This window comes from Pristis pectinata, chromosome X, assembly GCF_009764475.1.
Source record: "Pristis pectinata isolate sPriPec2 chromosome X, sPriPec2.1.pri, whole genome shotgun sequence".
Classification (NCBI taxonomy): Eukaryota; Metazoa; Chordata; class Chondrichthyes; order Rhinopristiformes; family Pristidae; genus Pristis; species Pristis pectinata.
In genome coordinates this window covers 11,331,554-11,403,642 of record NC_067450.1, presented here as the reverse complement: position 1 = coordinate 11,403,642, position 72,089 = coordinate 11,331,554, and the positions used below count along the sequence as shown (strand labels likewise).

The 72,089-nt window shown below is 42.6% G+C and overlaps 1 protein-coding gene across 5 annotated transcripts; it reads left to right on the top strand.

Annotated features, from left to right (window-relative positions):
• Positions 1 to 16,308: 16,308 nt before the first annotated feature.
• On the top strand, positions 16,309 to 64,964 carry LOC127566859 (cytoplasmic dynein 1 intermediate chain 2-like). 5 transcript variants are annotated; one of them, XM_052009353.1, is made up of 17 exons: positions 16,309 to 16,419; positions 23,509 to 23,626; positions 27,462 to 27,576; positions 33,331 to 33,421; positions 43,015 to 43,074; positions 45,274 to 45,389; positions 45,827 to 45,922; positions 47,666 to 47,828; positions 49,325 to 49,424; positions 50,942 to 51,067; positions 52,416 to 52,562; positions 52,778 to 52,891; positions 54,090 to 54,223; positions 54,918 to 55,062; positions 55,450 to 55,590; positions 57,163 to 57,288; positions 58,666 to 64,964. In XM_052009353.1, exons 2-17 carry the CDS (start codon positions 23,519 to 23,521, stop codon positions 58,777 to 58,779), a joined length of 1,896 nt encoding a protein of 631 aa, XP_051865313.1. In that variant the 5' UTR covers positions 16,309 to 16,419; positions 23,509 to 23,518; the 3' UTR covers positions 58,780 to 64,964. The 5 variants fall into 5 exon arrangements, with proteins under 5 accessions (XP_051865313.1, XP_051865312.1, XP_051865315.1 ...); XM_052009352.1 differs by having other exon boundaries at positions 33,280 to 33,421; XM_052009355.1 differs by lacking the exon at positions 43,015 to 43,074.
• The last annotated feature ends 7,125 nt before the right edge of the window (positions 64,965 to 72,089 follow it).

Below are 72,089 nucleotides of genomic sequence, written 5' to 3'. Positions count from 1 at the left end.
GGAGTTATATAATAAAGTAAGTCCAGTTTTGAGTTTGTCACTCTGTCCTGTGAGTCCTTAATTTTTAAGACCAAACTACTGGCCAACAAGCTAAACCCTAATTATGGTCATAATCAAAGTGAATAGTATGTTTCCAAATATTAAGCAAAATGTTTTTTGGTCCTAGTTAAGTTGTAGTTTATTAGGTCAGATAGGTTCAATGTTGTAGACTTTGCTCTTCAGCATATTAAAACTGGCTACAATTGAATGTATACAGTTTCAATTAATTTATCTGATAGAGTTTAGGAGTTTCTCCTAAGGAGCAAAGGGACATTCGGAGATTATAGTAGTTCAGATAATTTCTACACCAGTCTGTCAGCTGGAGGTAATTTGTAACATTCTTTATAAAAGTGTGGACTGGTGATATGGGCAACCTTGCAAGATCACATTTAGTGTCCATTCCGAGCTGTCCTGGGAAGAAAATGGTGGGCAACAATTGTTGATGCTTTTCACCGTATCTCAGTACAAGTGACAATAATAAACCAATACCAATACCAGTACCAAGGACCTTGTAGGGTCACTTCACCAGATTTATTAAAAACTAACTACAATAGAATTTGAACTTCTTTTTCCCCATATCCAATATTTATATCGGTAATAAAGAAATTGAAAAAAATATTTCTGTTAACCCTATGATTTCTTTTTTCTTTCTGGGTTTGCATTTAGAGTGTCCAGAAGATTAATCTTCAATGCTAGATCAAGGGGGACACTTAAAATTAGAATGAGACAATCTAGGAGTGATGTCAGGAAGCATCTTTTCACACAAATGTTAATGGAAATCAGAAATTGTATCTCACACACACACACACAACACACCTGCACACACACACACACACACAACACACCTGCACACACATACGCACTCACATATGCACACACACAGCTATGAATGCTGAGTCAATTGAAATTTTCGAAATGAATGGATGGAACAAGGCAAGGACTTCAAGGGTTAAGGAGAAAAAGTAACTGGAGTTGAGATGTAGATTAGCTGTGATCTAGCATAACAGCTTGAGGGCCTCATTGGTCTATTTCTGTGCTCATGCTTCCTATATAGTACATCTAACAGCATGATAAATATTAATTCACTGACACCTAGAGAGTGTTGAAGGTTGGGCAAATGACTTTCGCTGCATATGTTCCTTCACAGGAGATGGTAGCCCTTCAGTGCCCTGCAGGTGTCCCAATCCTCAATTGCAAAGCTCAGCAGTATGTTTTGCAAATGCCACAGGGCTTTTCATAATGGAGCTTGTTCAATGTTTAAGCATGGACACATGCCAGCAGAGGATAGTGAATGGTGATCCTGGATGATTTTCGGCACTGAGACCAAGTAAATATAATTGTTACTCAAGGAACACAAATGAAACACAAATGGAGTTTAATCTGAGCAAGTGTTACACCTTGAGAGCTCTAATGTAAGGGGAAAGTATACAGTTAATGGCAGGACCCTTAACAATATTGATGTACAGAGGGATCTTGGGGACCAGGTCTGTAGCTTCCTGAAAGCAGCCACACAAGTAGATAGGGTGGTAAAGAAGGCGTACGGCATGCTTGCCTTCATTAGTTGGGGCGTTGAGTGTAAGAGTCGGGAAGTCATGTTGCAGCTAAATAAAACTTCGGTTAGGCCGCACTTCAAGTACTGTGTGCAGTTCTGGTCGCCCCATCGCAGGAAGGGATGTGGAGGCTTTGGAGAGGGTGCAGAAGAGGTTCACCTGGGTGCTGCCTGGATTAGAGGGTATGAACTATAAGGAGAGGTTGGACAAACTTGGGTTGCCTCGGTAAAGCAGCCAGCATAATCAAAGACCCCACCCACCCCGGACATTCTCTCTTCTCCTCCATCAGGCAGAAGGTACAAAAGCCTGAAAGCACGTACCACCAGGCTCAGGGACAGCTTCTATCCCACTGTTATAAGACTATTGAACAGACCTCTTGTACGATAAAGATGAACTCTTGATTTCACAATCTACCTCGTTGTGGCCCTTGCATCTTATTGTCTGCCTGCCACTGCCCTTCTCTGTAACTGTAACACTTTATTCTGCATTCCGTTATGCTTTTCCTTTGTTCTACCTCAATGTACTTATGTTCTGAAATGATCTGTTTGGTCAGATGGCATGCAAAACAAAGTTTTTCACTGTACCTCAGTACATGTAACAAAAGTAAACCAGTTACCAATTATTTCTCTGGAGTGTCAGAGGCTGAGGGAAGACCTGATAGAAGTTTATAAGATTATGAGAGGCATAAATAGGGTAGACAGTCAAAATCTTTTTCCCAGGGTAGAGATGTCAAGTACTAGAGGGCATGCATTGAAGGTGAGAGGGGGAAAGTTTAAAGGAGATGTGCGGGGCAAGTTCTCTTACGCAGAGAGTGGTGGGTGCCTGGATTGGGCTGCCAGGGATAGTGGTAGAAGCAGATACGATGGTGGTGTTTAAGAGGCTGTCAGATAGATGCATGAATATGCAGGGAATGGAGGGATATACAGAGTTTAATTTGGCATTGTGTCCGGCACAGACATGGTGGGCTGAAGGGCCTGTTCCTGTGCTGTGCTGTTCTATGTTCTAAAAGAATGTCAGAGACAGGTATGAAGGGTTTGGAGAGGGTGCAGAAGGGATTTACCAAAATTTCAGTATGTGGATAGACTCGAGAAGCTGGGTTTGTTTTCCTTGGTGGAGTTTGAGAGCTTTGGAGCATGTTTGGACCAAGGATATGATGAAACCTGGGAACCAATGGTCATGGCACTAGTGTTCTCAACTTCTTCCAAGGAAAACAAGCCCAGCTTCTGCAGTCTATTACCATAGTCATCATTGCTTTGGTAAACACCAGTTATGACCTGATCAGTCTACTCTCTATTATCAGCAGGTTGAGGGAAGGTATCATTGATGGTGCTATCAAACGGCACATTCCCGCCAATAATCTCCACGCTCATGCCCATTTTGGTTTAGCCAAAACCATTGAGTCCTGGGTCTCACCACAGCCTTGGTCCAAACATGGACACAGGAGCAAGATTGAAAGTAACAGCCTTTAAGGCAACATCTGACCGAGTATGGCATCAGGAAGCCACTGGGTTTATTAGAGTAGAGGTGGAATTGATGTTTTCCCTGGCTGGGGTGCCTAGAACCAAGGGTCACAGTCTCAAAGTAAGTGGTCAGTATTCAGGGCAGAGACGAGGGGAACTTCTTCACCCAGAGGGTGGTGAATCTTTGGAATTCTCCACTCAAGAGGATTGTGGAGGCTTGGTCACTGAGTGTATTCAAGACAGAGATGGATATATATTTAAATATTTGGGAAATCAAGGGATATGGAGTTAGTGCAGGAAAGTGGAACTGATCTTATTGAATGGCAGAGCAGGCATGAGGGACTAAATGCCCTTCTTCTGCTCCTATTTCTCCTATTCATACAGTAAAATTGAAGTCAATGGGTGTCAAAAGGAAAACACTCCAAGGATTGGGGTCATACCTCACACAATAGTTGGAGCTCAATCATCCCACCCCCAGGATGCTCTTCAAGGCAGTGTCCAAGGCCCAACCATCTTCAGTTGCTTCATCAATGACCTTCCTTCCATATTAAGGTCAGAAGCGAGGATGATTGCACAATGATCATTTCAATTTTCAACTCACCCATGCAGCAAGGCTGAAATAACATTCAGGCATGGGCTAATAAGTGGAAAGTGACATTCAGGCCACAAAATCACTAGGCAATGACCATCTCCAACAGGTCAGAGTCTAACCACCAATGCTCGATACTCACTGCCAATGCCATCATCGAATTCCCCCATCAATATCATCCTAGTTGTCGCTACTGACCAGAAACTCAGCAACATTCTGTGGCTATAAGAGTAGGCCAGAGGCAGGTGAGTACATCTATCAGAGGCAGAGGCACTGTGTGCAGTTCTGGTCACCCCATTACAGGAAGGACGTGGAGGCTTTGGAGAGGGTGCAGAAGATCTTCACCAGAATGTTGCCTGGATTAGAGAGTAATAGCTATAAGGAGAGGTTGCACAAACTTGGATTGTTTTCTCTGGAGCGGCAGAGGCTGAGGGGAGGTCTGGTAGAAGTTTGTAAAATTATGAGAGGCATAGATAGGGTGGACAGTCAGAGTCTTTCTCCCAGGGTGGAAATGTCAAATACGAGATGGTATAGCTTTTAGGTGAGAGGGGGAAAGTTTAAAGGAGATTTATGGGGCAAGTTTTTACACAGAGAGTGGTGGGTGCCTAGAATGGGCTGCCAGGGGTGGTGGTAGAAGCAGATACAACAGCAATGTTTAAGAGGTACTTAGACAGACACATGAACAGGCAGGGGATGGAGGGATATGGGTCATGTGTAGGTGTGCAGTTTAAATTGGCATGGTGTTCAGTACAGACATGGTGGGCCGAAGGGCCTGTTCCTGCGTGGTACTGTTCTGTGTTCTGTGTTTTATGTACTGTGTTCTATGAGGCTGGTTATTATGTGGTGTGTGTTTCACCTCCTGATGTGGCCTTTCTCCCATTTGCAAGGCACGTGATGGAACACTGGCCTGGATGAGTGCAGCCCACACAACAATCTTGACACCATCTAGGACCAAACAACTTTCTTACTAGGCACCTCATCCACCACTCTAAACACTCCCTCCCTCCACCACCGGTGCACAGTGGCTGCAGCGCGCACCATCTACAAATTGCAGTGTAGTTACTCGCTTAGACTACTCTGACAGCACCTCCCAAACCTGTGACCTCTACCACGAGGGCAGCAGGTGCAGGGGAGCACCACCACTGGTAAGTTCCCTTCCAAAATGCACACGTTGGAAATTTATTTGTGCTTGTTCATCATTGCTGGCAGTAAATCCTGGAACTCCCTCCCCAACACCACTGTGGGAGGACCTTCATCAGAGGGACTGCAGCTCGTGTGTTGCTCCAGATTCCAGCATCTCTTGTGTCTCCATTAAGGAGTCACCACCATCCCCTGAAGGGCAAGGAGGGATGGGCAATAAATCTGGCCTTTCTGCCCAAATTACAAGGATTGAAATGCTTGCAGACCATAAAATGTGCATACTTACCTGCAATCCATGAATATCAATAAAGGCAACAAGAATCATTGGCCTTGACTATTTGGCAGCAGTTTGGAAATATGATCCAACAATGTGGGAGAGTCAGTCTGACAGGAGGAATGGACAGAGCTGTCTGACCATGGGACACGTGGTCTGGCAGTGGAAGTGAAGAGCCTAGTTCGACAGTGGGAGTGATAGGTCAGACCTGTGCGGAGGAGAGACCAGTCCAGCAGTGGGTGGTGGGAGCAGTGCGGCCAATCTGTCAGCTGGAGAGCAGAGGCTGGTCCAGCAACAGGAGTGAAGAGGGGGTGAAGCAGTCTGACATCTGAAGTGATGTGGTGGGCTCAGCGGGGTCCATCTGATTTAAAGGCCCACAGTTTGGTAAGACACATCAACACACACACACACACATGCACCCACACACATGCACACACAAACACACATACACACATTCACATACACACACAGACACAAATATACATACGCACACTCACACATACAGACATACACACACACAAACACACACACAGACACATACACAAACAAACACACACATACACATACAGACACAGACACATAAGCACACACAAACATACACAAACACACACACACACACACACACAAAATGGTGTGTAGGACTTCATGGTTCCTTCACAAACTTCTGAAAAAAAACAACTTATGCACCAGAGTTTATGGTACCTTCGCCTTTTGTTACACAGCTCGGAGTACATGCTATACTGCAGCAAAATGATTCCTAGGAACAGGAGGAGGCCATTCAGCCCCTCCAACTCGCTCTGTGATTCAATTACCACATGACTGACCTGTTCTGTTCTGCCTAGTCTGTCTATCCCTTACTGTCCACACCTGGGTAAAAATTCTTGAATCTATTTTTAAAGGCTGCTTGTCTGTGCAACAATTGAGACTGTCGAAGGAGGTGTATTTATTACTCAAGGAAGGCACACAAGAAGAATGCTAGAGACCGGCTTCCCATGGTATCAAAGGAAAGTGTGCCTAATAGATAATAAGACACCTGTGACACATCTTGATTTGTGTTTCAATAGAAGGAACCGCTAACCTTTTCTTTTGGAAAGCACATTTATTAATGTTGAAGCTTATGCCTCAAATGAGTCTGCAGCCAACCTACCTGGCCAGCTTAATTACTCAATTCTTGGGGCTTCACATTTGTTCAGATGTTGGATTTGAATTGCAGATGTAAGCATTTCGAGAATGTGAAGACCTTGGTGGATGCACTCCATGACATCCAGCTTACCATGTTGCACAATTATCACAGAGCTGCTGCAGTAGGACTGAGAAACTAATTTTAACCAGCGACAAGTATATTCATTATGATTCATCCACTTCCAAAAGAAAGGAAACATGAATCATTGCATGAAAAGCTGGAACATATTATTGAAGAAAACAAATTTTCATGATGTTTTAAAATTAATTGTTTTTTTTTAACCAAATCTTTTTTTTTAGATCAAATACATCCCTGAATTTTAGTAAAAGAACAATTTAACTGGGTATTGCTGTTGACTGAACAACTACTCAAGAACAGCTACTTCCCTTCAATCATTCAATTCTTGAACCAACCGGCACAACCCTAATCACTACCTCAGTAGAGCAATGCTATGGTCACTTTACACTACAATGGACTTTGTATTTTTTTTGTTTTAATTGTGTTCTTTCTTGTAAAAATTGTGTATAATTTATGTTTTCTTGTGAATGCTGCTTATCTAATGCTCTGTGCCTGTGAGGCTGCTGCAAGTAAGATTTTCATTGCACCTGTGCACACATGTACTTAAACATTTGACAGCAAACTTTTGACTATAACTTTGACTGTAATGGGATTGAATAACTTTGTTTGCAGTTAAGTAAGAGCTTGGAAATATGCAGCAGAACTGCAAATCTCTAAAAACTTTGCTTGCTGGCGTGAAGCTGACTTACTATGAAAATGCCATAAAAAGACCATGGGTTTGCGGAGTCCATAAGTGAACAAGTACAGAGATGGTAGGAATATCCAAAGTGCATTAAGTCCATCCAATGCTGGGTCACCAGCCTCCCCTCCTAACAGACACCAGCCTCCCCTCCTTGGACTCTGTCTTTACCTCTCGCTGTCTTGGTGAAGCAGCCAGCATAATCAAAGACCCCACCCACCCGGGTCATTCTCTCTTCTCCCCTCTTCCATCGGGTAGAAGATACAGGAGCCTGAGGGCACGTACCACCAGACTTAAGGACAGCTTCTACCCCACTGTGATAAGACTATTGAACGGTTCCTTTATAGGATGAGATGGACTATGACCTCACGATCTACCTTGTTGTGACCTTGCACCTTATTGCACTGCACTTCCTCTGTAGCTGTGACACTTTGTACTGTTATTGTTTTTACCTGTACTACATCAATGCACTCTGTACTGACTCAATGTAACTGCACTGTGTAATGAATTGACCTGTACGATTGGTGTGCAAGACAAGTTTTTCACTGCACCTCGGTACAAGTGACAATAATAAACCAATACCAATACCAATACCAAGACAATGGACAGGATCAGCTCTATTATCCTCCACCTTCTGACTTGCTACCAAGTCTGCATTCCACTTCTCACTGTTAAGTCAGCAATCTGTCCTGTTTTTCATCAATCTGTACTGTGATGATCTGTAATCTGTTCAATGATTTACTTTGAAACGTGGAAAGGTTGTTTCTTACAGAATCACAGAATGGTTACAGCACATTCAGCATGTTGAGTCCATTCTGTATTCCGTGCTGTCAGCTGTTTCTTGATGTCACATGGAGTGAATTGACTGGAGACTGGTTTCTGTGACGGTAGAGAGCAGAGATGAATCATCCACTTGGCTCTTCTGGTTGATGGAAAATGCTTCAACCTTGTCTTCAGCACTCACGTTCTAGACCCCATTATCATCGAGAATGAGGATATCCTTGGAGCTCTCCTCCTACCATTAGCAGCATAGCTGCCCACCACCACTCATAACCCTGCCTATTGCGTGTTGTTTGTGCTGCCTAGCACAGATGTTGTCTGCATTGTAGCTTTGATGTGTTGGCACCTTTTTAAGGGCAGTTGGTGTTGCTCTTTGAACCAGGGTGGGCCACTTATACACAGGTGCGACTTATCCACCGGTGTAGTCATGGTGGTGGGAGAGAGCAGAAGAAAAGTCTGTTCAATCCATCTGCGAGTTGCAAACCAGAAGACATAGTTCACAGAGTTGTACAGCACAGAAACAGGCCCTTCAGCCCACCATGTCCATGCTGACCTTTTTGTCCATCTACACTAATCCCATTTGTCCGCATTAGGTCCCTATCCTTCTATGCCTTGCCTATTCAAGTGTCACTTAAAGGAAGAGACTGTATCTGATTCCACTACCTACTCTGGCAGTGAGATCCAAATATCCATCACTCTCTGTGTAAAAAAACCTACCCCTCAGATCCCCTTTAAAACTCCTTTCCCTCACCTTAAACCTATGCCCTTTTGATACTCATACCATCTAACTATCTACCTTACCTATGCCTCTCATAATCTAATACCCCTTTATCAGGTCACCCCTCAGCCTCCCTTATTCCAGAGAAAACAAACCCAGCCTGTCCGATCTCTCTCCATAACTAATAGTGCAATTATTGGGAAGTGGGATGTGAGGAAATGGAACACATATGAACTTGCCATCATCTTCCGCGATCTCCACTCCACCACAGGCAACTGCCTCTGCAGCAGCTGGTCAGCATCCTCTCCCTCCGGGGATTTTCCTGGTGTCATCTTCTCCTGCAAAAGAGGAAAAAGAATACTATTGTGATGTAATATGTCTATTAACGAAGAAGGCATGCCAGCGGCTGTACTTCATTAGGAGCTTGAGGAGATTTGGTATGTCACCAAAGGCTCTGACAAATTTCTATAGATGTACGGTGGAGAGCATTCTGACTGGTTGCATCACAGCCTGGTATGGAGGTTCCAATGCACAGGATTGTAAGAGGCTGCAGAGGGTTGTAGACTCAGCCAGCTCCATCACGGGCACAACCCTCCCCACCATCAAGGACATCTTCAAGAGGAGGTGCCTCAAGAAGGCAGCATCCATCACTGAGGACCCTCACCACCCGGGACATAGCCTCTTCTCGTTACTGCCATCAGGGAGGAGGTACAGGAGCCTGAAGACCCACACTCAACGATTCAGGAACAGCTTCTTCTCCTCTGTGATAAGATTTCTGAACGGTCCACGAACCCATGAACACTACCCTGTTATTCCTTTCTTTTGCACTATTTATTTATTTTTGTAATTTATAGTAATTTTTATGTCTTTGCACTGCACTGGTGCTGCAAAATAACAAATTTCACGTCATATAAGTCAGTGATAATAAACCTGATTCTGATGTTCTGGCCCTGTGGAATGGCTGAATGTGTGTGTGTGTGTGTGTGTGTGTGTGTGTGTGTGTGTGTGTGTGTGTGTGTGTGTGTGTGTGTGTGTGTGTGTAATTTTAAGCAGCAGTAATGATGAAAGAAATTATTCTTGGTTTAGTGATGGAGCAATTGTATATTGAACTATGTGTAAGTGTGGCTTGCAGCTGTTGGTAGATGAGGTTTGCTGATATGTGCACTAACCTTTATCATGAGTTTGAGGTCATCAGATTTCCTTTGGCACGTAACCATGCCTAGAACTGACCTCTCTGAACACCTTCTAAGACTTCTATGTCATTTTGGATCTGCAGTCTCTTCCTGGGCTCCCAAATATGGACCTCCTTTTGGTTCCTACAATTTTGCCCAATACTTCAAAAGTGGCAGAGAATGAAGGTGCATGCTCCCATACCTGCTACAACATTATAACAGTAAAGGCTCCCAGTACTAGACTATTTTCTAAATGGGGAGAGAATTCAGAAATCAGAGGTGCAAAGGGACTTGGGAGTCCTAGTTCAGGATTCCCTTGAGGTTAACTTGAGTCGGTGGTAAGGAAGGCAAATGCAATGTTAATATTAATTTCCAGAGGACTAGAACATAAAAGCGAGGATGTAATGCTGAGGCTTTATAAGGCGTTGGTCAGACCGCATTTGGAGTATTGTGAGCAGTTCTGGGCCCCATATCTAAGGAAGGATGTGCTGGCCTGGAGAGGGTCCAGAGGAGCTTCGCAAGAATGATCCTAGGAATGAAAGGTTTAAAGTTTGAGGATCGTTTGATGTCTCTGGGCCTGTATTTTATGTTCAGAAGGATGAGGGGGGATCTCATTGAAACCTACCGAATACTGAAAGGCCTAGATAGAGTGGACATGGAGAGGATGTTTCCATCAGTGGGAGAGTCTAGGATCTGAGGGCACAGTCTCAGAATAAAAGGATGTCCCTTTAAAACTGAGATGTGGAGGAATTTCTTCAGCCAGAGGGTGGTGAATCTGTGGAATTCATTGCCACAGAGGGCTGCGGAGGCCAAGTCATTGGGTATATTTAAGGGAGAGAATTGATAGGTTCTTGATTGGTGAGGGGGTTACGGGTTACAGGGAGAAGGTGGGAGAATGGGGTTGAAAAAAAATAATCAGCCATGATTGAATGGCAGAGCAGACTCAATGGGCCGAATGGCCCAATTCTGCTCCTATATCTTATGGTCTTGTGGTCTTACACAATGACTTCCATTGTGGGCCAGTGGCAGTGAGCTCTTCTCTTCAAGGGGTGCAGACATAACTTCGATCAGTGCCAGTTATTTTCAGCTGATGCTAAGGACTAATTACTCGCCATGAATTTGTGCAAGTGCAAACAACAGCATGATTGGTTATGCTTAAACAGGACAGTCACTGTACAGGTTATATGCATAAATTTAAGATGAGAGCAGCAATGGGTCAATCTAATTTAGTGTGGTTAGGTGTGGTGGGAATCAGAAAGCAGTCTTTGGAATGTAAAATAATGTGCACAATGGATTGGATGAGACACAAACCACTAGAGCGAAGAAAAAACACAGTATTGAATGGGATTAGACAGAGGGAAAACAAAAAATCTGAGAATGCATGTCTGAAAATGCACAAAGCTTGTTAAATAATGTAGGTGAGCTGCAGGCATGGGATTATGATGTTGTGGTGATAACAGACACCAGATTCAAAGTCAAAGTCATACGCACAAGTCCATGCGTGCACAGGTGCAATGAAAAACTTACTTGCAGCAGCATCACAGGCACATAGCATCAGATAAGCAGCATTCACAAGAAAAACATAAATTAAACATAAATTATACACTATTTTTACAAGAAAGAACACAATTTGAACAAAAAGAAGTCCATTTTAGTGCAAAGTGATCATAGTGCTGCTAAATTCTAGTGATTAGGGTTGTGCTAGTTGGTTCAAGAATGGTTGAAGGGAAGTAGCTGTTCCTGAACCTGGTGGTGTGGAACTTCAGGCTTCTGTACCTCCTGCCCGACAGTAGCTGTGAGAAGATGGCGTGGCCTGGATGGTAGGGAGCTTTGATGATGGACTTTGCCTTCTTGAGGCAGCACCTCCTGTAGATACTCCTGATGGTGGGGAGGGATGTGCCCGTGATGTATTGGGCTGAGTCCACTACTCTCTGCAGCTTCTTACCTTCCTGCGCATTCGAATTGCCGTACCAGACCATGATGCAACCAGTCAGGACACTTTCAACGGTTCACCTCTAGAAGTTTGTTAGAGTGTTCAGTGAGAACCGAACCTCCTTAACCTCCTAAGGAAGTAAAAGATACTGGCACGCCTTCCTTGTGATCGCATCTGTGTGCTGGGCCCAGGACAGGTCATCCGATATGTTAACGCCCAGGAATTTAAAGCTACTGACTCTCTCCACCGCTGATCCCCAATGTAGACTGGCACACGTTCACCCTCCTTCCCCTTCCTGAAGTCAACAATCAGCTCTTTAGTTTTACTGACGTTGAGCGAGAGGTTGTTGTTGTGGGACCACTCACCCAGGTGTCTGATCTCGCTCTTGTACGCTGACTCATCGCCACCTGTGATTCATCCAACAACAGTGGTGTCGTCAGTGAATTTGTATCTGGCATTGGAGCTGTGCTCAGCCACACAGTCGTGTGTGTAGAGAGAGTAGAGCAGGGGACGCAGATGCTGATCAATCTGCAAACTGTCCGTGGATCCGAGCAGAAGATGGCGACATTGTCCATGTACAGGGGGGTTTTGACCTGGGTGCCCCCATTGCCTGACAATGTCACCCCTCTGATGCTCTTGTCCCTCCTGATGGATTCGGCAAAGGGTTCTATGCAGCACACAAACAAGATGGAAGACACTGGACAACCCTGCTCAACTCCAGACTTGATGGGGAAACTATCTGTCTCCCACCCATTGATTTGGACTGCACTACAGATGTCTGTGTAGAACAGTTGCATCTAATTTCCGATTAAACCCATTTTGGAGAGCATGTCCAACATATATGTGTGTGATGTCCTGTCGAAGGCCTTCTCCTGGTCCAAGCTGACCAGGCAGGTGTCCACCGCTCTGTCCTGCACGTAGGCGATGGTGTCCCTGAGCAGCGCAAGGCTGTCAGAGATTTTCCTGCCAGGTACAGCACAGGTTTGGTCTGGGTGGATCACCTGTCCCAGAGCAGACTTGACCCTGTTGGCTATAGTCTTAGACAGGATCTTATAGTCAACATTCAGCAGTGAAATGGGTCTCCGATTCCTGATGTCCTCCCTCCCCCCTTTCTGCTTATAGATGGGGGTAATGGTGCCCTTCCTCATGGAGTCCGACATGCTGCCAGCCAGAAGCATAGCGTTGTACACTTCCAGCAGGTCCGGGCCCATCCAGTCCCACAGAGCCAAGTACAGCTCTGCTGGTAACCTGTCACTTCCGGAAGTTTTATTCGTGCCAAGGGAACAGATGGAGCCAGTCAGCTCCTCCAGGGATAGTGGCTGATCCAGGCTCTCCTGCTTGCTGTCGTCTAACACCTCCTTGATAGAGGAGAGGAAATTTTGGGAGGCAGTGCTGTCTGTAGTCTTACTGTCATACAGACTGGCATAGAAGGATCTGCAGATCCTCAGTATGTCTGTCTGTGAGGATGTTACCGAGCTGTTCTCTTCTTTAAAGCTGTAGATCACAGAGCTCCCCCTGTGAACCTTTCGGAAGAAGAAATGTGAGCACGTCTTATCCTGTTCCACAAAGCGGACCCTGGATTGAGGCTTCAGAGGCAAAGAGCACAGCTTGCCGGCTCTTCACCCCCCTCAATTGCAGAAGGAGAAGTTGCTGCAAGTCTGTCTGGAGCTGGCGCAGTTCCCTCTGACTCTGTCTTGCTTTCTGAACACCTTTGAGTATGAAAAACCTCTTGATGTTCTCCTTGGTTGCTTCCCACCAGTGAATCGGAGAGTCAAAGAGGGCTTCATGGTTCCCCAACTTGTGTAATCCCTCTTTAGTTCGTCCATGTCCTCTGGGATCTGCAGCTTGATGTTCAACTTCCATGTCCCTTTGCCTGCCTTCTGGCCTTCCTGTAAGTGACAGGAGGCTCGAAGGAAGCAGTGGTTGGAGAAAAACACTGGCGTGTCGTCAATGGATCTGACCGTGACCGCCTTTGACACAAAGGGGAAGTCTATCCGGGACTGTACTGAGCTGTCGGTTCTGGTCCAGGTGTGTTGTGGCTGAGCTCCGCCTGCAGAGGTGCTGAAGGGGTCGCACAGCTTTGCATCTTTACCCATTCCCATCAGGAGTCCGGAGCTGCTGTCCAGTCTCCTGTCGGCACTGCCGGATCGTCCAGCTGCATCAATGATGCAGTTGAAGTCGCCAGCCAGAATGACTGGTAGGGACGTTGCCAGCAGCTGTGGGAGCTGCTGGAGGACAGCCAGCCGCTCGCTCAGCACAGACGAGGCGTACATGTTAATTAGCCAGAGCGGAGTGTTACGGTACTTTACATCAGCCACAAGGAGCCGCCTCCCTCACCACCTCTTTGACTTCAGTGAATGAGAAGTTATCTCCCTGCAGCAGAATCCCCAGGCTGGATGTGCGACCATCATTCCTCCACTGACCATATAGACAATCCCTGGGACCACCATTGCGACCACATCCAATAGTTACAGAGGTGTGGCAACCCACACTCCTGTAAAAAAGTTCACTTGCCTTGACCTTGGCAAGGTATTGCAAGGTGTTCACACATCACGGTGCTCTTCACACTGCGCACGTTTAGAGATACCAGTTTTATTTCCATAGTTATTTGAGTTCAGGGATCACAAATACTGTCCATTGTCAATCAGCCTGAGCCCACATGCCCACAACCTTGGTGAACTGCCTCACTGTTTTAGGGCTCAGGTACTGGGAATGGTCCAACCCAGGGTGTGGCAATGCAGGTGGTGTCACTGGGGGGAGATTAGTCTCTGTTCCTGTTCCCCCCCCCCCAGCTCTAACTGTTCTGTACCCTCCATCTCTCGGAACTGGGGTGCACCGGAGGTCGCGTTTATCCCAGTCTTCTGGAGCTGGGGGCCAGTGGCCTCTGTACAACTCCTGGTCTCCCGGAGCTGGGGGCCGATGGCCTCTGTGCTGCTCCCAGTCTCCCGGAGGTAGGGGGTGGCTGGCTGAATTTCTCCCTCACCCATATTTGTCTGTAAGCTCCCATCATCCTTGTCCTGTCCATTTTGATGCTTCCTCTGTCTGCGTCGACAGTTTCCCATATTTGCTTCATCCTCTGACGAGGAGAGGTTGCTGGCATCTGTCTGTTGCATCACCCTTTTCTTCCCATCACTTTTACTCTCAGCAACCCGTTGTCTTTTGGATGGTGTCTTCTGGGACTTCTTCTTTTTCACCACCTGCCATTCCCCTTCTTGTCCCTTTGCCCTCCCCTCCTCCATTGACCTCTCCTCCATTGACTCCTCCTCTTTGGGGAGGGGCCTGGGGGCTTGTGGCTGGGGTTTGGGAGTTCAAGATGGTTGGCCTTTCCTCAGTCCTAGTCTCAGTCTCCGCTGGGACCTCTGCACTGGTAGGGGGGCGGGTGTCAGCATTCCTCTGGGGGTTGTCAGAGCCAGCTCCCCCTCTTATTGCCTGTGCATAGGTACAGGCACGTTTTGGGCAGGCCTTGTAGAGATGGCCTGCCTCCCCACACAGTTTGCAACTTTTGCTTTCCCTGCAGTCCTTGGTCTGGTGGCCCTCCTGCTGCTAGTTCTTGCAGATGACTGTACTGCATCAGGTTTGTTGCAGCTACGACACATTCTGGGTTGTCCTGCGTACACCATGTACTCACAGTTCCCTCTGATGGCAAACACGGAGCGAGGGTGGGTGATGGCTCCATTACCATCCACCTTTAGCTTGACCTTCAACTGACACTTGCTGATCTAGGTCCCAAACAGGTCCTTGATGTCCACACAGCGTCCTGTGCCCTCGAAGTAATGGCCAGGAAGGTCAGGACATCCACAACAGGCACATGTGGGTTGAACATATGCACCGTTATCACACAGTCCTTCTGGGTGGGGAGGGTGAAAAGTGGCTGCACCTTCAGCAGTGACAGTGGAGCCTCATTCCCCTTCTCCTGAAAGTCCTGCAGCAACTTCTGCCATCCCACTGGGTACTTGAAGGTAACGTCAAAGTAGCCATTACCTGGGAAGTCCTGGAGGCAGTAGGTGTCCTTCACATCCAACTTGCAGCACTCCGGTAGGACCTTCTTGATGAGGAGGTCCCTGGGGAAGGGGTTCCCCTCGCTGAGATCCTTCACTGCCACCCTGACAGTGTTTCGGATCCTCTGTTCTACAGAGGCGCTCATCACTGCAGCCATCCTGATGCAGCTGATTGGTTACAGCAGGTAAATTGCTGGAAAGGGGTGTCAGATTGATTTCCCAATCAGCATTAGGATCCACCCCTACGTCACCAGGTGAATCTCTCATCAGGCAGCCACTTGATCGCGAAGAGTCACCATTATCTCCCTTCTTCTTGAACATCAATGTTCAAGTTCACCCATGAATCCGCCTCGTAGATCAGCCTCTGTGATTACTGCCCACCTTTCCGATCATAGTCTCTCCCTTGCCAGGATCACTCTTGCTCTTTGGGAGGAAGGAAATCACTTTGGACCAACTATGCTGGAAGACCAAGGAATATGCATCTTGCTTCCTTACTCCAGATTCCAGCATCTGCAGTCTCTTGGGTCTCCGATGCATCGGTCTGATCAGTATAAACCTGTCACCGCTCATCAGAAAGACGTAATAAAGACAAGTCTATCTTCACATTATCAGCCAAACAAAGTCATGCTGCAACTCAGTAAAAGTGCTTTGGATGCAAATTGAATTTGCATAAATTCCAGAGGCGACAGCTGGAATTTATGCAAATTCAACTGCCCTCTCCGCGCATTGCATTGTGGGATGACATCACCTCCTCCTGATGTGCTGGTGCAGTCGCAAGACACAGAAGCATCTTCCCTTCACACACACATATATGTTATCAGCAAAGGTTAGTTATCTTTCAATTAATGATTGGAAACATTACGAGGAAAAAAAGTTTGTATAACGTTAGTTATTAATAAAAAAACGGCGTTTGGAAGATTGCATTTTGGTGGATTTTTCCAATTTAAAAAAAACAACGGCAGCGGTGGCGAGTATTAAATATTAATTAACTTGTTTTCATAAAAGATTATTTTCAATCAAATGTTTGCTGAGAATGATTTGAATAGCTCGCATCTGTCAAGTACTGTTCCGCAATGCCCCGGCTGCGCTGATAGGCTCTTCGGTGGGCGAGATTTTAATGCCTCATTGCTGATTGGCGCATGACTATGTCAATCATGGACGTCTCCCTGAAGTTGGGATGACAGTGCTGTCTTCTGCAGGCTTGTCATTCCAGACGTGTACTTGGGAAAATAAATGGGAGTAGGGTGGGGTTTGGTAAATATTTTGTAACCTGAGGTTTTCAATAGGCGTAAAATTATTCGTGCCAGTAGCAAGGAATTATCAACCAAGGCAGTTTTTTTTTCAGTCTGCCTTGGAGGCCTTCTTATTCCTGATGGTGAGAAGTGTCTGGCCCATTTCCAGGAGCCCACCAATTGTTCCTTTTGTTAGAGAAGTAGGAGATGCAAGTTACTGTGTAAGACTAGTCTACTTTGCCCTGGAGATGCTGGAGAGGATTGGACTGACATCTTGGGTGACACAAGACTATAGATGCTGGAATCTGGAGCAGCAATCTAGACTGACATCTTCCTCGGCCACTTCCCTCAACCTCTTAAAAATAGTTCCCAATTAAATGTCTGGAATAATACATTTCCGTTCTCTTAATTGAATGTAAACTGAAGCAATTTCTGAAACTTTTCAGTGGTGGGGTGATTGCAAGCTGCTGTTGACGTTCAGGGAAGTCAGACTTTGGTAGAAGGTATGTGTAGACATAACTAGGGCTCAGAACCTGCATTTAAAAGAAGTTTGAAAACATTTTAGAATGCAAAAATTGATGTAAACAAACCACTGTTGAAGCAAAGTTCAGAACTTTTAAATTGAAATTAGTTATTTGGAGAAAAGATTATTGAAGGATGTAGGAATTGGGAGAGATAACTTGGACATGTTGGTATTTGAAGAGGAATGCCAATGTTGATTTCATGGGCTGAATAATCTGTTTTTATGCTGTCATATTCTGAATCTGTGTTCTCCACATCCATTGAACAATTGAACATAACAACAGGTTATGAGATATTTATAATAATTGAATGTGGCACTTGGATCATTTCTGAATGTTTTTGTTGCATTGTCCTTTGGTGCCCAGGGACCTGGATGTAAAACCAGTCTGGGAACGAATCAGTCAGTGTTTTGCTGCCACTCCTGACTGTAAGGCTTTGACTGAAATGTTATTCCAGGCTTGGCTTGTATTTCGACATGGCAGTTTTGCTCCTGCATCTTGTAATGGTGCAATGGGGAGTTTTGTCTGAGGTTTGAATTAATGCTATTTACTGTTGGGGCATGTTATACTTAACCTGGATGTGTTTTATGCTGGCAATGGATACAAAAACATATGAAAGGAGCTATATAAATGCAAGTCATGATCTCGGAATGTCTCAATGCACTTTACAATCAACTGAAATATTTTTAAAGTGTTGTCACTATTATTCCGTAGGAAGTACAGCAAACAGTCTGAGCGCACCAAAGTCCCAAAAATGACAATTATTAATTGAGATGGGGTTCTCTATGTACGTAATGATACATGCTTGGTGAAGTATCTTTATTTTGAAGTGTTCCATTGAAATAATGTCGAATTGAATTTGTAGGATATCTGCATTACAAGGCTGACTTGGCAGCAATGCATACTCATTTAAACTGGCTGTGGAAGAAATTACTCATTGCTTTTTATTTTGCTGTCTTGACTAAATACACAGTTTCCATATTCAACTTGGTACATTTGCAGGAGGGTGTATATGAAGGGCAAGATGTTTAAAGAGATTAAACATTACCAATGTGAAGCCGAGTGTTTAGCTGCAATGATTCAATTTGGCCAGGGTGATTTTATTTCTCCCCCAATAACAGAATTTGAACCATCAGGCAGATGTCTAGGATCTGGGGTTACAAATCGGATTTACGTTCCATAAATAAAAACAATCAAGATATGATAAGTATTTAGTGATGAGTATATAAATATGTGATGTGACTAACTTTTTTTGAATGATTGTTTGATTGTAAGGGATGTGGTTTTTGAGGGGACATGTTTGAGACATCACGTGAAGTGCTGTTTGGCCTTCTGCCACTCTCAATTTCAATAAAGAGCAATAATCAATCTGAGCTACTTTATTGGCTCAACTACCTCCCCTGCTCCCTACCTCTAATTTCTGCTCACCAATTGCTGTTTAAAGTAATAGGGTTTGATTATCTTGATTCTTTTCCTTAACTGCATTTTCAAGTTTTAACCAGAGTACTGCAATGCTGAAATTCAGTTCTTTTTAATTGTCACCAACCTTGTTCTATTAAAGATGGTGGCTGCATAAATCTTCTGTGCCTTTGCTCTGAGGATGCTATTTCCCTTTGGATGCATTAGAAAGTTGTAGGCACGAATGTGGAGGTCTCCAACTTCAAAAATAGGTTTGAAAGTTTGTAATGGTAAAAGTGTGCTATCAATGAAGGTGTTACAGAAAAAGGATGCCCAGGTACAGTGTGTCAAGGGATCATACAGCACAGAAACAGGCCCTTTTGCACACCACATCCATGCCAACCTTTTTGCCCATATTGTCCATATCATTCTATGCCTTGCCCATTCAGGTCCTTATCTGAATGCCTCTTGAACATAGTGATCAAATCTGATTCCACCATCTCCTCTGGCAGTGGTAGTTTTAAAACAAAAATTTATCTCCTCAAATCCCCTTTGAAACTCCTTCCACCCTCCCTCTCACCTTAAACCTATGCCCTTTCATTTTTGATAACCCTATCATGGGAAAAAGATTCTGACTATCCACCTTATCTGTGCCTCTCTATAATTTTATATACCTCTTTCAGGTCTCCCCTCAACCTCCTCCTTTACGCCAGGAGAAAAGCAAGCCTAGCCCATCTAATCTGTCTCCCATAACTAAAAGTCCTCTAATCCAGGCAACATCCTAGTGAATCTCCTCTGCACTCTCTCCTGTGCAACCACATCCTTCCTACAGTGTGGTGACCAGAACTGCACACAGTACTCCAAGTGCAGTCTAACCAGTGTCTTGTAAAGTTGCAACATAATGTCCCAATTTTTATATTCTAGCCCTGACCTATGAAGGTAAGCATGCCACATGCTGCCTTCACCACCCTATCAATCTGTGCTGCCATTTGCAGGCAACTATTCACTGAGGTCGCTATCTTCATCAACATTCCTTAGCACCCTACCGTTTACTGTACGTGTCCTACCCCTATCTTGGGATTAAATTCCACCTTGCAACGCTCCACCCAACTTTCCACCTGATCTATATTCTACAGTGGCCTTAGACAACCTTCCTTGCTATCCACAACGCCACAAACTTGCCAGTCACTCCTCCTACATACATGTCCAAGTCGTTAATCTCACAAACAACAGGGATCCCAGCACCGACTCCTGTGGCATACTACGGTTCACAGACTTCCAATCACAAAAGCAACCTTCCTCCACTACCCTCTGCCTCCTATCACCAAAGCCGATTTTGGATCCATTTAGCCAGCATACCTTGCATCCCAGCTGCGTTAACTGTCTGCATCAGCCTACAATGCAGGACCTTGTCAAATGTCTTACTAAAGTCCATATAGGCAATGTCTACTGCCCTGCCTTCATCAATCTTCTCAGTTACCTCAAAAAAAACTCACTCAAATTAATGAGATAAGATCTCTTTATTAGCCACATGTACATTGAAACACACAATGAAATGCATCTTTTGTGTAGAGTGTTCTGGGGGCAGCCCACAAGTGTCACCACACTTCCGGTGCCAACATAGCATGCCCGCAACTTCCTAACCCGTACGCCTTTGGAATGTGGGAGGAAACCAGAGCACCCGGAGGAAACCCACACAGACACGGGGAGAATGTACGAACTCCTTACAGACAGCAGCTGGAATTGAACCCAGGTCACTGGCGCTGTAATAGCGTTACACTAACTGCTACACTACCATGCCTGCTCCACATAAAGCCATGCTGACTATCTCTGATCAGCCCTTTCCTTTCCAAATATACATAAATCCTGTCCCTTAGAATTGTCACCAGTAAGTTCCCTACCAGTGATGCAAGGTTCACTGGCCTGTAGTTATCTGGCTTATTTCTGCTGCCCTTCTGAAATAAAGGTATGACATTAGCTATCCTCCTGTCTTACGCTGCCTCACCTGTGGCTAATGAAGATGCAAAAGTCATTGTCAGGGCCCCAGCTATCTCCCCACTGTATGGTGTGGAATGCCTAATAAAGAAAAACTTATATTTTTTTTTAGAAGTTTTCATCCCATCAGGACAACCCAAAGCACACTGTGAAAATTGTTCCTGATCTTTTGGCCAAAAAAAGAATCTCTCCTCTTTCCTTTACTCCCTTTCCCAAATCCTTGAACATCTAAACTGGCCCATTTGACACACAGATTTATGTCCTTTGTTTGCATTGCAATCTTAATTGTGCTTTCAACTTCTCTCAGAACCATTGATTTGGAAAAAAAAGGGTGTGTTAATTATTGCAGCAAGTAGTCTGTACATAGAAGGGTGTGTTGACATATTAATTCTTTACCTCAAGTATTTTTTAAAGTCAATAATGAAGGTCTTCAAGGATTAGTTTTTCTGCTGAAAAGTGCAATGTATGTCACTTCTTATGTAATATCTCTCTTCAGGATCTGTAAACAACAGAATTTAATTTGGGAGTAACTGTTAACTTCGTCATTTTAAGTTAAAAATAAATTTTGCAATCCGAGAGGACGTGATCCCAAACTTTTTATTACTTTTGCTACATCTGTGGCTCTGCATGAAATGCTGTGGCAGCAAAGGTAAATTTATGTTGTGTGAATTTATATCTGTAGAATTATTTCTGTTTATGAAAATTTACAAATAGATCTTTGAAGAAAGAAGATCCCATACAGTCTAATTCCATATTTGGCAACAGAAATAAGTGGGTCATTTGGGCCTCCAGTAGGTGAGGACATTGCTGAGACTTGAATTGTCGGCTGCTATTGAGTAATTTCCTTTCTATTGCTATGTGGGCTGATGAACACTTTAACTTATTCATATTGTTTTAATTGCTGTTTTACAATTTTTTCCCAGAATATCAAAAAATGAAAATGCATTAGTAAAGTACACAAACACATTCAGAGAAATGGAGCCAAAAATGAAGCAAAGTACAACAATGGGGCATTAAACAACATTAAACGCATGCTTGTTACAAATAAATCTGGTAGTGACTCATACCAAACAACCAAGTCCAGCTGAAACACTGACTCCCAAAAATAGACTCCATTTTGTAGTCATAGAACGATACAACAGACTGTTCAGAACATCTTGCCCTTGCTGGCTCTTTGGTAGATTAGTCTCAATTAGTCCCAATTCACTATTCTTTCCCTATAGCCCTGCAATTTTTTTTCTTTTTAAGTATTTATCCAATTCGCTTTTGGAAGTTATTTTTGTATTTGCTTTCACAACTCTTTCAGGCGAAGATCTTTCATTGAAGATCATAACTCACTCTTTTTAAAAAAAAAGAGGCCTATTTTTCCATTTTCCTCCTGTTGCCTTCTTTTGCCACTTTAATCAGTAGACACAGATGTAACATGGTACTAACCCTCGTGTCATTAGCAATAGTTGTCTGGAAATTCAGTTTCCTAACACTTTTTAACGTCATTATGTCATTGGCAATTTTTTTTCTTTTTTTTTTCTCCTCCACTATCCCATTCACCCACCTCCAACGAAATATTGGGCTGCGATATGTCAAACAGAACACCAAAATCACAAAAATTTATCTTTTGTGAGATTGGTTACGCTCAGCATGCCGGGAACATATAATAATGACTTGCTCGTACAGTAAATTAGGGTCCCTAAGCAGAAATTTCCTTTGACTTTAGGGAAAGCAAGTACATATCACCTTTGAACTTTGGCTCAGTGGCTGTGTAAAGACTTTGAGAGTTCAGGCTGCACACAAGGAATCTAGGGTTGCCACTGTTTTGGATTCGTATGGGAGTGTTACACCATCAAAAAGGCTGTCCTTTTGATGTGATGTTAAATTAACGTAGGTGTAAAACATTCTCTGATAATTTGAAGAATGTAGAGTTCTCCTGATGTCCTGACCTGGATTGATGACTCCACCAACTTCACTAAAACAGATTACCAGTCTGTTACTGTTTTTGCGCTGTTGTAAATTGGCTGCTGTGTTTCCTACACTACAGCAGTGACAACAGTTCAAATGTGTTTCATTGACTGTGAAATGTCTTGGGATATCCCAAGGTCATGAAAGGCCTTCTACAGATGCACATTATTTCTAATTGGTCAGGGTGACTGAATCATTGCAATGTGCATTCAGGCTTTTTGACTGCAGATCAGAGGAGATTTTTCAACTCTCCTTGCATAGTATAGGGCATTTGTAGGGAGTGCCAAAATGCCACATCAGTTCTCTGAGACTCAAAGGATTTAATAATTCTGAAAATGGAATGGCATTGTAGGACCTCAAAAGTTCCTCTTTAGCAAACAGAAAGTTTCACTGGGTTTAATAGAGACATTTGCTTGGCTCTGATGTAGCTTATCAGTGACAATTCTTTCAACGTTTATATCTTATACTTTATGTTGCATTGTATTTGCTCATTATTTCATTGTACCTCTTCACCTTATTCTCTCTCTCTTGCACATGCCAATTAACTCCCCTTTTGATTCTTGTGTCATTAACCTACACTAGGGGTAATTTAGAGCAGCCATTTAACCCACCAACATCTCTTTGGGACGTGGGGTGGGGTGGTGCAGTGTGAATGTACAAACTTCACGCAGTCAGCATCAAAGGTATCTGGAACTAGTAGCACTGCTGCCTCACTGCTGCACCACTGTGCCACTTTGAAGGCGGGAATGTTGCCCCCTGTTTGACCCTTATGGTATCTTTAGTTATCCAACTTGGTAACTTTTTTATTTTCAGGTACCCTACTATGGCAGACAAGAGTGAACTCAAAGCTGAGCTGGAACGGAAAAAGCTACGGTTAGCACAGATCAGAGAAGAAAAAAAGAGAAAAGAGGAGGAGAAGAAAAAGAAAGATGTGAGTTTGGATATTGTTGGCCAGTTCAGAGAAACCTAAATACCATTTGTGGCTGTGAATGTCCTCGAAGAGCCCAAGTCAGTTACGTGGTTGAACGATACTTTAATGCATATCATAATGAGGCTTGGAAGAGCTGCTTCTAGTCTGTACCATGAACTCTGAGTGACACTGTCGGTATAGTTTGATAAATCGGAATCATTTTGTGTTCTGAAATCCTTTTAACTATCAGCTGCATTGGCTTCCTAGCCTGAATACTTCACATTGTAGTTGCATAAGCTACTTTTGTCCCCTTAATTATGGGATTATGCAGCAGAGAAAAGGCTACTTTGACCCCTTTTTCTCTGTGCCTGGTAATGAAATGGTGATGGAAGCAGTTTCAGTAGTTACTTCCAAAGGGTATTTGGTAGATACTCAAAGGGGAAAATTTGCAGATCAGTAGGGAATTGGAATTAATTGGATAGGTATTTCATAGAACTAGCACAGAGATAATGAGCTCAATAACTTGCTTCAGCATGGTACAATTCTATGATCTAGCAATAATTTTCTTGGAATTTTTCTAGGTTAGCAGACATCTGCCTTGTTTGATCAATCTGCCTTTTAAAGTTTACGGTTCAAGGTTTGCTTGGCAAGGTGTTATGGAGGCTGTGTAAAAGTGAAGTGCGGCTGCTACTTTATAGGGATGACAGCTGAAGAAAGGGACAAATTTGACAGAACAGCCCCTTTTAAAACAAAAATAGCAATTGAAGCCTTAAACCTACAATAGTTGGACTCATTAAAAGTGCTGTCACCTTTTCATATTTTAATGCAAAACTCTCAGCTAGCTTAAACTTGTTAAATTTAGGAATGAGGATGAATGATACAAAAGATGTAGCCAAAGATTTGGCAAATAATTAAAATCAACAATGCAATTTAGCATACAAATGACCAATTAAATTGAATACTGACAATACTAAATTGAATGAGAAACACGAATATGCAGTAAAGGAAATAATTATGAAAGGGGAGCTTCACGTTGGCTTTCCAAAAAATAGCAATAAATATGCGCATATACCTATAATCAAAGCCATTTGCCTAAATGTGTTCCTTGAATCCAATAAAAATAATTGATTTCAAAATGTAAGATGATCATTTTGAATGGAGTTTCCATTGTTATCAGATGATGGTCAATTGTGGAAGAATAGTGCACATTCTCCACACCCATCATCTGAGTGAATTCCTTTTAAAAGCATGGCATGCAATAAGTTGAGTAGAAATGAGTGTGGCAATCCTATATTACCGGCTCCATATATATCGAGGAGCTGTTGTCCAACGCCATTCCACAGTTGCATGGGAACACCACCACCTCTGGTTCCCCTCCAGGGCACACACTATCCCAAAGTGGAAATATATCACTGTTCCTTCATCGTTAATGGGTCTATCCTAGAACTCCTTCCCCGGCTAGACTTTGTGTGAGTACCTGCACTGGAAGGATTGCAGCAGTTCAGGACCTTCTCAATGATAATTAGAGATGGCAACTGTTGCCCTCACAGTTATACTTTAATCAGGTGAATAAATTGAAAAGCAATTAAGGCCTGGATTATGAAATGTGATTAAGTAAATATTAATTTTTTTCTACATTAAAACATTAGACTTGAAGTGTATTGTATGGAGTCCTTTCTTTCACAGTTTTTAGCAAAGGTTTCAAACTGTTTAATATTCCTGTCTCCAAACTGCCAAGCTCAACAACCACCGGATAACGAATGACCTTGAAAATTCCATGTGTCTCATGCTGACTCGATGTATACACCCCACTCAATTTGTGTCCATTTAACGTGCCCAGGCAAAGATCACCCTATGTGCCTGCAACTGCTCTTGCACCTCCTTTTATTAAATTTTATATCGTATCAAGATAGGAGGTACAAGAAATTCTGCAGATGCTGGAATCTGGAGCAACACACACAAAATGCTGGAGGAACTCAGCAGGTCAGGCAGCATCTATGGTGGGAAATAAACAGTTGACGTTTCAGGTTGAGACCCTTCAGCAGGACTGGAAAGGAAGAGGGCAGAAGCCAGAATAGGAAAGGAGGGGGAGGAGCACAGGCTGGCAGGGGATAGGTGAGTCCATGTGAGGGGGTAAGGTAGGTGGGTGGGGGAGGGGGAGGTGTAGGAAGCTGGGAGGTGATAGATAGAAGAGGCAAAGGGCTGAAGGAGGAGGAATCCGGTAGGAGAGGGCAGTGGGCCATGGAATAAAGGAAAGGAGGTGGGGAATGGATGGGCAGGTCATGAGGGCGGGAGAGGGGAAAGAGAAGGGGTGAGGCAGCCATAAGAATGAATGAAAACAAGGGAGTGGGAGGGGGGGAAGGGGAGGGGGTTACCGGGAGTTAGAGAAATCGATGTTGAGGCCGTCAGGTTGGAGACTCCCAAGGTGGAATATGAGGTGTTGTTCCTCCAGCCTGCGCCTGGCCTCAACATGGCAGTAGAGGAGGCTGTGGATAGACATGTAAGTGTGGGAGTGGGAGGTGGGAGTGGGAGGTGGAAGTGGGTGGCCACCAGGAGATCCTGGCTTTTATGCTGGACGGAGCAAAGGTGCTCGACGAAAAGGTGGCCCAATCTGTGTCGGGTCTCACTGATGTAGAGGACCCTGCACTGGATGATGTGACTCCCTCGGATTCACAGGTGAAGCGCTGCCTCACCTGGAAGGACTGTCTAGGGCTCTGAATGGTGGTGAGGGAGGAGGTGTAGGGACAGGTGTAGCACTTGGTGCGATTGTAGGGATAAGTGCCGGCCGGGTCATCAGTGGGGAGGGATGAGTGGACAAGGGAGTCGCGGAGAGGGCGATCCCTGCAGAAAGTGAAGGGGGGCTGGATTCACTGTCAATCCACTTCCCACTCCCACACTGATACATCTATCCACAGCCTCCTCTACTGCCACGTTGAGGCCAGACACAGGTTGGAGGAACAACACCTCGTATTCTGCCTTGGTAGTCTGCAACCTGATGGCCTCAACATCGATTTCTCTAACTTCCAGTAACCCCTACCCTCTGTTTTTCCCCCCCCTTCCCCCTCCCTTTGCCTTCCCTCATTCCTGTGGCCCCCTCACCCCTTCTCTTTCCCCTACCCCCCCCCATGACCTGCCCATCCATTCCCCATCTCCTTTCCTTTATTCCATGGCCCACTGCCCTCTCCTACCAGATTTCTCCTCCTTCAGCCCTTTGCCTCTTCTACCTATCGCCTTCCGACATCTGCCCCTCCCTCCCCCACCAACCTACCTTCCCCCTCTCACCTGGACTCACCTATCACCTGCCTGCATGTGCTCCTCCCCTTCCCCCCACCTTCTTATTTCTGGCTTCTGCCCTCTTCCTTTCCAGTCCTGATGAAGGGTCTCGGCCTGAAACATCAACTGTCCATTTCCCTCCATAGATGCTGCCTGACCTGCTGAGTTCCTCCAGATTTTGTGTGTGTCAATACACGAGGTGTTTATTTTGCAAGGTATAAACTCCCCACAACTTTAAAGAGGGCCAGGAGAGTGATAGTGGATTCATTATTTTCAATATTGAGACATGGGGAGAAATAGCTAGCAGCATGTGAAATCTGTTGGTAAATATTTGGGTGCTGTCCCCCAGATGACTGGTGAGGAGGAAGATGGGTTAAGATTAGGGGAGGATGACAAACTCGGGAATATTAAATGGTATAGATAAAGTCCAGAATATGTTTTAGTGTTGATTTAGGCTGGCATGAATGTAAATGATTTACAAGAACATCTTGTTTTAAAATATTTTTTGAAAGTGTGATATGTCTTTGCCTTGTACAGATGTTGTGAATGCCTCATCCAGTGAATGCTATTAAAATTCTTTCAGGGTGATTTCAAGAAAGAGACTCCTTCTTCACAGGTTGAGTTGGACCTGGAGAGAAAACGTAAAGAAACTGAAGCACTACTTCAGAGCATTGGCATAACTACAGAGCCCTCCATAGGTGAGTCAATGAAATGCCCAAAACTGGGTTACAAATTATTTATTGTTGCAAATAGTTTGGAACAAGTGATTTTTCAAGTGGATGTTGGCATTGCAACCTGTTGTTTGGATCAACCAAATGAACCTTTTCATTGTCTTCTGTTTCAGTTCTTTCTGTTCTTCAAATTGGCCGCTTGAATATGAATAATACAGTTTGTAGATTCTCTAGTGAAACATAATTTGGGTGTTTGTGAAATACATACAGATCACATGTGCAAGTGACTGATTCAGAAAAGTGCCTTAATTTTGAGTTCCAGTCAACGCTTTTCCTGTTGTAGTTGTTAATTTGGAGACTATCAAATATGGTCTTAACAATTTTAATTAAAAGTAGAAAATGCTGGAAATACTCAGCAGGTCAGGTAGAATCTGTGGAAAGAGAAAAATTAACATTTAAGTTTGACTATTCTTCTAACTAAGGGTTTCCAACATTTTCTGTCTTTATTTCAGATTCCCCGCATCTGCAGTTTCTTTAATTTGCAATTGCTCTTTTAAAGTATGATTTTAAAAACTTAGAGGGTCAAAATCTTGGACAAATCAACATCAGCTGAAATCATTCAGCACAATGCGTGCCACAAATTTTTCTTCAGTCTTACAGTTAAAAATTGGATGGCGCTTAAACAGTGTTGCATTTCTTCATTGTTATCACATGTTAAAATGTATTTTAACCCAATAACTCTCTCTAGCTACGGAACACAGCTTTGTGCATTTTGCTCTTCTGGGCTATTGGCTTGTGCTATATAACATTAAATCAGCCTGCAATTCACTAGACTTTACAGAAAGCATACTTGTACTACAGGATTGAGTTATCATAGATATGTCAAATTTCTAAGATAAGTAGATATCAGTCCTTTTTGTATGTCAAATTAAGACCCTGTCTGCCACGCCAGTTAGATATCAGATATCATGTGGCACTAAAGGAGAGTGGAAGTTTTCATTATGCTCTGGCCAATATTTACCCCCTGGCCACCAAAAATAATCAAGTGGGACAATATCTGGCCCACCTTAGATGGTGAATTAAATGAAGAGATGGCCCCACCCCAACAAAAAAATTCAGCTCCCTTAAGGCTGTTCTCTAAGTCAGATAGATCATTGCCAATCTGTACCTTAACTCTGTTTACTTGTCTTCCTTCCAATATTCTTTCATACCCTTGCCCAACAAAATCCTGATGAATAGCATTGTATTAGCTAGGGAAAGCGCTGAGAGTGATATTTGGGAGGGTTAGTATACTTATGGACTTCTCTGCCTTTCCCCTATCTCATCCCACCAATTCTTCAGCAGTTCTGGTGTGTAAAGTTGCCTGATTGCCAATCAAAACAGTTAGAACACAATCCTATTGTTACATACTACACCCATCCATATTTGAGAGGTCTTATACTAATTTGCAAGTGAGTAAAACGCTGCCTCCCTTTGTGTTCCCTTGTTTGTTTCATGTGACTAGCATTTAACATCCAAATGCTGTTGGAGGGGTCCTCTAGACATCAAGTTACAAGGAATCTGTGCAAAAGAATAATCGCCAAACTTTCTTAGCTGAGCCATTGCCTCATTAGTGCTCCCTGACCACCCAAGTTGTGGGCCCACTGACTAGAATTTCATCTTTCCATATTCACCCTATCAAACCTATGCCAGCTCTGAGAGCAATACCATTCCCCCACTTATTTCCCTGGAACCTATTCTCTCTCTCCTGTGAGGGATGTTGTAGTAAAGCTGTCCAGCACTCTAATTCTGCTGCACCCCGAATGCCATGTCCGTTTCTCATCAGCAAGGACGCATCCAAATCTTGGAAATGTTACAGGTGAAGGGAAAACAGGGTTTGACAAATCTAAAAATGTCCTTTTGAGGATGTAACTCTCACAGTAGTTAAAGGGGAGCCAATATACTTGGATATTCAAAGGCATTTAATAAAGTTACCAACAAAAGGTTGTTAGATAAGATCTGAGCTCACAAGGTTGGGGTGGGTGGGGAGAAGTAATATCTTGGTTAAAGGACATAAAAAGGAGCATAGGAATAAAGAAATCATTTTTAGGTTGACATTATTAAAAATAGGGTGCCATAGTGATCAGCACTGGGCTCTCAGCTGGCAACAAAATTAGTGACAAAGTGATGTAATGTAGGAAATTTGCTGCTGATATAAAACTAGGAGTGAAAATGACTTACGCAAAGAGCCTGCAAACCAAGGTAAACGGTTTAAGTGATTGGTCAAGACAATGGTAGGTGTGGGGCGAATGTGAGGTTATGCACTTTGGCTAACGTAATGCCAAGGTACCAAGTAGAACACTCGCAAGCAGCTTGTACTGACTGAAATGCTATTTCCACTCCTAGTACCTCCAGCCCAATCTAGATGAGGCAACAATAGCATCTTCCCACCTGAGTAACAAGAATGCTTTGGCGGGGGAAAAAAAAGCTTTCCTTCTGCAGAAAGCAGCTGATGCCTGAGCCTCACAAACATCTCAGGTCGGCCTCTTACATAGCAGCTCTTCCAACCGAATCAGACAAAAAAGTAAAGACAGCTGAACTTGCCAGAACATCATGGGGGAGCGTCGGCACAGCCATAACACTCTGAATTGCAACAGTGGCCTTGCAAAGTACTGACCTATTTCATAGTCCTGCAGCTGTCGCACAAAGATCAGAGATGTATTTAGTTGACAGGGACTGTTGGCTACCAGTGCTAGCCCACATTGCTCCATCTGTCACCTACTGTGATTCCAACATTCTTTCCAGGATGGAAAATGACATGAGCAACACCAGTCTCCCCATTCACAGAGACTTGGCAAAATTACTACAAAGGTGTCAAAAATCACACCAGCTCTTCTGGGAAACAGCAGCTAACGTCTGTGCCGTGGAAAGAACTGGAGGGCACATGCAAAGCAGGAAACAAAGACCTCAGCACTAACCTCTTAACAAAAGTCCCATGCTTTGCTCTTCCCCGGGATAGCCTTCAACAAAATCCATGCAGGTCATGGACAATGTGGTCACTTGCTCCACAGTGGAAGATACTCTATGACCCAAAGTGTGACTGTGGCCATGAATTCCAAAACTGGATTTTGTCTTTTTCCTTTGCTGCGCTAAACAGTGCTGCATAGAGCGCTAATGTGCAATCAGATCCCTCTGCAAAAAATCATAATATTGACAAAAAAATACTTTTTTTTAGAAAAAGGGGGTTTTGGTGGTTTACGCCCAAAATTATGCACTAAAACAGGACCTGTGAAGTTCCTAATCAGAGCTGTATGTAAAAATTGCAACTGCTTCATTTTTTGCTATGCTGATTACTGGGAAAGGTGTTGAATCTTATAGGAACTCTCCTCATGGTAGTCACAAAACAGCTGCATAAAAGACTGCCATGATGTGACTGGAGAGGTGGAAAATTGTGTGTGTGTGTGTGTGTGTCACTGCCACTGTCAATGCAATCTGCTGCCCTGATTGAGCCCTGTGCTGCAAGTAGCCTCATGCCACTGTGGGGTTGATCAGTGAGGTATGTGCTTTGTGTAAAGAGACAGCAGTCAATGATGGAGTAACCTGTAATGAGGTTTCAAGTATCCTGACCATTCTAAATTGAGGCTGGCAAGTGTGTTTAAGGCATTGATTCATAATGGAGACCCTTTAATTCGTGTCTCATTGATGATCTCAGTGTGATAGGTTCCTTGTTTTTTTTTGAGTGTTCAACAAAGATTGTAGGTTGTACCCAAAAGCTCCAATTCACATTAGGGTGGAAACCTGCCGCAGATAACTTTTGATGTCTTTTGGTGCATGACTAACACCAGGAAGATGCCAGGCTAAGCTGAATTGCCCAGGCCAATTTCCTGAGGGGTGCAATTTCACCTGGAAATGATCACTAGTGTGAACTACCATGAGTTGAATCACTTTTATGCACCAGTGTATCTAATTTTTAGGTTCATTTCTTCACTTGACATTGAAGGGATTGATAAGCCAACCAAGTATGAGGCTTTTCACATACATTTTAGTAGGATTTATTAGAAATCAGAATACTTTTTAAACAGTGAGTAAATAGTAACTGTTGATGTACGAAGGGATTGTAGTTTTTCAGAAAGTGAACATTCAGGTACAGTGAGCAAATAGGAAGACAAATGGAGCGTTGGCCTTTTATTGTAAAAGATTGAAATACAAGTAGGGATGATGGGATTCTACAGGGCTTTGGTGAGATCTCATTTGGAATATTGTCTGCTTGTCTTGGAGTCAGTAGATTCACTTGATGAATTTTCTGGAGGTGAGATTCAGTCCAAAAGAAAGCAAACCACGAATAGGTCATATTGCCCTGCCCCCAAGCCCTCCACTCCATTCAATAAGATCATGGCTGCTCTGATTGTTGAACTTGACTCCACTTTCCTGCCTGATCACCATAACCCTTGATTTTCCTGTAATCCAAAAAACAATCTATTTCAGCTCTGAACATACTTGGTGATTCAGCTTCCGTAGCTCTTTGGGGTAGAGTTTTCCCAAAGATTCACAACTCTGCTTGAAGAAATTTCTCCTCATCTCGGTATTAAATCAGGAATCCTTTACTCTGAGAAAATGCCCCCGACTTCTAGATTCCCTCACTAGAGGAAATTTCCTCTCAGTACCTACTATTACTTCTCATTCTTTTAAACTCCGGAGAGTTTAGTCCCAATTTACTCTATCCTTCCTCCTAAGACAACTGCTTCATCCCAATCTAACAAAGCTTCTCTGCATTGCCTGCCAGTCAACTACAGTTTCATGCTTTCTGTCTTCGTCCTTTCTTGAACAGGGGCGTTACATTTGAAGTTTCTCATTCTGCTAGGACCTTTCCAGAAATGAGGAAATTTTGAAAGATCACAACTAATGCTGTTCTCTGATGAGAGATTAATTTTGGCCCATAAGTGACTGTGTAGGAAGGAAAAAATAGGTTGGTAAAGAACTTCCAAAACAGGAAATGTGATGCAGAGACCCAAACAAAAAGGCAACGAGTGATGTTTGGGGACACTTTTGAAAGGGACTGACAACACTTAAATTATTTTGGTAAAATGTATACTGTGGTAGTTGTAAGCTTTCTTCTCCAAATAATGTTATCCTTTATCTTTCGGTGTCTTTAACATTTTCCAGATAGGAACACACAGGTGACCTTCGCTCACGCCTTGCCTCAGTTGCTGGAGTAATGTGAGGAACCTGGTGCCACTTCATTTCCGCCTTTATTACTTGGGTAGTGCCAGAATGTTGCTTGGAAACCCCTCCGAAAGATAGCTCAGAGGAGAATGTTAGGGCTGATAGTTGGGGTGTGTATTTTCAAAATTGGTTTTACAAAGAGGACAAATAATTATAATGGGAGGTGTTATAATTGCAAACTATCATTTCAAAAAACTTACCGCTTGATTATCTGATCTGTCAGGTGGGCTAAATTACTTTTTCAGACCCGATAATTGACCCTTACAGATTGTCGGCAATGTACTCTGGCCTCCACCTCTTTACCGAAATTGTTTTGTACAAGTTTATCGTGCAGTTACACTGTTGGGGCTGTCTTGAGCTTACTATTGCAAATGTAGATTCTGCTTTGAACGGCCTTTTAACAAATGTTATTTTCTTCCTTCTCTGTGTGTTTTTTGTTTTCATTCCTTTTTCTGTTTACTTTCTCCATGATGCTTTTATCTAACAATTCACATTTTATTTAATTTAATTAATAAACATCGTTAATAGTGCAGCCGCTGCGGACAGTAACTGGAGACACCTGTTTGTTCAATTATTTAGTCCATTCTCCTATTTCCCCATCGAACAAATCGCTGGGAACGCCAAGTGAGTCTGAGAGCCAGGAATCTGTGGAGGGCACAGTTGGAGCCCGGTAAGGCAATTCTAAATTTTAGTCATTTTTGATTTTGTACTTTGTCTTCCTTTCAATTTTAGTTTCAAACCCTCATTCCACATACTTTTTACCAGCAAATGTACACTCGGTCAACAGCTAACAATGAAATGAGACCATAATGTTTCTTTCTTCAGGGAAAATGCAGTCGCACTTAGTTGTGAAGCATGAGCCTAACCAGTTGTTATCAAGTGTTTCATCATGTTCGTTGCCTGAGGCATAAGAGGTTAAGTGGACCGTTGAATCAAAACTTGGCAATTGATACAATAATTTGGATCAGGCTGTGATACCTGTTCCCCACTGAGGAAATCACCTGGTCAAGAGTAATGTGAAACATGTGGTGGGGGAGCCATAAAGAATGTAGTTTGTGATTTAACTCACTGGAACTTATACAATATTTCAGATCTCGGGACAGGTCTTTCTGGATTAGGCGTACTGCCCGGAATCATCAGTCCCTTCACACCCGTACTTCCCCGATCCAAAAGTGAAAGGCTTATTTTTACGAGCCCTCTGCACTCTTTGACCTGAATTACACCTAGGCTGCAGGTGACAAAATACAGAGGTCCTAACTCCCTTAACACCTCAGATATACTTTGACGGCCAATAAAGCTGGGAGCAGAGCTTTGCCTTCTATCAAAACTGCCAGGGATTGGAATAGTTTTTAACTGTCTCTGATATTCGGACAAGTTTTTTTTAAAAAAAGAACTATTATAAAATTAAAGTAAATAATTGAAAAAAATGTTTTATAAACACAAAAATAAACTAAAGCAAAATAACTGAAATACAAATTTTCCTTCCCCTTTGCCTCTTCATCTGCAGCACTAAAATTCCCATTGAAGTCAATCAGACAGATCCTTCACCATCTGATCCAAGTGACAATTCCCCAGTCTAATCCAGGGCAATCCTAACGAATCTAGAACACACCGCTGGACTCTGCCCCTGAATCTGTCTGTGATTTATTTACTCCTGTTTGAATGGCTGAACACCAGTGTTTCCCATTGGGACCACCAAACACAGCCAGCAAAAATTGACCCATTCTGTTTGATCTGATGGCCAGCAAACAAAATATCCATTCTTCTTTGGTCTGTATTCTGCACATATCAGGCCTAGAAATTCTAGACCTATGGATTAGGAGGCAAAGGGAAAAGCCAGTCTTCAGCTAATTCGATTCACTCCTGAAGTTAAGTAATGGCTGACAGCACTGGATGCAGCAAAGGCTGTGGGATCTGACACAGTGCTGGGCAATGAGAGAGTCTAACCACCTTCCTTTGACATTACCATCACTGAATCTCCTCATCAAAGACATCTGGATGCCGCCATTGACCAGAAACTCAACTGATTAACCATATAAATACTGTAGCTACAAGAACAGGCTGGGTAACCTGTGGCGAGTGACTCACCTCACAAAACCCCAATGCCTTTCCATTTGCAGTGCCAATAACTCACTACACATGATATCAAGAAGCTTGACACCATCAAGGACAAAGCAGCACTCCCTAAACACTCATTTCATCCCCCACCGGTGCACAGTGGCTGCAGTGTGTAACATCTACAAATAGCACTACAAAATACCCAGGCTCCTCTAACAGCACCTCCCAAACGACAATCTCTCCCACTAAGGGCAACACGCACATTGGGACACCACGACCTGCAGATTCCCCTTCAAGTCACAAACCTCCCTGACTGGGAAATATATCACTGGCCCTTCACTGTCACTGGGTCGAAATTCTGGAACTCCTTCCCCAACAGTACTGTAGGAGCACTTTCACCAGCACCACCTTCTCAAGGGCAGTTGGGGATAAGCAATAACTCTTGGCTTTGACAACTCACCTAGATCCTGAAAAAAATTAATAAAAAGAAATGTAAGAATGCCATGGTCCATTGTTTATTGTCCAAGAGTTGTGCATCATTGTGGTAGTTTAGTTTGGAAACCATCCCTAGTAGGAAGTGGTAAATACACTATATTAGTAGTGTCACATGTTGTACGATTCATCGGAAGTGTATTTCATTGACATCAATTGGGTGAGTTTCAATCCAAAGTAAAACACACTGATGCTAAACAGTGCATTTCACACTCTTAATCAGGATGAATTTCTAGGCTTGTCTTTGCCCCCTGCTAAAGAATGGGGCAGATCTTCATTTGCCTTGAAATTACTGGCCACCTGCTCTGGGCCACACTATTTGTTGCAGTGTTGTCCCCAGTGTTGTCTCCTGCTGGGAGCCTGGCTCTCAACACTTCAGCATGGTAGACTACAGCCTGGTGGATGTCAAGTGCACTCCTAAAGAGGCTTTGAGAGCTGGTGTGGCCCCGTCCCCAGGCTAACCAGCTGTCAGTGTTATTGAAAGTTTGTGAATGCCTTTTGATGATTGCAAACATTCAAAAACACTTGAAAAGAATTCAACTATTTTTTACGTTTTAGAAACAACCAAAGACATTTGAGCTAACTTAAATAAGGCCCTTTCTGCCAGTAGTCAATGTTTCCCTTTCATTTTACTGGGACTTCTGTGCTCAGTGGGCAGACATCCCAGCCTGAGGAAGTTCACGCTGTCCTGTTAGAGTCCACAGGTGCAACACAAAGGTAGTTTGGGCAGCAGGGCAGAAGATGCTGCTGTCAAAGTAGACCCAGACCATTGTTGGAAACAGGGACTTCCATGGGCAAGTGTGGGCAGGCCCTGGCATTAGTGCTGACATGGAATCAGAAGATTCGGATCATTGTATGTTCCTGTAGTCCCCATAGAAAAAATTAGTGGGGTTACCTTTTTAGAGGAGGAGTGTGAGCATTTAATCCATGTCTCAGTTTATTGATACTCTATACTCGTTGAACTGTTTAGTTTCCTTGGAGTTAAAGGATGCATGCCCCCTTATAGAAATGCAACGTGAAGTTTATCTGTTTCGGTTTAAAATGTCAAAGCTATCATACTTTGACCTGCATACAGCACTAAAAGTTCAGCAAAATGACAGACTCTGGTCATGAGGATCTCCTGAACATGGTATCTCATACAACTCTCATTTCCAACATGGCAAGTGGCCTGCACTTACTGCCAACTTACTCTGATAATTACCTCTCCTGCAGATAGCTGTTTCATATTTTTGGGATGTAACCAATTATTAAATTCTCTACAGGATAACTGACATGTATGTGGTCAGATGACAGCATCACACTCTGCTGCCTTAATAAGCAAAGCACTTCAATCACAATAGGGCAATAGATCACGAGGGTCTGACCATATAAATGGAAAGAGTGAGCTATGGAGCCGGATAAAACTCCTGCTCCTCTTGGCTTTATTTCTCAAAATGTGGTCCTAATAGTACACTGGGATCTAGATTGTTAAATGCTTTAATGATCAGCGTTAGCTAGAGTAACTGGTACAGTAACAGGCATTCTGTCATTTTAGTTTATTATTGTTGGTGCACAACCCACCTAATAGTGGCTAAAATTATTTTCAGGAATTGGCAGCATCTGTTTGCCTCTCCAAAAAGCCATTAATTCCTGTGCTCTTGCTTGAGGATAGCTGCAAAGTCAGCTTGGAAGCTGGACAGGGTCTCCTCCTGAATACAGAGATTTTTGTGCATGTGTGTCTTTCGATTTCTATAATCCACGATAGGTATAATGATTAAAGCTGAGAGAACCAAAGTTTGTATCTCTTTCTTGGTATTGCATACCGAGGCTCTTCGACATCACAGTAACGGTCAGAGGAGAGGAAGGTAGAAACATGCTGATGAATAAGGGCTTACCTAAATTGCTTGCAATAGAGCTTGCAATCCCCATTTCATCTTTAGCAGCCAAATTTTGTCAGTAAGCACCGAAATGGGTGCTGTGCATCAGATGACATCATCAGTTGTGTAACTGACCCCAGACGAACATCAGCTGTGCGAAGTACAATTATGTCCAGAAATGCTAAAACCAATTTCCCCATGATTGCTCGCACATGGAAGGGCACAAGCAAGTCCAACATCAAGGCAAAAGGTCTGTAAAGGGCTTTGGGCAGATTTAGTGAAAGGGCAAAACTATAGTGGGGGGAGTATAATGTGGGGACATTGAAGGCTTATCTAATCTAGTTAAAAGAAGGGCAGAGTATTAATTAAAGTTGTGAGACTAATGAATATTGGTGTTCAATGAGATATGGCTGACCACCTACATGAAACACAAAGTACACCAAGTAATTAGAAAGGCAAATGTAATGTTGGACTTTGATTGTAAGAGGATGGAGTATTAAGGTAAGGAAGTATTGCCACAACGGTACAGAGTGTTGGTGAGACCACACCTGGGTTACTGCATACATTCTTGGTCCTTATTTAAGGAGTGATAAATGCACCTTAAAAATGATGCAGTGAAATTAATTCCTGGAATGAGTAGGTCATGAGGAAAGATTGAACAGGGTTACAGGAGCAGAGGGACCTTACTAAGGTGGGGGGGGGGGGGGGGGGGGGGGGGGGGAGGAAACAGAGAATGTGTGCTCAAATTCTCAAATTATTGTAAGTGCTATGGCAGGTTGAGAAAGTGGTTAATAAGGCATACACAATTCTGGGCTTCATCAGTGGAGTATAAAGCCAAGAAATCTTGCTGAACCTTTATAAACACTGATCCGGCCTCAATTGGCTCAATTGGAGTATTGTATTTATTTCTGGTCGTCTCATTATAGAAAGGATGTGAAGGCATTGGAGAAGGTCCGGCGAAGATTTACAAGAATGGTTCTTGGGATGAGGGAATGGAGTTAAATGATAGATTACAGAGGTTACGACTTTTTTCTTCGGGAGATCTGATAAAAGTTTATATAATGAGAGGTCTGGACAGAATGAATGGTGGCTGTTCTGTTTGGTGAAGGGATCCAAGACTAGCAGTCCCAGTTATAAAATAAAATAGAAGAGAATTAGGAATGATGAGAAAAAGTTTTGGAATGTGCTCCCTGCCGATGTGGTGGAGGCGGGTTCCATTATGGCCGTCAAGAGAAAATTGGATGAATGTAAGGTGATGAAAAATTTGCAAGGCTACAGAGAAAGGTTTGGGGGGTAGAAGTAGTGAGGTGCTCTAGAAGAGGCACAGTGCAGACACAAACGACCCAAGGGTGGTGTAACCACTTTATAATGGGTTAGGTCTATGTTCTGTGCAGTTCGGAAAGATGGGAAGTGATATTATTGATGTATTGTGAAGTGGCTTGTTAGAATAGATGCTGTAAGAGCAAAGTTTCCAGATCAGGGGTCACGTACTTAAGACTGAGATGAGGAGCAGTTTCTTCTTTAAGGTTTGTGTCTCTTTGGATATTTCTAGCCTAGGCAGCTGTGGAGGCTGAGATGTTGCATATATTCAAGGCTGAGACTGTTGGGGAATCCACAGTCACAAACTCATTGAATGGTGGAGCAGGCTTGAAGGTCCATGTAATTATAAAACAGAAAATGCTAGAAACACTCAACAGGTCAGGCAGCATCTGTGGAGAGAGGAACATTTAACATTTGAAAGGTCTTTGATCTGAAACTTTGTTTCTCTCTCCACAGATGCTACCTGATCTGCTGAGTGTTCCTAGCATTTTCTGTATTTATTTCAAATGTTCAACCTCTGCCGTTTGTTGATTTTTTGACTGTGGCTGACTCCTACATCTGTTTCTTGTGTTGTTATGCACATTTTCAAAATGACAACATGGCTCTTAGAGCCATTGTGAGGAACATTATACAGCACCAGTAGAATCCCCAAACAATGCTTGATCTCATTTGGAGGAGCTTTGCATTACCCATTTGAATGGGTCTGAATGTTTTAGTTCATGCTGCACAACCTGCCCATTATGGCCCTTGCCACCACTTATCATACGTGAATCTTAGAAGCTGAAGCACAAAGAAGTGGAGGAGGAGAAAGGGGTGCCACAGGAGTGGAAAAACAGGAAGAGGAAGGGAGGCTGCAGCATAGCTAGTCTGGATCTTCTAAGTAATTGCTGAGTGATATCTCAATACAGCTCTCTATCTTGTACTCTTTGCCTCTCTCCTATCACTGAACATCACATTGTACTCTGAAAGTGCAAAAAAAAACCTGAAAATGTACAAAGTTAAATTTTGTGAAATTGGTAATGAGCTATTGCTTACAAAAATAATCGTCTGTCTGCTGTGCATGTTTGCCTTTCCTAGTGCACCTTCAGTTGCTTATCAGTTGCTGCAGCATGAATGGGGAAAAGCTGCTGGCCTTCATATGAGGAAACTGCAGCTGCCTTTGAACTCAAGCATCCAGGTCTAGAAGGGCCGTCTTCAGACTGAGCCATTTCAGCTTGGATTGAAATAGGCTTGGTTGGTCTCTGAGTGGAAGTCAGGGCACTGGTGGAATGGCAAAGATGGGAACATGAAAACTTGAGAGGACACTGGTTCATGCTCCATTATCTAGAAATTGAATTTCACCTGTATTAGCTGCACAAAACATATGATGTGTTGTGTGCCAAAGCCCAAATGAGGAACCCCTCGCTAGTAGAAAAAAACTGCAGAATTTGGGAGGTTTCCCTTCTTGGGAAAAATAATGCCAGCATAGTTTCCACCTTGATTGCTGAGATAAAATGCATCCTGTGCAGTTCCCAGCCAAAGGTGCTTGCAGCAGCCTCATCTTTACTGCTGGGGATCATGGGAAGTAGTTCACAACCTTGAAAAAAGCTCCGTCAATGGCAGCCACAACACAGCAGCAGAAAAGGAACCATGAAGGTGAGGGAAAACATGGGGGACGGTGAAGTACAGCTGTTCAACACATGTGAGCAACTACCCCCTCTACCTCTCCCTCACAGACTGAGTTCCATGCACTAATTTTGAAAGCCTGCAATAGGCACTGAGACCCAACAATGATATAACAAGTATGTGCAGTGTTGAAAACTTTCTGTCATTAAGACAGATGCAAGAGCTGTGCACGTCGATGATGTTATCACGTACATGAATTTGCCAGAGAAACATCAATCGCGCTAAGATGAATAGCATTCAATTGCCCAGTCCACTTTCCCAATGGGTGGGACTTCCATCTGAAATGTTTCCTGCTGTGTTATAGTGCGCAGAACAGCTTTTTATGTGCAATTTACAAATACTGGCACATGAATCCACTGGTACACTCCCAGAATGATGCCTCAGCAATTCTACTGATCTGTTGGAAAATAAATGACTGCTGTGATGCTCTGGAAGGCTCATTGGCATTCAGAGTCATGATGGCAGCAGTGAGAGGTTCCACTACAGCTCTGGGTCTTTTTGATGAAATCTACTTGGTTTGCAATATATTCTACATCATGATGGGTCCCACCAATTTAATGTTGAAAAGGATGGGCTCTGAGTTCTGCACAAAATCCTCTGCCAACTTGGCACTGGACTCCTTCTCCAGACCTCATGAGCTTTCAATGCACGAAGCATCAATGGTCTTCTGTAGCCTGGCCCATCAAAGGCCTCATCTGAATTCTCTGCAGCAGAACTAGGGTGCAGCCTTGCCCCACACAAGCTTGCTTCTGTCCTCTCCTCCCCACGTTGACCTTTTACCTACCTACACATTTGTACCTGGTGTCTCACCTTGTGCAGATCCCTCCTCAATGCTAGCTTAAAACACGAGCAGTGTCGGTCTCTGAACTGGTAACTGTGAGTGTTAAGATAGATTGATGGTATCTCTTCATCTTTCTACTGCTTCTTTACTGACCAAGAAGATTCCAGATCTTGGATGCCTGAACTGAAGGGTGCCACCAGTCTGCCTTCTTTCTATTGTTTTTTTTTAAGGAAAAAAAGAATTAGTTTTCTATGCACACCGTTGTCTTGTGGTCACAGTAAACAATGATCTGACTTAAAAATAGCAAGTGCTGGAAATAATTGGCAAGTTAGACAGCATCTGTGGAGAGAGAATTACAATTAATGTTTCAGGTCAATAATCTTTCAAGAGAACCTGAAACCTTGACTCTCAGCAGATGCTGCCTGACCTGCTGAGCATTCTCCAGCATTGTGTTTTTAGTTCAGATTTGCGGCATCTGTGGTTTTATTGTCTCTTGATTATTTTAACTTTAATGGCTAATGATTCATGATTTTTATGAAACTGTGAAAGATCAAGTGGATTAATGCACTTATTTATTCTAAATTGAATCAAAGAATTAATAATGCCAGCAATTTTACTTTCATGGTGCTTATGTTTTTATTCTCCAAAATTCAAGTGTTCTTTTCTGAAATTTCTCCCACCAGTATGCGTGCATGTTCAGTAATATTATTTGCACTATAACAGTGATAATTCCTTAAACTGCCTTAATGTATTTGCTTTGTTCAGGTTTTTAAATAATATTTGTTTTTGAACATTAATAGTGCTAGATAATTCAATAATCCCTGCATATTTGGAATCAATAGGATGTGACTAGCAACCCAGAAGCTGAATTCAATTACTTCCATGTTAATTTATAAGGTGGTACAAGGACTAAAATTCAACCTCCCACTCTTTTTGATCTGACCTACACAAGAATCCAATCCCACAATACAGACTAATGTTCTTGAGGCAATACTTGCCCACATCCCTAAGATAAATAATCAGTTTAAAAATAGCGAAACTACTTCTAAGAAGGCAGTCCCTCAGGGTTGACAATGACTTGTTTACCCTCCAGTTCTGATGGGTTCTGAGGTGGCTGGTGAGGCCAGTGCAGAATCTGCAGACTGAAAGATGATGCACCCCTTCCGTCGTTTATACGGGAGTTTAATTGTGCTGCTGGTGAAGGGAATCTGTTCTCAGTGCTATCCTGGATGCTCCTTCTCCAGTCTGAGCAGTGATAGGCCAAGGAATCCCATGATTCCCAATGTTACACATTTTCAGGGTGGTTTTGAGAACATTCTCATATTGTATCCCCAGTCTACCTAGTAATCTCTTGTTGTGACGGAGCCCAGAATAGTGTCTGTTTTGGGAGTCTGGTATAGGGTATGTGAACAATGTGGCTTGACCATTGGAGCTGGCTGAATGTAACTAGGGCTTTAATGCTAGGGATATTGTCCTGGGCGAGAACACTGACATTGATTTGCTGATGCTTCCAATGGATCTGGAAGATGTTATGAAGACGGCATACAGGTGGTATCTCTCCAGCGCTTTGAGATGCCTGCTGCGGGTAGTCCAGGTCTCTGAAGCATTGAGGCCAGGAATTGCTCTTCCCAGTAGACCATAAGCTTTGTGTGGGTTTGAGGTCTTGACCTTCAAACATACTTTACCTCAGATGGCCAAGGGCTATGCTCGCGCACTGGAGGCAATGGTGAATGCCACCTATCTTTCCTCTGTTAAGAGTTGGCTCCTGAGATGTATACCATATATATCTCATGTATAAATACAGAATGTAGAATATATTTCAGTCTCCAGTTTAGTCAAGAAGCACCTAAATCAATTAATCAAAATATCACCCAATAGCATTAACTAGTTCTGTCAGTAAGATCATTTCTGTCTCCTTTAATTATTTGGTATTGGAGCTAGCTATAGTCTTTATCATATATTTGCAAATCCACAAAAATCAGGTAGGGCCAGTGAATTTTTCCACTATTACAATTGTGTAGTTTTATTTACTATGAATGAAACTAACCTTTCACTTTTCTACTTCACGGTTTATTCTGCTAACTTCATCAGGACGCTGCAGTGGGATACAGATCTATCTGTGCTTCAACTTCAGACTGATTCTGAAATGCGGTACCTATCCTCTACTCCTTTCTGCTGCTAACTATAATACTTGACTTACTGGCCAAATTTTTGGAAAATGTCTCATTAACATGAGCTAATGGTAAAATTGCTTCGAGTGTTTGGGAGATGAAACATTAGTTCATTAAATGAGATTTTTTTTCGTAAAAACCAGGAACTTTTTAAGCGTTAAAATTCAGAGATTTTCAGTGACTTTACAATTAGCAAAGGCATTTAATACTGAGAAATGTAAGGTGCATCGTTAAAAGAGGCAAGTTTATGGAACAAAGGTAATATATGGGTTGGAGTGTATGAGGAGTGTAACAGCAAGCTCCTAACACCAGTTCTGTAAAACACTATTGATACTGCAAGTCACTTAATCTTTCGAGTTGTGTTCAACAAATCAATTAAGTGACCAAGAATAAGGAAATGATTCAAGAGGAAATCGAGCAATGTGATTTCAGATTTCAAATAATTTGAGATCCACCTGATTGTCCTGTGCATTTACTGGTTCTTTAGAAACCACGTACAATAGAAACAAAGTGCCTAATAGAAAACTTGCCATGAAGCTCAATGGTGTTAGGAACAATCCCCATTTTTATAAAAGTATTGTTTCTGAGTGGTGTATATTAAACAAAGTATTATTTTTGATGGAAGTAGATGCCCTTTATCATCTGTATTCTGTGGGTGATGTTACAGAGACCCTGAACTTATCTAAACATTAAGCATTCTGGTATCTAAAGTGGAATAATCGGTATCAGATCATTGCTGAAGTGCTGTGATTGTAACGGACGGGTATTCAAATGAAAATTTAATTGTTTCACCTCCCATATATTTAGGTCTTGGCAAACTAATTGCCAATTAGGCTTAACTCTTAATTTATTCATCTTTAATAAATAACTGTGCCGATGGAGAAGGAACATGATGGGAATTAAATATGTATATTGAGCTTTGTCTCACACCCAAACAATTCCTGCTGTGGTAAAACTCCCAGTATATCTAGCCCTTATTTATTCATTTATTGTTTAATTATCCTTTAACTCAAGTTGGGGAATCCATTCCGCCCCCATTACTGATACTAAGAAATCAATGGAAATTAAAATTGGCAGGTCTACAACAGGAGGGCAGTTCATTCCCAAATATCTACAGTCCAAGGTCTGAAAGGGAAAGTTACCTCCAGTCATTTAAGTATTTCTATACAGTTGCAGTACCTACAGACATTTATGCTATTACAGCGTGGTGAGATTCTCCCAGATTTGATTCTTGCACAAGTGTATCTGTCCTCTTCTTGGCAAAAAAACATCAGTTTATCAATCTCCACTTCATGTTCATGGGTACATGTATATCATTAGTAATGTATACAATATCCCATCCTTGCTACTTTTTACATTTAAATCTTATTTGTTAAGTACAATAGATAAAACAGCTGCTTATAACGGGCAAAATATAATGCAAATGCCAGTCTGTCCTTGTGTAGAGGGTAACTGGAGAAATTGGAATTAGTATTTATTTAAAAGCAACTTTTACTTAAGATAATACTAATCACATTCAGAAATAATAATTAGTAACATAATCAGAAATTACAGAATACTGTTATGAAGCTGTAGTGCTTGAAGTGGCAAAAACATCCAAAATTTCACTTGAAACTAGATGTCTGCAGGTGACGTGAAATGCTTTCATTACTGCATTTTGCCAAAGAATTCAAGAACAAGTTTAGAAAGGTTTAAAATAAAAGATGGTTGAAGTATTTATTTCTGCTGGTTTAATTATGTGGCTTCTACAACAAAGTATTCTGCATATAATGTGTGCGCTTATTGGCTGCTCAGTGCACATATAATGTATTGGGGCTATCAGTTCACCAATAGTCGTCAAGTAATAGTTAGCTTGTAGCACCGTATATCTGGAACCTCCATTATTTGCCAAAATGAAGGAGACACTCTCTAACAATGTAAGATAAAGCAGGTCAAGCAGCATCATGTGTACTGTTACGTAGTTGCATTCACCGATAAAAGAAGAAATGTAATTTCTTTAAAATTGTTATGCAATGAGATGGAATCTCATTGTACAATGTCCTGCCCTGTGATAATTCTGGCAGATTTCAAGAGTGTGGATATTGGAGGTTCCATTTACAAGCATAGCAGTCTTCAAGGTTGAATGTTGTTTTGCTACTCATTGCACCACAGTGATTTTTGTATATCAACTCCTATGTAGCCATCACCTGCAAAAACTAGGAATAGCCAGAATTACCCATGTGGATATTGCACCTTGTGAACGTCTGGCACACTGTAAGGAAACACAGACACCAGTGGCTGCTAAACCAGATGAAGGTAGGCAAAGTCCAACCACATTCCAATATTTTTTGTTACAATCCAGAGCTGTGAAATCAAATTTAAATTTAAAAAATCTATGACCAAGCCATCCCTGGGCTGCACTTGTGTATTTGTTAGCATCCAACCTAGTGGCAGCTGTAAACCCTGTTATTGGATCACTGCTTCAATAGCCAGAAATAGTGCATGGCCCAAGGCTCTGATGGAAAGGGAAGAACTTCATAAATGACTGCCCATGATTTGCCATGCACAGGCATGGGGTAGGTTGTGTTCAACCTAAGTCATTCTATTAATGGCATTTGGACAAATGTTTTGACTATAACTGAAGCAATTCATTGATTTCAAGAGTACTTAGTAGACAAATCCATATCCTGAAAATCAATGTCTTCACATCTGATGTGTATTGATTTTCTGCTTGATGCAATTACTTCCTGCAGAAAAACAGGAAACAGTGGTTCCTGTGACAGCTATAACTGAAGCAGAGACTGAAACACCTGAGGAAACCCAAGAGGAGAGAGAGGAAGGGCATCAAGGTAACTGTTCTTGTATATTTGGGATACACTAAAACTGTTTAGTCCATTAAACTTTTCATTATCTTGTACTTGGCTGGAACAAGGTTATTCAGTGGATACCCACCAGATTATCTCGCAGTGTTTTGAAGGATGCTAGTTTCCACTGAATTGTTGGAGGTGCTCACTACTGTGTACTAAGAACAGATGAAGTGTCTCCTCCCTGTACACCTTAAGCACCATTCATAAGGTTCTAGTTACAGTCTAAAATGTGCATCAAAAGTGTTTTATTGCACTGCCCCCATGCTCATTTAGTTCTAGAATACTGTATACGGATGAAAATGCAGCACTCAGTCACATTGTAAATGGGGCTATTAGTGCTAACAGGAAGCCAGGTTGATACTATTAATAGTAGTTTGTTCAATCCAAAGTCTGAGGTTGTTGTCAGTAAAAAGTTTGAAAAGTGTTTCATTCCAGTTAAAGCTTTTCAGTTGAATGCTGTGTTTCTCCATGTATTGGGTCTGGATTAGTGTAGCCGTGGTTATAAAATCCCTGCAGCAAGTCCTTGGATAAGGATGAATCCTTAACTTGCATTGAAACTTGTTGTGGGTTTGCTTGTTTATATTGCAGTTGGAAGATGTTGGAAGACTTGCTGCTGTCTCATTATAGCAGGCATTCCTTTTGTGAAGCTATGATTTGCTGCAGTTTGAAGCAGAAGGAGATAACTGCAATTCAGAACTGTTCCTGAGTTCGAGCCAGTTCTGATGAAAGGTCATCAACCTATATTTGGGTTTTACCACTCTCCTTTCTTAATCGGGATGATATAGCTCTAACAAGGAAATACTTGCTGGATATTTCAGATAGCAGCACTACCATTTGGTCTCCACCCTTTTGTTCTCCTCACTGGCACACCCCATTCCTCCCCCGTCTCAGCAATGTCAAATACCTTGGGTTCCTGACTTTTCCTGGTTCAGATAAAACATTAACTCAGTACCTCTCTGCAAAGGTATTGTCTGACCTGCTGACTATGTCCAGCATTTTTGGGCTTTTATTTTGCATTTCCTCCCTTGGAACTACATCATCCTGATTAGGGAAGGAGTCTTAGTTTGATCTTGGTCAGTGTGTTGTCATGGGATGGAGCTGATGGGAAATATAATGAAGAAGGGAATCTCCCCTGGGTAGCAGTCATCAAGATGAATAAACTCCAGGGGTGCACATTTAAATGTGTATGAGCAGAGAACATGTACTAAAAGGTACCATGCAGCATGTTGTTTATTTGTACGATCTATCACAAAACTGAAATCGTGCCTTTTTTTTCTGTGCTACCTTAAACATTTTCTTCATATTACACCGAGTTGTTCGATGTGAAGGGAGAAAAGGTAGTGACTCAGCTATATATGACTGGCAAGCTGGTTGATGTGGAAGAATAAGGGAGGGGAATGAAGAAGAAAAATATTAATGTGTGTGTGTACACATATATATACAGTATATATTATGTATATACAGTATATATACACACTGGAAGCATGGCGACACTTGTGGGCTGCCTCCAGAACACTTTACGCAAAAGGTGCATTTCACTGTGTGTTTCGATGTACATGTGACTAATAAAGATGCCTTATCTTACACACACACACACACACACACACACACACACACACACACACACACACACACACACACACACACACACACACACACACACACACACACACACACTGCATTACAGCCATCTCAGCTGGACTGTCATGTTAAATTTCTTTCTAGTGAATCGGCATGACCTAACTGAGGATGAAAAAGAAAAAATTCTTCAATCAGATGCATTTCGGTCCTTCTTTGACCAGACCTCTAGGGTGATTGAGCAAGCCCTTACTGAACAAGTTGACATCTTCTTTGACTACAGTGGACGCAACCTCGATGACAAAGAAGGGTGAGTAATGTCTTCCTTGTTATTGAACTGTTTTATGGTTGCAGTGAGTCTATAGTACAGAGCCAGGTCATTCAGTCCAATGTCCTTTCCAATGTTTGAAGCAAAATAAACTGTAGAAACTGGAAATTTGAAACAAAATCAGAAAATGTTGGAAATACTCAGTGAATCAGAACACATCAGTGGAAAGAGAAACAGTCAATGTTTCAGGTCTGTGACCCTTCAGAATGAGAAAAGTGAGAAAACAAGTGAACCAATAACTCTGTTTCTCTCTCCGAGGACACTGCCTGATCTGCTGAATGTTTCCTGTGGTTTCTGTTTTCATCCATGCCAGTGTTTTGCTGTACATGAGCCTTCTCCTATTCCTTGGTCTTACCTTATCAGCATTGCCTGTTCTTTACTACCTCTTACCGTTATCTAGCTTCCACTTAAATCTGCGCTAACTGCCTCATTTCCATGTCCCACAATCCTACCTCACTCTGAATAAAGACATTTCTCCTAAATTCCCTATTGAATTAGTGATTTGTATTCATGGCCTTTGTTTCGGACTCTCCTACAAGTGAACGTAAGAAACAGAAGCAGGGCATTGGCCCTCAAACCTGCCCCATCATTCAGTAAGAAAACGGCTGATCCAGGGCCTCAAATTACTTTCCTACCCGATCCCCAAGTGCCCTGATTTTCTCTGCACCTATCCTATTAAACCCCTTCATAATCCTAAAACCACTCTCAGGTCATCCTTCAGCCTTCTCTTTTCCAGAGAAAAAGCCTTGGCCTGTTTAACGTTTCCTGATGGTTATAATTTTCAAACCTGGCATCACCCCATTTAGAACCTTCTTCACTGTCTCTATACCCTTTTCATAATATAAAGATATAAACTGTGTACAGTACTCTAACTGTGGTCTAAATTAGCTTCAATACAAGTTTAACGTAACACTTCTGGTTTCTAATTCCTTCCCCCTAGAAATGAACTGCGGAGCTTCATAACTTGCATCATTACTTTTTATGAATCTGTTTCCCTAGATCCCTTTGTACCTTGATCCCATTTGGCCTCTTAATTTCAAAATACTAGGTGGCTCCTTTATTCTTCCTAGCAAAGTACACCATCTCATGTTTGTTTCTATTGAAGTTCTGCTACCAAGACTATTTTTCTGTATTACACAGAGTTCAACCACTTTAGACTTGGGCATTTGGAAGTCTCTATACTACAAGGGGTGACGCATTCACCACAGAGCTTCTGGGACTTGGATGGTCTTTCTAAGATTGTCCCATTGGATACATTGTGTACACCAACATGTAAAAGGGTCCCCTAAATAGCAACCACTTTAATCCATTCTCCACGCTACCAAGACCAACATAGTTGACCTTGAGATGATGGTGGTGCAAAGAAAAAGCCAGTTTTTTCTGGCAGACCAGTCTGGTGACCACATTGTGCTCTACAAATGCATTGTCCAGTGAATTAATGTTCTATGTTTTTAATATTTTATGAAATGGCATTTCAGAGAGGTCCAAGCGGGAGCCAAGCTGTCACTGAACAGGCAGTTTTACGATGAAAATTGGTCAAAGGATCGTGTTGTTACTTGTCTGGATTGGTCACAGCAGGTAATTTTTTTAAAAATTCATCTCTTGAGATATCAAGGTCAGCATTTATTACCCATCCCTAATTGCCCTTGAGAAGGTGGGGGTGAGCTGCCGCCTTGAACCACTGCAGTCCTTCCCACAGGTGAAGGTGCTCCCACAGTGCTGTTGGGGAGGGAGTTCTGGGATTTGGACCCAGTGACGATGAAGGAACAGTGATATATTTCCAGGTTAGGATGGTGTGTGGCATGGAGGGGAACCTGCAGGTGGTGGTGTTCCCATGAGCCTGCTGACCTTGTTTTTGCTGGTAGATGTTGCAGATATGACAGCCAAAAAGGAAGCATTAGTCAAGACTGAAAGAGTAACCTATGCTCACTAAGTAAGAGTCATAGAGTCATGTAGCTCAGAAAAGGGCCCTTTGGCCCATCGTGTCCAAGCTGAACATCAAGTACCTATCCATACTGGTCCCACTTACCAGCACTTGGTCCGTAGGTCCATAGCCTACTGCTCCTTAGTAATGCAAGTGCTTGTCTAGAGACTTAAATGCTGTGAGAGTCTCTGCCTCCACCATCCCCTCAGGCAGTGCGTTCCAGATTCCAACCCCCCTCTGGGGGGACTGATATCTTCTTCAGGTCCCCTCTAAACTTCTTATCCCTTACCCTAAGCTTATGACCTTTAGTTATAGACACCTCTGCTATGGGGAAATGTTTACTACTGTCTACCCTATCTATGCCCCTCATAATTTTGTCTACCTCTATCAGGTGCACCCCCCCCACCCCCCAGCCTTCCCCTCTCCAAGGAAAGCAAACACCATTATCCACTCTCTCCTTGTAACTGAAATAATTCATCCCAGGCAAGATCCGGGTGAATCTCCTCCACACTCTCTCCAATGCAGTTATGTCTTTCCTATAGTGTGGTGACCAGAACTGCACACAGTACTCCAGCTGTGGTCTAACAATACTTTATGAAGTAGTGCCATAGTGATGATCTGTACATTATCTTCAAATGCTAGGGTTAAAAAAAACACATTGGAGTTGCATCAGTGTGCTGATAAAACAGTTTCATAAAATGTCTGAAAGCTGATTTCTCCCACAGAGCATAATGAAAGAGATTTAAATGCATAAAAAGTGTTGCCAAGACTCAGGACCCTATTTGACACATTTTAAAGTACTTAAATGAAGCTGCTCAATACTGAGAGTTGTTGCACTAGCCCTATACTACATTTAGGTTGTAACATCTAGTAAGTTTTGCATCTGATTGTCTGATAACCTTATTAATTTCAGTTCCCTACAGTTGTTGTCAGATAGGTCTCCTTATTGAAGAATGATTCACTGTTTCAAAATATAGGTAGACCTTCACATATCTTGATTGTGTTATCAGGATTTTCCTGGTATCTGAAACATCTGCATGCACTATTCCTTTGGTATAGCAGGGTCTGTGGAGATGAAGCTATAATGACATTGTATTAAGGGAGCACTGTATCTTTTACTAACTCCTGTGAACTAAACTGATTTTGTTTCTTTCCTTTTCTTTTTAAATAGTATCCGGAACTATTGGTTGCATCATATACCAACAATGAAGATGCTTTGAATGAACCTGATGGTGTAGCCCTTATATGGAACATGAAGTTTAAGAAGACCACCCCAGAGTATATCTTTCATTGCCAGGTATTGTATAACCTGGTGTAAGCCTTTCACACATACAGTATATTCTGTTTACGAATTCCAGCTTTTCCTCACAGCCTAATAACTTTGTAAAGTCTAACCTGGCATAATATGAGAAATGGTATTTTAATTGTCTCACAATCAGCATTAACCTTGATGGTAAATTTGCCATGACATCAATATTTTCTAAAATTGAAATATATAGGATTATTTTTAGTGTGCATGTATAAAGTTGCTGCAGTGCCTGTGTTCAGACTCCCGGTTTCTCCAGTATTGCAGTTGTAAATCTGAGCACAGCAGACCAATCCATACAGCTGGCACAATTTCCGGTTAATTACACAATAGTGAGTGTAACTCACATTGACCTCATTGAGCCACTCAGTTCCATGAAAAACAATCTGCATTTCTAGAGTGCCCTTCACACCCAAAGTGCTTTACACCGAATGAAATCTTTTACAAGTGTGCTCAGTGTTGCAATGTAGGAAATGAGCCAATGATTTGCAGACAGACAGAATTGTGATATTGGCCAAATGGTGATGGTTTTGGAGATATTGATTAAATGTTAAGCCTTGGCCGGGACACTGGCTAACTCCCAACTCTTCTATGGATAGTGCCAAAGGTGGCAGACAACATCCTGTCTTTAGCCGGGGCACAGAATACAAGAGCAGGGAGGTTATGATACAACTTCATAAACACTGGTTAAGCCACAGCTGGAGCACTGTGTACAGTTCTGGTCACCTCACTATAGGAGGGGTGGGACTGCATGGGAGAGGGTGCAGAGGAGATTCACCAGGATGTTGCCTGGGACGGAGTGTTTCAGTTATATGGAGAGGCTGGGGTTGCTTTTCTTGGAGTGGAGGAGACAGAGGGGGAGGACCTGACAAATGAAACCAAAATTATGAGGGGTATGGATGGTGTGGATATGAAGAAACTTTTCCCCATGGCACAGATGTCTTAGACCTGAGGGCACGGAGTTAAGGCAAGGAGTAAGAGATTTTTTTTCACCCAGAGTAGGGTTGGAATCTGGAATGCACGGTCTGAGGGGGTGGTAGAGGCAAAGATGCTCACACTTTATAAGTATCTAGATGTGCACTTAAATCACCAAGGCATAGAAGGCTACGGAGCAAGTGCTGGTAAATGGGTTTAGTATAAGATAAAGTATAGGTAAAACGGTCAACACTGTGGGTCAAAGGGCTTATTTCTGTGCTCTGACTCTATAATTTGGTTTAATGTTCCATTCAAAAGATGCTTAGAATGGCATATAAAGATGGAATATCAATATCAATAAACTTTTTATCTCTATTTTGTGTTATGAGAAGGCATGATCATATTTAATTGTTTTCTTTTTCAGTCAAAAGTTATGTCTGCCTGCTTTGCACAGTTTCATCCAAACCTTATGGTGGGTGGAACATATTCTGGTCAGATTGTTCTTTGGGATAATCGCAGTAACAAGAAGACGCCCGTACAGCGGACTCCATTGTCTGCTGCAGCTCACACGGTGAGAATGATCCTTTTGATACCATTTATTGAAAATATTAGCACTCAAACCTTAAGTTGCAACACATGGATCAGGTTAATGAAGTGGCAGACGTAATGGTGGTAGTATTTGGGAAACACATCCAACGAAAGAATTGTCTTGTGAGAAACCAGAGTAAATAGTTACTTTCTACATCCTTTACATTGATCTTATGATATGATTGTTCTGCAATACAGCATCCTGTTTACTGTGTGAATGTCGTTGGCACTCAAAATGCTCATAACTTGGTCAGCGTTTCCACTGATGGAAAACTGTGTACCTGGAGTCTGGACATGCTGTCTCAGCCACAGGTAAGGAACTTGCATCTTTTTTATTATTATTAATTTTTTGATGAATAATTTAGAATTAAAGCAAAGCTGTTTGATTCTTACACCTGTATTAGCTACAAAAAGGAACTCTTCTACAGTAACTTTCTCTTATGCGGAATTGTTAATATGGTAAAATACCGCATGGCACTTCACAAGGGAGAAGGATGACTGGGTGGGAGCTAGGAAAAGGTTGCTGAAGATGACCAGTAATATTGGTCATTGGTTTATTATTGCCACGTGTACTGAGATACCGTGAAAGCTTTGTTTGCTTGCCACTCAGACAGATTATTTCATTCATAAGTACATCGAGGTAGTACAAAAGGAAATAAAACATTGGGCAGAATAAAGTGTAACGGTTACAGAGAAAGTGCAGTGCAGGCAGACAATAAGGTACATGGCCATGACGAGGTAGATGGTGAGGTCAAGAGTCCACCTTATCATACTGGGGGACCATTCAATAGCCTTATAATTGTGGGATAGAAGCGGTCCTTGAGCCTGGTTGTATGTGTTCTCAAGTTTTTGTGGGTTTTTGTAAGTAAAGAGAGATGGATTCAAGGTAGAAAGTTTTAGGAAAGAGAATTTGAGTGGAATTGTGATGGTTGAAGGTTCTACCACCAGTGTGTTGGGGTGGGGCGGGAGGTGCTGGCTCTGGTAAGGTTTGATAGTTGTGGATACTTAGCATACCATAGTCTGTGATATTGAGCAGGAAGAAGACACATAAGATTTTTTTTAGTTGTAAATCAAGATGAGGATTTTTGAATTGAATTTGCTTGGAGACTGGGAGACAGTGGATATTGTCTAGAACAGCTGTGATAGATAAACGGGATAGGATGTGGATGGTAGAATTTTGGGAAAGGTAGAGTTAATGTAAAGTCAAGCTTTGGGGATGACCGAGGTGAACCTTGAGCAGAGAGAGTCGCAAGTTTTAGGACTGGTGAAAATGAGATAGACGTGAAAGATCAGGCAATATTACAGCGATTTGGAATAGGTGGTTCTGCGAGTATGGGAGCCACATATTTGGTCTCGCTAATGTGGAGCAGTTGAGATTTGTCACATAAGTAATGTTAGCTTTTGGCCTTGTATCATGAGATCCCTCTTACATACAAGGATTGCTCTAAATGCACAATGTTATATCCTTCACTTATGAAATTGCTTGTTACTGGTGATTTTTATTTTACAGGATAGTATTGAGCTGGTACACAAGCAATCAAAGGCAGTTGCTGTAACCTCCATGTCCTTCCCACTGGGAGATATCAATAACTTTGTCGTGGGCAGTGAAGAAGGCTCAGTGTATACAGCTTGTCGCCTTGGCAGGTATGGGGAATGTACTTGTGGAGAAAATTTACTATATTACCAATACTGATATAGAAGTCAATCATTATTTTACGATACCATTAGTTTGCCAGCTAAGGCCAAAGCTAAAGTTCTGGGCTGTGAGCTTCAGCACTGATGCTGAACAGGTGAGATGATGGAGTTCAGAGATGGTGAGTGTGTCCATAAAAGGCAGGGCAGGATGGGGGTTGGTGGGGTTGGGATGGACAATATACAGGGCAGGATGGGGGTTGGTGGGGTTGGGATGGACAATATACAGGGCAGGATGGGGGTTGGTGGGGTATTCTTCGTGTGCCCGGGTGGGTCTCCCCGGGTGCCTCTGCTTCCTCCCACATCCCAAAGACGTGCAGGTCGGTGGGTTACTTGGCCGCTGTAAATTACCCCAAGTATCTAGGTGAGTGGTAGAATCTGTGGGGAGTTAATGGGAATGTGGGGAGAACAAAGAATGGGATTAGTGTTGGATCAGTGTAAATGGGTGGTCGATGGTCGGCGCGTACTTGGGCCGAAGGGCCTCTTTCCGTGCTGTATCTCTCTCTGGCTCTATGTAAATGGAAGGAGTACAAGGAAAATCAGAGGTGGCCAGAAGGAATTCTCTCCCACACAGCTGCTGCTGCTGCTGCTAAAGCAAGAACACAATCTTTGAAATTGCAAGTGAATGTCTGTCTATAAATTACAGCAAAGCTGGAATCATTGAGATGTTTGAAGGACACCAGGGCCCAGTGACAGGGATCCATTGTCACACAGCAGCGGGAGCAGTAGACTTCTCCCACCTCTTTATCACTTCATCATTTGACTGGACTGTGAAGCTTTGGTCAACTAAGGTATGTACAAATGGATATCAGCAGACTTCAGTGATTTGCTTCTACTGAGTATTTATGCAACCTTTTCCACAATCATATTGCCACCACTACCAAAGCGATCTGAATCGCTCACAGTAAAACAACAAAAGCAAATGGATGTTGTGCAATTTAGTAGTAATTACCGTGGCTTTTGAAATATTCTGATTCTTAAACAGGTAGTCATGGCTGAAGTAATTCTGTGTGACTCAAAAGTCAGGTTTCCTTCTCTCAGCCAGGTAAACCAGGAAGGTTTCTGATTCAATCCATAGTCTACACTGAATAAAATTATCTCAACCTCTGGAATAGATGTGTCTAAAGATAATTGTATTGGTTGCCTGCTAATCTCTTAAATCAACTTCCTTGTTATAGAACAACAAGTCATTGTATTCCTTTGAGGACAGTTCAGACTATGTGTTTGATGTCATGTGGTCTCCTATCCACCCTGCACTCTTTGCATGCGTTGATGGAATGGGTCGACTCGATCTTTGGAATTTGAATGAAGATTCTGAGGTAAGTCAAGGAAACCAATGGCCATAAAAGAGATTCTTTTGGTCGGTGAATATGACATTATTTAGTGGAAATTTTAGGCAACAAAACATCACTCCTCATTCGAATTGAGAATGCAGGTTGGATTCCCCTACTCTTCAGAGTTTCTAATCTCTCTGAACCAAGGCTGCATTGAGAGGCCATGGACGTCTATGGAAAAGAAATCTGAATATAGAGACACACGTGCCCAGAAATTGGATTTTGCCCTCTTTTGGTGAGAAAAATGTACTGCCCACTCGCATCCCCAGAAAATAAAGTTGTGAAGTTGGGCAAAAATACATTTAAAGCAACCCTAAAATGTTTTTCACACATCGTCACGTGATAAAGAGGACCTGTGCAATTCACGTCAGGAATTCCATGCACAACTCACAGTTGCCGCATCAATGTCACACTGATCGTGGGCAAACAAATCAGAGCTTAAAGGACTCTCCCCATTGCCGCCACAGTACACAGTATATTGGCATAAAAGGGCTGCGATCAGTGAAGGGAGCTCCACTGGTCCATCTTCCATAATGCTGACCATAAAACACAGAGGCTGGGAGTCGATGTGCTAGTCCAGACCCTTTAGTGGCCATCTCATTTCCAGATCCTACAGTTTGCTCCTTGTTTTTTTCTGTGAGGTTGTCTTGGAAGCTCTAATTTCAGTGGAGGAGAAATGACCTGAGACATCATTAAGTATGCCCCTGATGTCGGGCAAATACCAGCTGTACTAAGGTGAATCACACATGGAAGTGGTCAGGCCAAATTCCCAATTTACCTATAAAAATCACACTCAAAAAATCCCAGTTTCTTGGCTACAGTCTCCATATTGTTATCTTAAGTAATGGGATGGTGCTGTGGAAAGTATAGTCTGTTTCTAACCTTGCTGTGATGTGTTATCAGATGGACACTAAACTTGATAAAGTAAAGTTGATTGATGGACAAATCAATCTTTAAATGTGAAACAGTTGACATTTAGAAGTGGTGAAGAGGTTGTTGCCCAGAAATTCTAGTGCAGCTAACAGATCTGCTGGAATGGGCAGTATCCCACAGTATTAAAATTCTGTCGAAAGTGTGTCGCCCAGTTCTCCTCTCCCAAGACTGGACTCGGGAGGTCAGCCACAGACCTTGCTCGACGATTTGCATTTCCAGGACAGTGTCATGTTCTCGTATCATTCTCCAAAGGTTGTCACGCAGCAACGATGTCATCACATAAGGCTGTGACATGACGGTCACATCAGGGTTGCAAGAGTGACTCTAAAATGGCACAAAACAACCCAGAAATGGTCGTTTACCATGACTCACTCATTGTAAGATCAATCTTCTATTGCATAATGCTTAAAAAGAAAAAGGTTACACAATTAAATGTTTTTCGGAGCGAGACTGGACTGCTCGTGTTACTACAAGGTGATTCAAGATTTACCACCTTGCAACTCTGGATGTTAAAGCCAGAGTGTATGTCAATGCCTTTTTAATCTTTTTAATCTTTATGCTTAGTACAAAAAATATCTTCTACACTATTTAGAAACTAAACTTCAACTTGCTTGTAAAATGTAGGTTCCTACTGCAAGTGTCACCATGGAGGGAAACCCTGCATTACATCGTGTACGCTGGGCACAGTCAGGGCGAGAGATTGCCGTGGGAGATTCTGAAGGACAAGTGTTGATTTATGATGTTGGTGAGGTAAGGAGTTGCCATCAAATGGTTCACAGGCAAAGTTGTATTTCTTTGCTGTTATATTTGCTTTTCTCACCTCTCCTGAAGGCTCGATGCTTTTCCACAGGCAGCGCCTTGTGCTTTTTAAAAGCCATCAAGCCATACACAGAAACAGGCCTTTCAGCCCACTCTGTCCATGCTAACTATCAAGTATCCTTCTATACTAATCCCACCTATCAGCACTTGATCCACAGCCTTCTCTGCCTTGGCGATTCAAGTGCTTGTGCACATACTTGTAAGAGTTTCTGCCTCCACCATCCCCTCAGGTAGTTGGTTCCAAATTCCAACCCCCTTCTGGGGGAAACAATTCCTCCTCTGATTCCCTCCAAACCTCCTAACCCTTACCCTAAACTTATGCCCTCTGGTTTTAGATACATCTGCTAAGGGGAATAGTTTCTCACAATCTACCCTATCTATGCTCTTCATAATTTTGTACACCTCTATCGAGTTCCCCCTCAGCCTCCTCTGTTCCAAGGAGAACAAACCCACCCTGTCCAGTATCTCCTCATAACTGAAACACTCCATCCCAGGCAACGTCCTGGTGAATCTCCTCTGTACCCTCTCCAGTGCTACCACATTGTTCCTATAGTGTGGCAACCAAAACTGCACACAGTGCTCCAGCAGTAACCAATGTTTTATAAATTTGTACAATGACCTCCATGCTCTTACACTCTATGCCCTGGCTAATGAAGGCAAGCATCCTATACACCACCTTCACCTTATTTTTCCACTGTCAAGCTGCAGCAGGCTAAAGTCCCAGCAATGTGTAATGGACATTTTCCAGTAGTAGTCACTGGCTGAGTTATCACCACTTTGGCACGGTAATAAATTGCAGTGCTCTAGAGCTGACCCTAATTCATTCAGGTTTGATCAAGAATTGAGCCAACAATTTTCTTGGTTTGTATGGTTGAGTACCTTTTTACTCTGATTCATTCTGAGAAATGCAAATATTCTTTTTCAATGAAGAAATAACAGATATAATGGGGTGGAAATGTAGATGTGATGACAAAAATGGAAATGACTAGTATCTCCCAGAAATGTATGGTGTTAAATATACTGAGATTATTTTAAACAACTGTAGTTACAAACCTGACTCAGACTGATTGAACGGCCTCTGAGCTGTGCCTAATGACCCTTATCAGAGCACATTGGAGCTCAGTAGTCTGGGCAAGATATCTCATTATTTCTACTGGCTTTCATCGGCCACATAGGTGGGGTCATCGTAGTATAGCCCATCTCCAGGAGTAGCTGTGGTAGTGACTGTCACAATCTGTAAATGAATGGCTGACACTAATGATTCCTTTAGATATGACATGAACCTTGTATTTTTTTTTACTTTTTCAGCAAATTGCTGTTCCCCGGAACGATGAATGGAACAGCTTTGCCCAAACTCTTGTTGACCTTAAGGCAAATGGAAATGAAGCAGAGGAGGAAGCAACAACAGGTCTCTTAGCATAAACAGGTTATTATAGAGGCTTTTCCACCTCCTCTCAGTTTATTAGCGGAAGAAACTGCTTCCGTTTTTACTAGTGCAAATAAGCTTTCCCTATTGCCTCTCCTCACTAATCGATCATGTAGAGGGTATAATATGTGGATTGTGCCAATTTACTCGTGATTCAATATTCCTTCAGGACTTCCTACATAGCTGGTAACATGCTTTCTGCTCATTCGTCTGGTTAAAGTCTCGAGTGTTGCTTGTGAATAAGCCCTCCTGTGTATGTTCTATTAATAATTATATCTAGGTTTCTTGTTGCTCTTCCAGTAACCTAAGGCAGCAGTTTCCAACCTTTGAGCAGTAGAGCAGATCTGTATGCCATTATTAGTGAGTGGGCCCACATAATTACCCTTGGGTTGGAAAGAATCATGATTCAACAACATGTTGTGCTTACATTCTTGCAACAGAACCTTTCATCATATACCATGAAAATTTGGAGGAAGATATTCTGGGCTGCTAATACTTAGAAACACCTCTATTACAGTGCTGAGTTACTGACACTTACCTGAGCCTCAAACTCCAGTGACTGCTGTCACTTCCAGCTTCTTCTCCCAGTTCTTCCATGCTGTGCTCTCTGCTACTAGATAATTGGGCAAAGAATACATCAAAAAGTACTCACTTATTTTGTAATGTAGTATTATTACATTCCGATGGTGCAAATCATCACATTTCTTCATCTGGCCAAAAATACTCCAGATTTCTTTGGCACTTAAAATTTCCCACGTAACTTGCAAGCATCTAGAATCAATAGGAAATTTACACATGAAGGAGGCCAGGCAGCTATCAATTATGTCCCAGTCGAAATAAACTGCCCGGCCTAATCCCCATCCCTGTTGGTTGCAGAAATATGGGGAGGGGTTTCTGTCTCTCCCAGCCTTTCAGGAGGTGAGTTCCAGACCCCCAGCACCCTCTGGATAAAAACATTTTTCCTCATTTCCCCTCTATTCTTTCCACCAATTACTGTTAAGCTCTGTCCCCTGATTATTGACCCCTACCCTGAGAAATAAGTGCTGCCTATTTACTCCAGGTAGCCCCTGATAATTTTATACACCTGAATGAAGTTACCCTCCTCTGTTCCAATAACCTTAGCTTATCCCATCTTTCGTCAATTTAAAATTAACCAGACTGGGCAAGGTTTAAACTACTGGTAATCTGAAAGCATTCTTAGTCCACTGTGCTTTTTATGTAAGTGTGCTGTTGGAGATTGTTGAGATGCACATGTTAGCCCAGTTGTAAGTGTAGTTCACAAGTTAGGGAGGTGTGAATTGGATTAAAGAAATTCCCTGCTCAAAATACTAAATGCTGGAGGAACTCAGCAGGTCAGGCAGCATCTATGGAGGGAAATGGACAGTCAACATTTTGGATCTGAAATTCCCCGCTGGCAGATGGGTTGGGAGGAGAGCGGGTCAATTGATCTGTGTGGGGTTCCACACAAGAAGAAAATCACTTTTCAGGAAACTTCTGAACAGCTTGCAGCTGTCCCGTTTGAGGGTACAATGCTAAACACTCAGTACCAATGGGCATGTCACTGACTGCACCCATTGGGTTCCCACGTAGGTCATACATTTGGCACATTGGAATGGGGATCCTGCCTGAATCAGGCTGGTGCCTGAGCAATTCCTGCAGAACCCCACCAGGTGGCAGGCAGGAAATGAGGAGGTACATACAGCATTCAAATAATCGGAGACTTCAAATGTATGTCCACATTACATTTTACCACTATAGGAATATTGGAACAAGCAACTCAAATACCATTTCACACAAACTATAAATCTATCAGAAGGAAAGGATTGTTGGAAGTTTGCTTTTTTATGATGGGAATGCACAATTCATTTGGATCTGCTGCTCATTTGTCCAAGTGTGTGCTCCAAGCTATTTTAAACACTAAGGTACAACAAGTATTCTGTTTTAAGTTCAGGCTTGCATTGGCATTCCAAGAGAAGGTGGTTGGGTATTTTGTGTTTGGTTATTTGATTGTATTTTCTAGCAAGGAAATCAGGAAATGGTATCATGCCCCCACCCCCTCTGATTCCTCTTCTGTTTTGGTGACAGACCACCTCTACAGGCCAGCAGTATGCATTTTTCCATTGTTGGCCGGGATAAACATTCCTTCAATGTCCACAGTCGGGCATTTTGAAAGCACCTGCTGTGTCTAGTTGCAGCTTCTTCCAATTCACAGCTCGGCTTTTGAATATTTGCCCATTGTTTCCACTTTCTGGAATCCATCCTTTACAGTGAATGGATGGGTTCTGGACCCTCAGCTCAGTAAGCAACTGCCTAGAACGATTCAACGGTATAAACAAACAAATCTGAGACCTCTTTACTACAAATACACTTGTCACCTGAAAGAACTCTGAGAAGTGTCTGCATCTGAAAACCTCCTGACTGGTTGCTGAATCAGCAAAGACTAACTGTTCAAAACACTGTAGACTGTGGAGGTTCAGATTCTTTAGATCTCGCCCAATTCATTCTTCAGATATTTGCTAAACCTCCAATCTCAAACACATTCCAGGATGATGGGGAGAGACTTTTCTTGCTTGCTTTGTAAAGCTCAAGTCTCTGATACATCACCTATGAAAGCCACTGCTCTCAGTATATCATGAAGCCATTAACAAAGTGAAGGTTTATTTTAATTGCACTTTAAATTTAATGAAAGATGTTTCATTTTCAAATGATTTTGACTGAATACTCTGAGCAACAAGAGGATTTAAACATCATTATGTCCACCAGAACATTTTTTCAGTGATGTCCACTGGTCTTTACAGTTCCTTCAGTGAACCACCAACCAAATAAGATTGACAAATTCCTAGTATCCAGGGTCTTTAGGTGATTCTTTTTGTTACCTATTTAGAGAAACACAAAAGGAGTTTGCAAAGGGTTGTAATCAGGTAAAGACAGTGAAGGAAAAATATAGCAATTGGGGTATAGTTGGAGATGTGAGGTTGTTCATTTTGCCGGGAAGAATATTGTTTCAGTAGTGTGAGAAAAATGAATGTTGGTGTTCATAGAGATCTTGGGGTCCTCTTGCAAGAAACTCAGGTACAGTAAATAATTAGGAAGGTTAGTGGAATGTTGGCTGAATTGTAGGAGGCATGGAATACATAGTAAGGAAGTCTTATAACAATATCACAGGGATTTGAGACCACACTAAGGGAATTGTATGATGGAGACACGAGATTCTGCAGATGCTGGAAATCTGGGGCAACACACACAAAATTCTGGAGGAACTCGGGGTCAGGCAGCATCTATGGAGGGAAATGAGCAGTCCATGTTTTGGACCAAGACCCTTCATCAGGACAAGCTGAAGGGTCTCGGCACGAAACGTTGGCTGCTCATTTCCCTTCATAGGTGCTGCTTGGCCTGCTGAGTTCCTCCAGCATTTTGTGTGTTGCTGAGGGAATAATATGTAGTTTGTCTTAAGGAAGAATGTATGGTTTGGTGGTAATGGAACGAAGTTTCATAAGATTGATTCCTTGGATGGAGATGTTGTCTTGTGAGGAAAGATTGTGTAGACTGGGCTTATCTTCCATGAAGCTTGGAAGGAGAAGTGATCTCACTGAAACGTATCGCTAGCAGGTTTCACAGGGTAGATATGTTCAGACCGCATATGTGAGAATTGAAACAAAGCTAATGTTTCAGGTTAGAGACCCTTCATCAGAACTGGGAAGAACACAAAAAACAGCTTGTTAAGTTGCAGGGAGGGGAGGGGTGCCTCTGATAGGGTAATACTGGGGCGACCAAGCTGTAAACAGGGTTATCTGGTCAGTGAGTGAATGGGAGCAGTTGGGGAGTAAGAACATAGACAAAGGAATGTAAAAGTTGCAAAATGCAGAGTGGGATGTCATGCCCGGCAGATCAGGCTGGGAATCTCCTCCATTCCCAGAGAGAAAAAAATGTGGGAATAGGAACAAACCAATGTCACAGAGACCAAGAAATCAAGTTATCTGAAGTTGTCGAATTCGATACTGTGTCCAGAAGGCTGCAATGTGCCCAGATGGAAGTTGAGGTGAGGATGTTTCCTTCTGGAGGCATCTAGATCTAGTCTCGGGTCAGCCACTTCAGGTGGAGATGAGAAGGAATTATTTTTCTGAGGATTGTGAATCTTTGGAAGTCTCTCTCCCAGACAAGCATGGAGGCTGAGTTACTAAGTATATTTAAGGCTGAGAGAATCGGATTATTGGATTACATGGGAATTGAGCATTTTGTGGACCAGGCAGGGAAGTGGAGTTGAGACCAAGGATCAGATTGGTCATGACCGGAATGGTAAGGCAAGTGAGAGGGCTGTCTGGCCCACTCCTGCTCCTCTTCCGTATTATCTAAATGTTTAATTCAGTAGATAAGATATCTTTATTAATCACATGTACAGCACTCGGAGGAAACACACTATCATGTACCTACTACTTTAAGCCATTTTAATATAATGCTTTTTATGACAATTATAAAGAATGGAAGAGCATCTTGTAATATGGAGTTAGTGATGCAGAAAATATACTTGTGAAAGGGAGACATTGCGTAAAAATGCACCCATTTATGATCAGGGCTCAACAAATTTTGGCAGCGTGCTGTAGAATGATGAACTTGTTGAATGAGCACTTCCCGAATGATGTCAAGTGACTGTCTCCATCTGCTCCATGGAGATGGGCTGGGGAGCATGATTTCCTAATGTGGTGTCATGTCAGCATGTTGAGGCTGAGGGACTAGTATGTGTCAGATCACAAGATTAAATGGGGCATGTTAAGAATTTTTCTATTCCTAATCTGAAAGATTTTTAAATAGTTTGGTCATGAGCAATTATTTTATTGCATCTGCTGTAGATTTGGAATAAAGGTGAAAATGTTATAGCAAGGTTTCAAAAGCACTTAAACTGATGCCCTCTCTCAAAATAAGCAAACACCATCAAATGTTATTAAATCTTTTTAAAAACTTCTATGCAATGAAACTACTTTATTGTTGTTCTTGCATTCACTGTTGCCTCTGTGTAGTAGCTGGCTTTCAGATCTCCTTGCATATTAAAAGTAGCCACCTTTAGCTTGCCACCTCTCCCTGCTGAGGTAGTGTACTGATCATGGACACAAACTTCTGTTTTCATTCCATGATGCATAATATAACACAACAAATATATCATTCCCTAGGACAACTGACCAGATTTGTATTTTGTTCTGTCACGAGTAGAAATATTTTTATTTAAAATGCTGTTTCTATTGATAAATGGAATATCTCCGTGTGTGTGTGTGTGTGTGGGAACTAGTTCAACAATATGGGATCAAATAATTTAAACTGTACTTGTACTTGGCAAAGTTTGGTTGGTGGTTTAACAAAAGGTGGGAAGAACAGACTTCTCCACATACCCTTTAAGCAGGATTGCTATCTGTGGTATCATTACAAACAGAAACAAAATCAGGATGGGATCAGGTTCCCATGCAGGTTGCAGTACTTTCGGTCCAAGTAACCACTGAGGCTAACATCCACACATGTAGCTTTGTTCACCTTATTTGCTTTGTATGCCATTTGCTCGGTTAATTTAAGACGAAAGCTGGAAAATATGACAAGTGCATCTTTTGCTTGGGATCTTGGATGTTTCTCAGTGTTTCAACAAAATTCTTCACTATCTGCCTTAATATTGGCTGCATGGCTGCATTGGTGTTTGAACAGAAAAACTTCCTAGCCTACTCTACTGGTTTAACTACACTGATGTTAAGTAGCGCTTAACTGTTCACATCTCAAAGCTTGATTCTAAAAAAATATAGCCTGGTGGATTTTTTGCAAGTGTTAAGAAATTAAAAATATGTAATGTATATGTGTGTTTTTGCTGCAATAATGTGTAATTTGAATTTAAAATTTGTCTAATTCTATTTAAAATGCATATCAATGCTTATTAAAAAGATGTTAAATATTTTATCTTAATAGCTATGGCATTTCAAAAAGCAATTCATTGTGTATGAAGCACTTTAAAACATTTAGACAAAAGCTGGTTATATAAATGGAGATATTTTAATGCATTTTTGCTGACACTATAGTACATTTCTCCCTCCCACAAACTAGCTGTGAAGTACAAGAAATATCTTGTTCCTAATGAGATTTTTCAATCAATGTATTGCTAGCATTATGAGTGCAAATAAAGTACAGAACATTCCTTCAATATGAATAACATGCTTCAGTTTTCTTTTTTTATATATGGAGGTAATCTATACAGGTGCTGTATGACTGTAATATTAACTTTACGTAGTTATTAAACAGTGAAGTTATCAGTCTAATACAAATAAAAACTATTAATTTTATTTACTTTCAACTATATGAAGGACTTGCATCCTACAGTGCCTTTTAGAATGCTCCACTGAATTTTACAGCCTGTGTTGTTTACAGCATTATATCAGTGACGAGACAATGTAGGAAATGTGGGTTTGAGAAAAACAGCTGGGATAACCTATAACTGTTGTATAGATCGTCTCGCCTCTTTTGTTGATTTGGTTTTGAATACAACTCCGTTCTTTGTGTAAGAGGAACAGGAGCAAAACGGAACATGATGGGTAAAGGCAAAAAAACTGGGAGAAGAGAAGAGAACAGAACAGAAAGTTTGCAACTTCTGTAGTGTCTGGAAGGCTTTGATTTCTCACAGGATTGTTAATCACTACCTGCAAACACCGACCCATGTACTCTCACCAAGTGTGTTTTCTAATGGTTACAAATAGAATGACTGACTATCATTGTTTCACCCTGTCATCTCCAGCCAAAAGCAAGGATGTACTTAGAGAGATGTGGCTTGATGCTTTTGGCCCATTCAAGCAGTGTGAATCAGTTCAAGGTACAAAGCCCACATAACTAGTTCTCAGTGCAGGCTATAAAAATGGGTATTTAGGGTCATCTTTTATTTTTTTTAAAGTAGGGCCTTGTGCCTTCCACAGCTGTGGGTCATCCAATAACATTTTATGGTCAATGAACTACTTAGAAGTGTAATGACTTGTAATGCAGAAACATGGCATACTGCAAACTCCTACAAAGGATATTGGCCTCAACACCAAGGATAACTTCCTATTCTTCCTCAAGACAGCACCCTGAATGGTCCACCCAAGCGAACAGATGGGCCTCAATTTAAAGGAGCCTATGACAGTGCAGCACCCTCTCAATACTGGATTTAGGAGCTTCAGCCTAGATCTTTCTGCTTGAATGTTGGGTGTGGGTCTCGAATCCACAACCCCCCCGGCCAAGATCATCTCTGAGACACAGAGGATACCAAATCGGCTGCAGTTTCACAAGTGAAAATGCCATTCATCAGAGATTTGACGTCATCCAGAAAGGCTCAGGGATGCCCCACTCCCACCCTGACCCTTCAGTTGTTTGTCCCGTGGTTTCACCATCACCAATCCACCCCTGTTGATATTCTGCAAAGAAGTTTATTCTCTCATCAAGATGTTCCTGCAAACCTAACACAGTCCTCCTCACAGTCAACAACACCATCAATCTTTGTGTCATCTGCAAACTTACTGAAGATATCTCCTACATTCACATCTAACTTGTTACATTATATAACAAACAGCAAGAGTCTCAGCACTGAACTTGTGGTCACAGGCTTCTAATCGCAAAAACAACCCTCCACCATCACCCCCGCCTCCAATCACCAAGCTGATTTCAGATCCAATTTGCCAAATTGCTTTGGATCCCGCGGGCTCTAACCTTTTGGACCAGTCTCCCAGCCTTGCCTACTGAACCCCACCATCGATGAGGATGGGGATGTTCTTAGAGCCACCACCTCCTGGCCACTGTTTAGTTGTCCACCACCATTCACAGTTAGAGGGGGGGGGTAGGAATACACAGCTTGGATCTAATCTGTCGATTGTGAGGTGACTTAGCTGACTATTGCATGCTGTACTTGATATCTAGCACAAATGTACTTGTGTGTTGCAGTTTCACTAGACTAGGTATGTCTGGTGCTGCTCCCAGCATGTCCTTCTGCACTCTTCACTGGACCAGGGTGGATCCCCTGGACTGATAGTAATGGTAGAATGAGGGATGTGCCAGGCCATGAGTTTACACATTGAGGGGGTGGATATTTCTGCTGCTGACTGCCCACACCATCTCATGGACGCCCAGTTTTCAGCTGCCAGATCAGTTCTGAGCCTGTCCCATTGAGCCACACAACCCAATGGAGGGAGTCCTCGGTGTGAAGATGGGACTTTGTCTCCACAGGGACTGTGCGGTGGTCACTTCTACCCATGTTATCGTGGACAGATTTGGCACTGAATTTACTCTCTTAATCAGACTAGGATTGTGAATTTAAGAAACTGCAGAGTTGCTTGTCACCTTCACTCAGGTCTCGTGTCTTGTTTCCCTTCGCTATGATGGCATCAGCCCATACTTTAAGCACACTTCAACACACAAGGGGGCATTTCTAATGAGGGGCAAATGCTGCTGGATGCCCTGACAAACCAAGTGATAGTCCAATAGGAAAAACTATGCGAAGACTGTCTCAGTACTAAAGATTGAGACAGTAACACCTGAAGGAAGTTATTTCAGTGGATCTTCAGATTCACCAATGAACAGCAATTGGAATCTGATGATCGTGATATCAATTAAAGCAAGTAAGATATTAGATTATATTAGCAGAGAGACAGAATACAAATCTAAATTTCTAAGACTCTGCTGTAAATGAACAGTATCACTGGCAGAACACACAGACTTCAGCTGAAAGTAAAGCATATATTAAAGCAATAATGCCCCATAGGATTTTGATAAACACTGGCCCAGAAATTGTTGGAATGCTGCATCAGGATGTTGCAAATTCATTTCTTACATCAACCTTCAGCCTGTACAACATTTATACTGCTGATCACCTCAATGTTGGATTGAAAACGGCTCAGCATATTATCAGGGCATCCTATAAAGGGGAACATCTTCTTCACATCCACCCTTCTATGTTTCAATCAAGTCGCCTCTCATTCTTCTAGCAGATGCTGGAATATCTCACCCAAGTGGCCAATTTTTCCAACATGTGAGTCCTTTTTGGTAGGCTTCGCTTTCTGGAGGCCGTACGGCTAAATCTGGTCCTCTTCACACCAATATCCATTTTCCTGGAAGGCAGAGAAGTCCGTGACTAAGAAGAGTTGAAGTAGCGAGTTCTGGGGAAGTTCCAGGTAACTGTGGAATAACTCAGGAGCAGGGAACCCTGATTAATCTTTTCCATCTCTTGAAACTAATTTACATCATTTTTTAAAAATCAGGGTGATAGTTTCATTCTATGATCATACTGTTGACTAGTTCAATATTTGCTCTTACAGTCCACCAGTTAACAAACTCCAAACTGCAGGCTGGAAATTTCCATCAGCTAAAAGAAATAAATTAAAAAGAACCAATTTGTAAGTGAAATGTGTAAATTGCAGACACGTTAGGAACTGGTATCAGGTGTCCCTTCTCTGCAGGTGGCCTTATTTGCCTGTTTATTTCAAACTACTACAATGTTGGCTATGGGCAGTTTCACTGATGAACTATGTTTTTTAATTGAGAACATTTCAGAGGGAAATGCAGCAGGGAAACACAGGGTAACATTATGCAAAAAGAAAATTCTCCAGACGCTGGAAATCTGAAATAAAGCAGCAAGTGTTGGAAACACTCAGCAGGTCAGACAGCATCTGTGAAGACAGAAACAGAGTTAATGCTTCAGGTCACCAGAACAGTTAAAGGTAAAACAGATTAAAGTGCAGGGAAAGCAGAGCAGGAAGGACTGAGATAGGTGGAAGTGATTAAATGACAAAATGGGTGATAGTACAATGTGAAATAGGTTGATAAAAGAAATTGGTGAATAGCAAAGGGTTGATCTGGAGGTGACATAAATCAGAACTACAAGAAAAAAAACTGTGAATGCTGGAAACGTGAAATGTAAATCCTAATCCTGGAAAAGATGGTAATTGTTGAAGGTAGTGTTATGGCAGAGGGCTACAATGTGCCCACACAGATACTGTTCCTCGAGTTTGGGTTGTACATTGTTGGGATGTGTAGGGGACGAGAGGGAGGGAGGGAGGGAGAGAGAGAGAGGGGGAGGGAGGGAGGGAGAGAGAGAGAGGGGGAGGGAGGGAGGGAGAGAGAGAGGGAGGGAGGGAGGAAGGGAGGGAGAGAGAGAGGGAGAGAGAGAGAAAGTTGAAAGGACAAAGGACAAGCCTCTCACTGCCTGCTTGTTCTCTCCCAGATTCAGGAGCTGTCACGGGCAGTGCATTCAGATCTGTGCAAGACAATACTGGGTTTTGTAAAAGAAACTGTTGACCTACCTGATGAGCCAATATTCTGCTGCATTCTTTTGTTTCCCACTTTCACCTGGGATCAGGCTGGATCAGCTCATTCTCGATATCAGGGTTTTATTACCAAACCAAGTGTCCTTTTCACTGAGGGTAGGATGCCCTGATCCCTGAGTCTACGTTATTGAGAACCTGCACTGGGCAAAACGACAACTCTGTGACTGGAGGGACTGAGAGATGCCAGCCAAATGTGGGTGGAAACTAATATCAAGCAGACCCTTGTCTGGGACCCTCCTCACCTCATCTATCTGATGCATCCTCCTCTATCCTGGGTACATCAGAGAACGCATTCAATCTTGGAGACAGAATAGTTTCTCTGTAAGTATGGATGCTGGGTGAAGAGCTTCACCCTCACTGACTTGGATGTGTTTTAAGTCAGGAAAATGTTCGGTCCATTGAACATGGTTTATAATTTGTGAATATCTGTAGTTTTAGAGTGCCTCTTGTATACTTCACCACCCAAAATATTTGGATCACTTGATGGGTGTCTAGGAATGGCACTTTTACAGGTTTTCCTGTATATTTACAGAAAATCAGTTCAGTTTTACAATGTAATCATGTTGTAACAGAACACCAAAACCTTACATTTTTTAAAATAGCATCCGGAACTACTGGTTACATCATATATGGCATAGCCCTTATATGGAACATGAAGTTTAAGACGACCACCCCAGAGTATATCCTTCACTGCCAGGTATTGTATAATGTGATGTAATCCTTTTACACAGGGAACTACAGGCCGGTGAGCCTAACATCAGTGGTGGGGAAGTTACTGGAGGGGATTCAGAGAGACAGGATCTACCTGCATTTGGAAAGGCAAGGACTGATTAGGGATGGTCAGCACGGCTTTGTGTGTGGGAAATCACGTCTCACGAATTTGATTAAGTTTTTTGAAGAGGTGACCAAGAGGATTGACAAGGGCAGGGCAGTAGATGTTGTTTCCAGGGACTTTAGCAAGGCCTTTGACAAGGTCTCATATGGTAGGCTGGTCTGCAAGGTGAGGTCACATGGGATCCAGGGTGAGCTGCATGTGAAATTGGCTTGGTGGTAGGGATCAATGCAGTTCGTTAGATATATAAACAATTTGGATGAGAATGTAAGCAGCATGATATGTAAGCTTGTGGATGACACCAGAATCGGTGGTGTGGTGGACAGTGAAGAAGGTTGTCCAAGTTACAACAGGACCCAGATCAACTGGGAAAGTGGGCAAAGGAACGGCAGATGGAGTTTAACTTCGACAAGTGCAAAGTGATGCACTTTTGGAAGTTAAACCAGGGCAGGACGCACACAGTGAACGGCAGGGCCCTGGAGAGTGTTGTAGAGCAGAGGGACCTCGGGGTACAGGTACATAGTTCCCTGAAGCGTCAACACAAGTAAACAAGGGGGTGAAGGTGGTGTATGGCACACTTTCCTTCATCGGACAAGATATTGAGTACAAGAGTTGGGACGTCACGTTACAGCTGTACAGGATGTTGGTGAGACTGCACCTGGAGTACTGTGTGCAGTTCCGGTTGCCCAGCTATAGGAAGGATGTGAATAAGCTGTAAAAGGTGCAGAATAGATTCACCAGGATGTTGCCGGGACTGGAGGGCTCGAGCTATAAGGAGAGACTGGACAGGCTGAGACTGTTTTCCCTGGAGCGAAGGAGGCTGAGGGGTGACCTTATAAAGGTTTATAAAATCACGAGGGGCATCAATAAGGTGAATGGTCAGTCTTTTCCCCAGGGTTAGGGTCTAAAACTAGACGGCACAGGTTCAAGGTGAGAGGGGAGAGATTTAAAGGGGACCTGAGGGGCAATTTTTTCACTCAGAGGGTGGTGGGTATATGGAACGAGCTGCCAGAGGAAGTGGTAGAGGCGGGTACAATTACAATGTTTGAAAGACAGTTGGACAGGTACATGGATAGGAAAGGTTTAGAGGGATATGGGCCAAATGTGGGCAAATAGGACCTTGGTCAGCACAGGTGAGTTGGGCCAAAGGGCCTGTTTCTGTGCTGTGTTACTCTGTGGCCATATATAGTTTCTGTTTACAAATCCTAGCTCTTCCCAACAGCCTAATAAGTTTGGTAATCTTGTAAAGTCTAACCTGGCATAATATGAGAAATGGCATTTTAATTGTCTCACAATCAGCATTAACCTTGATGGTAAATTTGCCATGACATCAATATTTTCTAAAATTGCAGTATATAGGATTATTTTTAGTGTGCATGTATAAAGTTGCTGCAGTGCCTGTGTTCAGACTCCCGGTTTCTCCAGTATTGCAGTTGTAAATCTGAGCACAGCAGACCAATCCATACAGCTGGCACAATTTCCGGTTAATTACACAATAGTGAGTGTAACTCACATTGACCTCATTGAGCCACTCAGTTCCATGAAAAACAATCTGCATTTCTAGAGTGCCCTTCACACCCAAAGTGCTTTACACCGAATGAAATCTTTTACAAGTGTGCTCAGTGTTGCAATGTAGGAAATGAGCCAATGATTTGCAGACAGACAGAATTGTGATATTGGCCAAATGGTGATGGTTTTGGAGATATTGATTAAATGTTAAGCCTTGGCCGGGACACTGGCTAACTCCCAACTCTTCTATGGATAGTGCCAAAGGTGGCAGACAACATCCTGTCTTTAGCCGGGGCACAGAATACAAGAGCAGGGAGGTTATGATACAACTTCATAAACACTGGTTAAGCCACAGCTGGAGCACTGTGTACAGTTCTGGTCACCTCACTATAGGAGGGGTGGGACTGCATGGGAGAGGGTGCAGAGGAGATTCACCAGGATGTTGTCTGGGACAGAGTGTTTCAGAAATGAGACTGGATGGGTTGGGTCTGTTTTCCTTGGAGCGGAGGAGACTGATCAGGGACCCGACAAATGTATACAAAATTATGAGGGGTATGGATGGTGTGGATATGAAGAAACTTTTCCCCATGGCACAGATGTCTAAGACCATAGGGTATAAGTTTAAGATGAGGAACAAGGGTTTAAGAGGGGA

Coding starts and splice junctions, on each gene's coding strand:
- LOC127566859 (XM_052009352.1), top strand. CDS start 23,519: ATGGCAGACAAGAGTGAACTCAAAGCTGAGCTGGAACGGAAAAAGCTA. Junction 47,829..49,324: donor AACCTCGATGACAAAGAAGG/GTGAGTAATGTC, acceptor ATGGCATTTCAG/AGAGGTCCAAGCGGGAGCCA. Junction 54,224..54,917: donor ACAGCTTGTCGCCTTGGCAG/GTATGGGGAATG, acceptor TATAAATTACAG/CAAAGCTGGAATCATTGAGA.